The 64,188-nt window shown below is 35.7% G+C and overlaps 3 protein-coding genes and 2 non-coding genes across 7 annotated transcripts; 2 read left to right on the forward strand and 3 right to left on the reverse strand.

Moving 5' to 3' along the window:
• The first annotated feature begins 30,359 nt into the window (after nucleotides 1-30,359).
• On the forward strand, nucleotides 30,360-31,060 carry LOC129758500 (cyclin-dependent kinases regulatory subunit-like). The gene is made up of 2 exons (XM_055756005.1): nucleotides 30,360-30,644; nucleotides 30,713-31,060. The coding sequence occupies exons 1-2, from the start codon at nucleotides 30,471-30,473 to the stop codon at nucleotides 30,842-30,844; spliced, it is 306 nt and encodes a 101-aa protein (XP_055611980.1). The 5' UTR covers nucleotides 30,360-30,470; the 3' UTR covers nucleotides 30,845-31,060.
• LOC129758499 (hrp65 protein-like) lies at nucleotides 30,996-49,779 on the reverse strand. 3 transcript variants are annotated; one of them, XR_008740003.1, is made up of 13 exons: nucleotides 49,189-49,779; nucleotides 46,860-47,534; nucleotides 46,582-46,768; nucleotides 45,447-45,637; nucleotides 45,262-45,345; nucleotides 33,878-33,925; nucleotides 33,296-33,540; nucleotides 33,068-33,119; nucleotides 32,509-32,667; nucleotides 32,054-32,162; nucleotides 31,815-31,867; nucleotides 31,413-31,461; nucleotides 30,996-31,110 (listed from the first exon to the last, which is right to left on the reverse strand). XR_008740003.1 is itself a non-coding variant. In XM_055756004.1 (6 exons), exons 1-6 carry the CDS (start codon nucleotides 49,612-49,614, stop codon nucleotides 39,642-39,644), a joined length of 1,803 nt encoding a protein of 600 aa, XP_055611979.1. In that variant the 5' UTR covers nucleotides 49,615-49,779; the 3' UTR covers nucleotides 38,065-39,641. The 3 variants fall into 3 exon arrangements, 1 of the variants encoding a protein (XP_055611979.1); XR_008740002.1 differs by having other exon boundaries at nucleotides 31,810-31,867; XM_055756004.1 differs by lacking the exons at nucleotides 30,996-31,110; nucleotides 31,413-31,461; nucleotides 31,815-31,867; ... (3 more) ...; nucleotides 33,296-33,540; nucleotides 33,878-33,925 and adding an exon at nucleotides 38,065-39,881.
• On the reverse strand, nucleotides 31,538-31,608 carry LOC129758847 (small nucleolar RNA U18). The gene has a single exon (XR_008740088.1). It is a non-coding gene; the product is annotated as a small nucleolar RNA U18 (small nucleolar RNA).
• Nucleotides 33,189-33,258, reverse strand: LOC129758848 (small nucleolar RNA U18). The gene has a single exon (XR_008740089.1). It is a non-coding gene; the product is annotated as a small nucleolar RNA U18 (small nucleolar RNA).
• Nucleotides 49,780-52,737: 2,958 nt separating the features above from the next.
• On the forward strand, nucleotides 52,738-57,642 carry LOC129751694 (transmembrane protein 216-like). The gene is made up of 3 exons (XM_055747358.1): nucleotides 52,738-52,961; nucleotides 53,042-53,366; nucleotides 55,368-57,642. The coding sequence occupies exons 2-3, from the start codon at nucleotides 53,147-53,149 to the stop codon at nucleotides 55,559-55,561; spliced, it is 414 nt and encodes a 137-aa protein (XP_055603333.1). The 5' UTR covers nucleotides 52,738-52,961; nucleotides 53,042-53,146; the 3' UTR covers nucleotides 55,562-57,642.
• The last annotated feature ends 6,546 nt before the right edge of the window (nucleotides 57,643-64,188 follow it).

The raw sequence follows: 64,188 nt of genomic DNA on the forward strand, positions 1-64,188 counted from the left end.
CTGAATCAAATTTCACTTCTTGGCACATATTTTAAATTGTGATCTGAATTTGAATTAAAAAATTGTATCAAAATTCGAAAACAGATTCAAAATACAAGTATTTAAATCAGTTTCGGAATTCTTATTCATAATTAAAATTCAAAATTCAGATTCATATTACTATTTCGCTGAGGAATTAACACATTGCGGGCCAACTACGGGATATCTCATTTTTTTTCGCATGACGCGTGTGCGCTTTGCTGAAAAGCATAACTCAAATGTTATACATTTTATATTGAAACTTCATTTTACAAAATTGTAAACAACACTTTTGATAACTCAGAGACACTTAATTTGAGAAAGAAAATGCCAAATTTCGGACTTAGATTTCTTTGCAGTCCTTAATGTGTTAAAATCGCACAGACCTCAGACTTTTAATTTGGTTTTAATTTCAAATTTTCAATCAAAGTCAATTTTTATACAAAATTCAGCTGAAAATTACGAATAAAAAGATTAAAGGAACTTTATTTTGCATGTTTTGCTTGATGAAAAGGTCTGATTTTAATTTTTTTTAATTCTTCATAGGGAATTAATTATGGAATTGATTTTCAATGAAAAATATGTATTAATAAAGAAACTAGTTTCTCATATTGACGGAAAAAAGTTACAGGAAATACCATATTTTCTTGGTGTATAGTGCAATATTAAGTTTATTGAAATTTTTCACGAGACAACTTACAAACTAAAATCTTAACTTAGTATTTAGCTCGTTGACTTCGCAAAATTAAGTTTGAATCGAAAAATTTTAATCTCTTTCTTTCACTTTTGAAAATTTGAATTATTTTTGTCAATGGTTTAAATCTTTGAATTTGCTCAAGAGTTTGGTTGATTTGACCACAGTATTTTTTTTTACAGAATCTGAATGCTTACTTGAAAAAAAAACTTATTCTATGCTCAAATCAAATAAGCTTTATCTACCAGACTCTTGAGCAAATTCCATGCTTGTAACCTCTGCTAAAAGTAAGTTCGTTTTTTGTCACTAAAGACTTCATTTACAAGTTTTGCTTACTATTTTCAAGATTTTGGAAAGTGTTTTCGAAAGTTACAATTTCATACAAAAAACTTATATGTTCAAAATCTTTAAAAATGAATATTCAAATAGTACTTAACTCTAAGGATTTTTAATTTTTTTTTTTCATTCACACATTTTTGGAGCAAAAATAACCTAGAAAAAAAACCAGCCACTAAACCACCATTTTTAGAGAATTCAATAGAGAAATTTATAATTACTTGTGGCCTTGATTGAGGATGACTCTTAATTTCTGATATTAAATATTCAGATTTTTTGAGACTTTGCTGAAAACTTCATGATCAAGACATATGCTTCAACCTTAATCCAGACTAGATTGTGAATTTGATACTTTAAGCAATTAGAAGGTTTGTATTTTTTAAGGGACAAGTTGGAACACAAAAGTTTAAACAAGTTTTCTATAGTACCATCAAAAATTATCCATTACAAGATTCGGAACTCTAGGGAAAATCGACGGACAAAATCAAATAGCGCCACCATCAAATGCTGCGGCAGAAATGCAACTATTTAGTAAAACACGCTAAGGAAAACAAACCAATTTATATTACACGGTCAAAAATAACTAGCAGTTTGAGGGTTCATTTGCACGACAAACACACTGAAGTCTTTCTCTACGCCTCGAAAATTCTTCATTGTTGTCTTGAAAACTCATGAACTGTTGATTTTTTCTGATTTTTTTTTTATCAAATGTTTAAGAAGCATAAAGAGCCTCTCTAGGCAACTCTAGGATCCACACGAAGTTCAAACCAAGCATCAGAGTGGACCTCTTGATCTTAAATATCGTAAAAATTCTATGGTTATTGGGGATAACTTAATGCAAACCCCTTAAATAATGCAATAAATCCATTTCCGGCAGACAAAGAGTGATGCCTGACTAGTAGACACCATGTTAATAACTAATAGTGAGCAGTTCAATAGATATATAGATATTTATATTTTTACATTAAATATCTTATCTTCATTTCCTCGATAGAAAGTTTTTCGATCAAATGAATAGTTTTTAAAATACACACGTTTGTAACTGCCCGGATTCTAAATGATTATAGCCTTAGTCGGCCAAAAAACGTCGTTCAAAACATTTCATTTAATCAAATAAGAAATTGAATTCGAGGAAATAAAACAGCATGTATTGAGGCACTTATGATGTAGCCACTCATTACTGACAAAACAGCAAACTTTTTTCTACTTTATCCACATTGTCTTTGTTTTTTCATTATTTTCATCTTCATCTCCATTATCATTTTGAATGTTTTGTACGATGGGCCAAACTTTTGTTTATTGATTGTTCAGGTTGCTATTCAATTTTAAACACATCAAAACATGTGTTTTTACACTGTACCACAATTGACAAACTGTTAATGATTCACGAGAAATTTAATGAATGATAAAATCATATATAGGTACTTCTCTAAATTTTGATGTTCGTTGATAAAATATTCGTATCCAAATCTGTGAACGTACAAAACTGCGTAAATTATAGAACCATCTCTGGAGCCACCCGCAACTGGAAGAATATTGAATTATCCGATACTATTTTTTAACATTTCACAATGGATGGAACATTTTCAGCTTAGGTTACAACAAAAAAATCTAATGTCCTGCTTAATAGTTTAAAAGCAAAACAAAGATCAAAACTTTTCTTTGATTGATCAAAAACGATTTAAAACTCCTATAGGATTCATTCATTACAATTATGTTCAAGACGTTACATTTCTAAAGACAACTGCTAAGCATAACTGTTTTTAATTTTTATTCGCTCAAAAATGTTTCATCGAAAAACATTTTCACTAGTCGCCTAGTTAAAATCGCCGCCCTGGGGATGTAGTTTTCAAAATTGGAAAATTTTATTTTTCACAAAGGTATTAGTCGAAGACAGCAGGAGCAATGAAAAAAAAAACAGAGGAAAAAAGCGATTGTGTTACATAAAACACTCTTTCCCCCCATTCGAAACATGGTCGTCGTCGTCGTTTGTGTGTCTGGAGAAAATATTTCGACGACGACGACGACGGGCAAACCTTTCACCACCCGCGCCGCCCGATTGTCGTGTTCAGGTTTTTTTTCTTATTTGCTTTTTTGTTGTTGGTTTTCTTTTTTGTTGCTTCTCGCATCTCCAGTATTAGGTATGAAATATTTTGCTCTTGCCGCTCTTTCTCGAACAACTCTAACTTTCTCCTTGCACACTCTCGCTCGTGTGAGGTGGCTAGAGATGGGAATTCCCTCCCCCACATTGCCAGCCATAGACAGGCGACAACCCTTGTTCGTGATGTGTGATTTGCGTTCAGGCTCCGATCGTGGCCACCGATCGAATCCGGTGCCGGATTCGATTGGGGCAACCCAACTCAATCGATTCGAATCGACATTTCCGATTCTGAAGGTCCTTCTGAAAGATTTCCCCCAAGGCGGGAATGAGTTTTTGCACCTTAAAGAGCTGCTCATCGCACATTTTTGTTCGTCTTCTGGCTGGCGATTGGCGTCTTTTGAGTTATGTGTGTGAGCACATTCGTCGAAATCTTTCCATAACTCTTCCCCTAATTCAATATCTCTTATCCTTGTGTGTTTCGATTTTTGATCTTCTTTCATTTTTGCCAGCAGGAGTGTTCCTGATATAATATATATCTCACCTCCGTTTGGAAGATAGACTGAATAACAAGAAATACAGCTCCGAATCGAGTTAGAAACCTCTATACCTAAGTATAGGAATATACAGAAAACACAAATTTACTCACAATTCTTTCACTGAAAAGGCGAAAATTCAACACCCAATTGGGAAATTCAATTTAAACACCCCGTAACAAGTAAATGCACTTATTGTGTGGTAGCCTTCATACATCAACCCGATTGCATACATACAGGAACTGGGAGCATCCATCGCTGGATGGAATGAAATCTCCAACCCGTTTTATCCTGATCGTTTCAAGTCGAAGAGGCTGCCTTCTTGCTCTCAAAGGACCTTCACCAACAAATTACATTTTTGCCCACCATAGTTATCCAGGAACATTCCCACAAACTTCACCCCCGCATCGCATATATCTAAGCTTTGACACTTTGCTGACCTTCTTTTGCTGGTGCTGCTGCTGACCCCCGTGCTCTTGTGCTCCAGCTGCTGCCTTCCCGATGTTCCCGATGAATCCAGTCAGTCCGGCTAATCCAGAGAAGGGAATCCTTGAAAGTTTATCCTCGAGCGTCCTCGAGTGGGACTTTTCTCCCAGGAGTGATGGGCGCGAAAGGGCAGGCAGAAAACCAAGAAATCCGATTTCAATTTCACCAACCCACCCGGTTTTCCATTCCTGCCGAGATTCCACCAACGAAAATTACCAAATCCCTCTGGAGCCACCAAGACCCAATACTGAACCTTATCAATCACTAGCACCACGAATAGAGCAGAAAAATAGTCAAGAATTTTTTGTCAATAAATCCTTAAAAATCATCAAAGCACCCCGGTAACTATATCACACTTTTTCTAGCGATAGTCTCCAGTTCGCAAAAGAAGTAACACACGTTTTAATAAATTTTTATTTTTCTGCCACCTACCCTACCAAAGAAGGATTTCACGGAACACGGATTTCACTCGGATTCAACCCGGGAGCAGCACACGGCAGGCAGACAAGCATCTGGTAAGGATCTCGACGACAGACTGACGACTGACCTACCGCGAAAGCCCACCCTCACAATCACCAGGCAGGACGAGACCAACCAGAAAAACCACGACGACGACGGCGAGCCGCTCCCAGAAAAGCACGACGACGGGACCCACAAACACAGAGACCAGACTAGACCCCACCGAAACAGGAGGGCGCCCCCCATACACACACACGACCAAAGGGGCGCGCGCGAATTCTCGATGTGCCCTTGGGGAGCAAGCTGATCAGAAACAGGAGACACAGGATAGGGATTTGAGTGTTCTGTTTCTCGAACAACCCATCACACTGATTGTTTGTGGATGCGAGAGAAAACAAGAGAGAGAGCTTTTCTGGTTGTTCTCAACCGAATCAAACCAACTGTTCCACAGTGCTTTTCCGATATCTACTAGGTCAGGTCAAGTCTAGCTACTAGGAATTAGGTGGTAGTGTTTGTGCTGAACCTTCTACCTACTTACCTTCCTACCTACCTTCCTATGCCTAATCGAAGTTTCATTCAGCAGAAGCTGTCATGATTTATCATTTTGCCGAACTCGGGGCATTCGGGGCTGTTTAATTCGATCAGTGCAGCGCACCCAGTGATTGAGCGGAACACATTTGTTTGCCGTGGAATTGCATTCGATGGTGAAACACATATACCTACTCTCTGGAGCCACCCATTCTTTGGTATGGTTGGGTTTAAGTTCTTCTTTAGCATTTAATACTTACTTTAACCCTTCATTTCATGATTTTTTTATTTTTCCTTAAAAATCATTTTTCACAGTTGGAAATGATGCGTTCATCGAGAAATAAAATTAAAATAAAATACGATTTTCACTTTTCCCATATATTTATTGTTGCGAATATGTTACTTTATGAAACGAAGGGTTAAAATCGTGATGACTTCCACTGTTTAGAAAAAAATAAGACAAGTTGACTGCATATAGTAAACGAATAAAAAAAATTAAAAAAAAAACATCCGTAGACGACATAAGTACACCCATAGAAGAGGTTGCAAAAATCCAATGCCTATTTGGAACATCTCTGTGCCGATAATGCGCTGAAATGTGCACTGTGCCGAAGATGATATGTTTGAAAAACCGTAACTGGCATAAGGACTCGGCTCCCAACTAAAATGATGCATGACCACTACATTCAAGCAAAACAAGAAAAACATTTTATGGGATTTCGTTCGTTTCGATTTCGTTCCTATTGGATAATTCATCCCAGAAACAAGAAAATAAAAATATAAACCACAGCTCCCGTAGGGAGAATCGAACTCAAATCACCAATTATATCGTATTGCCAGACCGACATCTTAACCAGTGTACTATTTGAACTTCATGCAGGAAGAGGGATATTTGTCATAGGCATTCTGCCACCGATCAATCACAAAAGAAACGCACGACAGTGGCTTCCCGGCGTTTGGTCTCCTTTCAAGGTATTCATTTGTCTTGCGATGGAAACGGGAAAGGGAACGGGAGTGGAGGAAACGGAAAACCCATTGAATGAGAACTGTGCTTTGCTTACTGCCTGCTATTACATACACACGCTACATATACACAGCTGCTAAAGCCGGGCAGCTTGGCCGGTGCTTGTTTGCCGGTCAATTGAAGGAATATATTCTTGTTGCTTTTGCTACATACACACGCACAGCTTAGCCGTGGTTGTTTGCCGGCAAATTGAATTGAAGGAATGTTTTTTTGTTGCTTTTACTGCATACACACGCACAGCTCGGCCGTGGTTGTTTGCCGGTAGATTGAAGGGATTGAATAAGAAGGATGTTTTTGTTGTTGCTTTTGCTACATTCACACGCACAGTGCTCGGTTCGCTGGCTGCCTGGTGTTGGCCGGTATTTATTTCCATCCTTCTTCGTCTTGTGATGCGATAGGGAGGGACGTGAAAGCGTTTTTATTTTGTTTCTTTCAGACATACGCAATTCGGTTAACTTGGGAGATTAATGCCGGTGGGAGCAAATCGATTCAGCACCGATCGCGTTATCTTCTTGTACCAATGATGCTATGTAATTGACTACACGCCATTGGCACAGAGGCTGAATTTTGGGTGTATAGGTATAAAAACTGTCAGCCAAAAGTTTAGGATCACCCCCTTAGAAACATGAAAATTTTGATCGACCATTTCTCAGTCATCTTATGACATATTGCAATTCTCTTGATCCCATTCAAAAGGTCGTAAGTAAAACCTTCTTTGAATGTAGTTGACAACATCTTTATACTTAGTTTATATGACTTAAACTTAGTATAAATTTGGAACATTTTCCAAAAACCACACTTAAAATTCAAACCCAATGATCTCAGGGTGGAGTGGACCAAATTGCAAAACTCAAGCTGCTTTCAAATCCTTTTCTAATACTTATCAAAATACATTTGTTTAATTTTGTGCAAAAAAATTGCAATGTAGGTACTCAAAATAAATAAAATAGCTACTTAGAGCACCTGCAACGGTTCAGGCGTAAATATTGGTTTTAAGTATACCAGTTTAAGCACAATTTGAAATTTTAGAATCGGCTAAAACACCCACTCCCCACCGGTGTAGGAGCAAATTTAAAACGGAAACACTTTCATTGCGGACACTTAATAATTGAGAAGAAAAAACCCATTTTATTAGAAAAATTGCATAAATTTTGAGTTTCACGGTTAATTGTCTTAAAATTAATTTTACGAATATTCCTTTTGACAGAACAGTGATTTCAACTATTCTACCAGGATTTCATTAATTTAAAAGCAAAAATGACTACACAACGAGGAAAAAAGGTCAATTGAAACAATTCTTCAATTAATTCAATCAAATTGCTTTGAATCAATGGAATACGGTTAAAATGAAATGAAAAAGCAATTTATTTCAAGTTATTGCTGACATTGATGAAGGAAATGAGAAATGTTTATTCCAAAGTCAAAGGAAATTTTCCTTTGATTTGTCGACACTTTTGTTTGAAAAAAACTTGTTTCACTTTGTAAATTCATGTACATATATGGATACAGAAAAATATGCTGCTATTCACGAAAACTCCGAGAAATCTATACGAAACTAAAAATCTCTCAATATCTCAAATAAAACAAAAATTATAGAAAAAACAATAAACATTTATTTTACCTCATCGAAAAAGTATTAAAATTTTCTTTTCGTTTATTTTTTTTTCAAATTTTAGAACGCTGACTGGATTCACTAATTCGACGAGCCCACATGAAAAACTTTTTATTTAATTATATTAAATCGCGAATAATGTGACATCTTTTATTTATACTTGATATGGTTTTTATTAACATCTATTCTCAATTTATGTTACGTGTAGGCTGGTTGAAGCGAAAAAAAACATTCAAATAATATCTCAAAAAGAAACTATTATCACATCCAATGTTACCCAAACATGTGTGAAAGAAATCATTATTGGCTAAAATTTTCTCACCGTGAACTAAATCGGTCTGTCGTATATTTTGAAATCCTGTTCCAAATTTGCATGAATTTGGAACAAACGCGTATAACTGTTGGGAATTTTGAAATCGATAACTGTGCTAAAACAGCGATTTACGCCACCGATGCCAGCCGGACTGTTTTAGCGTGGTCGAAGACCGTGTTTTGCATCTACCGTTGGGACAGCCCTTAAGGTATCGTCTAATAGATTGCAGTATGGTGTAACGGCCAAAAGTTTGGGATCAGTCTTCTTAAACATGCATTTTTATTTCACGCGTATCTATGTAATCAAACAACGTATTGTCTATCTGGTAAGCTAATTTGGATTCTTTTGAGTTGAACTTGCTTTATGGATATTTAGATAAAATATTTTTAAAGACTAACTTCATTAAATCTTTTGCTAAGGTTTGATCATTTTCTGAAATTTTTCACCAAATAGTCCGATCTTGAAAAAAAACATGCACATTTGTTTTGACCATAACTCAGTTGTTTTACAAGTTATTGCAGATCGGATTGGTTTATTTAAAAGCTATGACCTGTAAAAAATAGTAATAATAAAATTTTAAAACTCTTTCGCTATTTTCTTCAAACTTGCCAGAAGTACTAAATTTTAAACAGTGGGATGCAAAAGTGATCAAAAAGAATCAGGACTACGGGATGAATAAGCAAACAAGTTTAAAATCCCAGATAAAAAAAAAACAAGACTGATGGGTGCTAATTGCTAATTGTCAAGAATGTTTCTATTTGACTGGACATGAGACTGAGCCGATTTGGAGTCTTTATTGAATTTCTTAAACCCTGGGATCTAAAAAGCTTCGTTTTGGTTCAAAACTCATCCATGATTTTTTGCAGAATTTTGAAGTAACGTTTACATGAGTAAATTTGAACTTTAAGGTTTGTATGGAAAAATTGAATATTTTGTACTGAAAAATCATCATAATTTTTGTTTCTTCTGTAGAACCGAGCCTGATAATGGTTTTGGTGCCAATTTATAAATTCTCTCAAGGAAATTTTCCGCTCAACAATTTTGTCGAAGGCCGCAACTTCGTATCTTATTAGACAAAAAAGTTATTAGCTGTTTAACAGGGGTATGTCTTTTGGCATTGATAAACGATAAATTCAATTGACACCACTGCTTGTGCCCCGTGAAATAATGCATGAAAAGTAGTCTTGCAATACCTCGGCACCCAACAACTTTTTTATCTCTTCCTCTATTAATATTTTCTAATTGAGCTTGAAAAATCCTTTCACATTCCTTAACTTCATGGAGTCAATCATCTTCACTTCTAGACTTTTGCTCACTATCGGGTCCTCTAGGACTTCTTAAACAATTAACCATGTAAATTTTGGTCTAATAGTTGATCTTCAGCTGTTTTTGGGTCTCTCAATGGGACTTTTCAGGATTTTTCTCGATCCTGCCCAAAAATTTGAACTTCAGAATTGGGCGATATCTCAAAAACCACTTGAAAGATTGTCACCCAATTTTGTACACGTACACACTATATTATAAGGTGAATTCACAGAAAATTTCATAAATTTTCATTCAAGCATTCAAAAGTTTTTTTTTCAAATACACTCCTTATCACAATATGAGCTTAAGTTTTTCAATACGACTTCAACAAAATGAGTTATCTTTGATGCAAAACAACCATTTATTAAGGACTTTTTGATTTTAGAATCGTTTTTCAGAAAAGCATAAAGATTTAAACCCGGGTGATTAAAAGGTCTCAAATAAATAATAATAATAACAATAAAAATCAAAAATCAAATTTACATCTGATAACAGACATTTAGACGATTTCAAAATAGTATAGTTTATGGAATCAGTTCAGTAGTTTTGATTTTATAACCAAAACAGTAATCCAGGTCTATATGACCCTAACCGGCTATTTTTCCTTGACTTTTCCTATACAAAAATCTAAAATTGAGAAATTGCAAAGCTTCTGTCTGTCAGTCTGTCTGATCCCTATAAAGTCTGTTTTACATAGAATCTGGCCGGATAAAATAGATCATTTCTCCGCAAAGAAATAACGTACAACAAAAGAAATAATGTCATTTTGTAGGGTTTTTATTGCACTTTAAGGAATAAAATACCTAAAAATCATTCGTCAGCTTTTCGGACGAATTCTCGAACTTTTTTTGTGATACCACCCATCGTTTTCTGCACAGTACTGCTGGTAACCTCATTCGCCATTTTGTTCCACCACTTTTCCATTCGATCGGGTTTTTTCATGGTTCTGCCACATTTCTTCAGTTTGCCCTTAACTATTGCCCAATATTTCTCGATGGGACGAAAATCCAGATAGTTTGGTGGATTGATACTTTTTTCAACAAAATCGATCTTGTTCTCCTTATACCACTTAACGACATCCCGGCTGTAGTGGCAGCTTGCCAGGTCCGGCCAGAACTTCACCTTTGTGGGACCGAATGAATGGCAAAACCCTCTTTTGGAGACATTCTTCTTTGTAAACATTTCCATTCATTGTGTCTTCTCTTAGTGTCTTATCTTCCATTCTTAGTGTCTTATCTTATTAAATCTTAGTCTTCTTCCCACAACTACAGATCCCTTGCCAAATCATCAACTTACGAACAAATTTATCTGCGAAAACAAACTTGAATCTATTCGCAACATTCCCTTTACGCTTCGCAAGGTAAAATTCCGTCGTCCATCAAAATTTATCTGTTGTACTTGGTCAACACTTTCTCGTACAACTTCCTTGTCCTGGTTTGGCAACCAGGTTTTGTTTCAGCGTCCTGTTGGGGTGTTTCTTGAATGATACTACCGCAAACCTTCTCGCAAACAAATTCGTCGAGCTGTACTGTGGTTCGTCTTGAACTTTTTCGCCAAATCACGCAAGGAGATTCCTGGATTATTGTGAACTGATCGAATTACTTTTGCTCGCAGCTTCCGGTCTTATGTTCCACTTTTACACCTAGTTTGTTTTGCTTGATCCAACGTAAGGGTCTCCCGGTAACGTTGCAGCACCAGTCGATTTTAGATATTTCAGGAATTTTGCGATCTTTACCCCTGACCACGTCGGTTTCTCTACGTGAGTGTGCAGAATTTTCTCTCGCCTTTCGCGTTCCATCGTCGATAACTTTTGACTGACTGCTTCAATCTTGACAAAATTTTCACCACTAAGTAAACAAATCATCCGGATCAAAACACTGTCAATAGATTCGCGATGTGATAACTAGGGGCGCTGCAGTAAATGAAAAGATGCGACCAGATTCTATGTGAAACAGACTTTAGACTCGGAAACTGCTGAACCGATTTGCGTGAAACTCGGCAGGAGGGGTCTTTGAGAGCCAGGGAAGGTTCCTATAATAGTTTGAGACCCCTACCACTCTCTGAAAGGGGGAAGGGGGCCTCTTAAACAAAAGAAAACATGTTTAAATAACCGAAAATACGAAAAATGTTCCTAAAATGGTTTGGTGCCCCTCCTTCCTTCCATTGGGGAAATAGGAACCTAATTTGGCATGTGAGGGTATATGGGTAGGAAAAATATTTTAAAGATGGTTTGGGACTCCTCCCTTTTTTCAGTGTGGAGATAGCCTGCCATACATTTTTTTTGCAAAGTTCGATAACTTATCAAGCAAATGGAACCAAATTTGACTTGAGTGGCTATAATACATTAAATTGTATGTGAGAACGCCCTCCTCCCTTTGTATCTCTTCAAACGAAGAAGGTGAAGACCCAAATAATCATAGAAATACTTCTAGTACCCAGTATTTCTATGATTATTTGGGTCTTCACCTCCTTCGTTTGAAGAGATACAAAGGGAGGAAGGCGTTCTCACATACAATTTAATGTATTATTCGATAACTAATCATGCAAATGAATTCTAATTTCTCATAGATATAAGGCTACGAGTCAAGTTTCTGCGATGTTCGAGACATATTTGCTCTTCCACCCGTTCTGCATTTCTATTCTCCCTTCTATGTAGAGCGAGAACTAATTGAACAAAAAAATCAAATTTATCATGGTAGTATATTCGAGTAATAGAGTGTTTTTTATCAAATTTCTCGAGATCCCTCCCTCTCTTCAACGGGAAAAGGGAAGAAGGAGGGAAGTTTTCATACAATATTTTCGGATCACTCGAGAATATATTATTCAAATAAAATAGCAGTGGGTATTTGAATAGATTCTTTTTTTTATTATTGTTTAAGGCTCCTTCTCCCTTTTACTCATTCTAAAGGAAGGAGGAAGGGGAGCTCCCATACAATATTGTTTAATAACTCGAGTGCTAATTTAGCAGATGGTAACAAATTGGATAGAGAATTTAAATACAAGAAATATTTCTAAGATGAATTGGCTCCCCTCTAGGGATATGAAAGAGAAAAAGGTGTCATACGTTTGTTTTGATAAATTCAGGAGTTCAACAAATAAATTTAACCAAATTTTACGGAGGAGTGCATAAGGGCACAAGAAATGATTCTATGGTTATAAAAAAAACCTCTTTTCACCTTCAGGTGGGGAATAAGACAGGGGAAAAGGAGTTCCGCTCAATTTTTGTATAACTTGAGAACTTATCCAACGTAGTCGAGTACGAAAACGTATTCTATTTTACATGAAAGGATTTTTTATGATTTAAGACCTCTCCTAAGAGAAACGGGAAGAATGAAAATATGCATAGCTCGAAAACTTATCAAGCAAATGGAGCCATATGTGAAATGTGATGTTATTTGGATACGAAAAATTTTGTTATGGCAGTTCGTTGACCATCCCCACTCTGCCGGAAGAAAGGAAAATAAGAATGAGTATAAAACCATTTTTGAAAAAGAATTTCAAATTAAAATTTAAAAAAATCAATTCAGAGAATCTAATCTTCTTAGTATTCCAATAATAATTTGATGTGAAAGCTCTCATTGTAAAGATATCGAAAATTTATTTATGGTGAAATTATTTTCTAAAAAATTCATGGATTTTTAGAAGGTGTAGCAAAGCATTTTATTGAAAATGTAGTCATACAAACTCATTGCGAATATGACGATTCCTGTGGCAGCACACATTTTGCAGCCATTTGGTGCAATTTTTTTATTCAAATAGATAAGTTTAAAAAGATTATATGTTTCCAAACCGTATTCATTTAATGAAAACCCACAACAGTGCGAAAAATATATGAAAAATCACGCAGCAGGTAGACAGATTGTGTTTTCTCGAAAGTAACATTCATGCACATGTCTCCCTTAGGCTTGAAAGCCATATGAATTAATGAATGAAAATTTTAAGTTTCCAGAAAAAACGAAAAATGGTTGGAATAATCAAACAAATAAAAAAATATTTTTTTATCAACCCCTAATTGCATTGATGAATTCTTCATTTGACTTATTCAGGTTATTTTATAGTTCGTTAGACTGTTTTTTAATCTATCATAGTTGAAAACAGTTTGATTAATTTGATTGAAAATAGATTAACAATGATTATGAAGAGTACAGTTTTGAACAAAATATAGGCATGTATGCAGGAAAAGTTCGATAAGCTATGTATATTTGAATCGAAGTGCATATATTTTACATGTTTTTGAATACTACCCGGGATCCCGGGAATTCCCGGAAAACAGGTCACCAGATTTCCCGATTCCCGGGAACGGAAAAATGGCCGGGAACTGGACATTCTAGTCAGCTAGTTTATAATAAAAAAAGTTTTAACGATTCAAAGATCGAGTATACTTACTAACGGTCAGCTTATATCTGTTAACCGACAATGTTTGGGTTTTTTTATTTATAACGGTAGATTATGAATACAATAGAATAATTTTATCTACATTTTAATATTCGACCGAGATACAACCTTTGAAACACAACTTTTCTAATGAGATGTTTTTTTCAATTTCATTGTCGGACTCAGAGGTCCTTTATTTGAAGCTTAAATCTCAAACTACTTTATACCGTCAACTGGGGCAACATGCAACACTTTTCAACTTCAATGGCTACTGAAAAACTCACGTCCACAGATAATTATACCATTTATTCATCAAAAGTTTTCAGGTTAGGGGGACATCAAACTGACGTAGAAAAATTATTGGTTCCTTCAGTTATTTTTAATTTTTTTAAAACATGCGATTTTCACTATATTATGAAACATTGAAAAATCTAATGAAAACTTATGTAAATGTATAGTTTTAGTACATTTTTGATGTCTCAAAAGCCATTACGCATAAAAACACCAATTGCAGTAATTTCTGGCTCTGTTGAAACTAACACTTTTTCTTAACATAAATATTGCATACATTTAGGGGTAAAAAATACTACAAAAAATTCTACTAGATGAAATTATAAAAATAAATGTTTGGATGAATGAAATTTCAATTCTGATAAATGCATGATGCAAAACAATCATATTCGAGCATATGGAAACGAGATTTACAAGGTGTCTCTTTGATTTGTACTTTGTTGACTCTTACCTCAGGTAAGTAGCTGAATTATAAAAATATATATTTAAAAAAAATTGGAGATTTTTTGAAAAATATTTTTACACCAAAAGTGTTGTAATAGGATCATTTAACCAGTAAAAAATTTGGGAGTGATATCATCAAGCCAATCGTCATACAGGGTAAAGTTTTTTACTGCATCGAAAAATGTAAAAATTCGTAACTATGTAAATTTTTTGATGGATTTTTTTAATTTTTTAAAGAAAATGAAAAACTTTAAAATACTAGCTTAAGATGTTAAAAATCGTCATTTTGCATTCATTAAAAGATAACTCGATTAAGTTATATAAAATTAAAAATTATATCAGTGCTGTGGTATACAAATGTTGCATCTGACCCCGCTGTTGCATGATGCCCCGTTCGACAGTATTTACTTAACTTGTATGAATAAATATATTCCATAACATCTGATTAAAATTCATTTTATTTTTTTTTCTGTTTCAAAAACTATTTAATGTAATGTAATGTAATAGTAGTAGTAGTAGTTAGTCAAAAAATTTAGTGAGATTGAAACAGGGTTTTTTCAAAACAGTTTGTTGAGTCAGTAATAAAAAGGCGCTGTTAAAAATGTAAATACAAATTTGACCAATCAAAAACTTCAAAGGGAGAACCATAATGTCATTTTAACGCTTGCTGATTCTACTTTCTAATTCACAGAATAACATTCCAGTCTTATGGAGCTACATTGTACTACATCTTTACACATATCAAACGTAAAACTTGGTAAGCTAAATGAAAATTATTGAGCTAAAGTACTAACATGGACAAAACAGTAGGTGCTACTGGCTTCGAATGAAAATTATATCACATGAAAATGCAATAATTTTTCAATCCGCTAGTTTTACTGACCGAAATCAAAAGCTTCCGAAGGATTCACCCAACAGCAACCATCATACAAGGGAAAAGCAAGAAAACAAAAGCGGCTCCAGAGAGTCGCCGAGAGAAGTTCGCCGAGAGAAGTTCGCCGAGGAGAGCTTATCGGACCCAGAGAGAGAGCCAAGGACGACGAACGAAACGAAGTAAGGCCATGCAAAGCTTCCCTGTGAGTGATAAGCTTTTCCACCCGCACCCAACAACAAAGCATGAAAAATGGGTGGCAAATATGTGAGCCAAGGACGACGCACCTAGACCGCAAGTTCTCCCACGATTGTTATCTAATAAGCCGCTCTCTCTCTCTCCTGATGGTGCTCTCAACGGGACCGATTTCTCTAGAAAATCAGGTACACTTACCTCCCTACCCTACTGGAAGTGGAGGGTTATTACAATATGTAAGTAGGAAGGCCACCCAAGGATGGGTTGCGAGGTGGCAAACGAAACGGGTGTCCACCAGAGCGTTCGAGCGGCCGGAAGCGGGAAAAAGCTGAGAGGCAGGAAGCACTTTTCATTCAGAGATTTCTGCGCGCATTCAAGTACTCTGATTCATAACGACTTGGTTGATTGTTTATTTGTTTTCTCCCGTTTTGCCACATCCATGTGCACCACACAAAGGTAGCCAGCCACAAGCCACCCATACTAGGGTGTGAGCTCGCACACACAAACCGGCAGGGTGATTCATCTTTCTCTTTTTTGGTATATTGGAGTAAAATTTGGTGGTCTCTAATGTTGTCGACTGAACGCTTTTATCAATTTGCATAAAGATTCATGGAAAAACTTTCTCATGGAAAATTGCATTTAATTTTTTTTTGTTTCGATTATAGTCGTTTTACCATCTTTATGGCATTCGCGATCTGATATCCGATTTTGGATTGATTTTGAACCCTGAATATTAGACTCAGTTTCCTAAATTCCCGGAGGTATTGATTCCCAATATAGATCTGAGCTTATGAATTTTATATTACAAGAAATACTTTTACTTTATCATAATATCTCTTTTTCATCTTTGCACACTTTTTTCAGTCATATATTGATCTATTATTATTATCATAGAAGCAAAACCTTTGCAAAATCATGAAGTTTTACACAAATAAAACTGGAAAAACCAATTGGAATCTGGTTGGAACCTTTTCATGAGTAGGCATCTCGAAGAATTGGACCTCTTAAATTTGGTTTTAACATAAATTTCTTTGTCCATCAGAACACATCTGTTACATTGCGTAAAAAACCGGTTGCACAGATTGCGATCTATGGGACTGCTCATTATTGGTTATTTAGTGGCTAAAAAACTGGCAACCCCACTCGTGTTCCATTAACTGTCAAACGGATTAGAACTGCGTAAAATTGGTTCCAAATCTCATCAGTTTTGGATCAATCCTTATACCGGTTCTAAAAAATGTTGAGTCGAAACTGGTATAATGGAACACGGATGCGGTTGCTTGGGACAGAATTTGGGTCTAAACCGGCTGTTTCGACCACGAAAACAGATGCTCTTACTTGGTATCTATTAGTCAGGCAACACTTTTTGCCTGCCGGAAACGGATTTACTGCATAGTTAAAGGGTAGGCATTCAGTTATCCCCAAAAACCATAGACTTTTTACCATAGTTGAGAACAGATTCCACTCCGATGCTTGGTTTGAACTTCATGAGCACCCTAGACGGACTTCTTATGCTTCTCAACCATTTGGACCAAAATAAATTCAGAAAAAACAGTTTATGAGTTTTCAAGTCGACAATGAAGAATTTCCGAGACATTTGTGCTTCATTATTTTTACTGTCTTTTTGCACCGTTTATATCTCAAAATCACGTTAACTTAAAAATTTGGAAAAAATAGGCAAGATAGTTCTTTTCAGCCCGGATACTAAATGATCATAGCCTTATTTGAGAAAAGTCATTGATCTTTGATTTATAAGAATTTAGAAATGAATTATTTTGTCGTGTGAATGCAACAATTGACCTTCAGCATTTATATTGCTATTTTTTAGAAAGGTTTGTATCTTTATTTTTCTAAAAACTTAAATTTTAGGAATGTTTGAAAATACTTTGCGATTTCTTTCATTATTTCATTTTTGTTGTTAAATATTCAAGCAGCTTTATTTTTGGTTTATTTTTTAACAGTCTCCCGTCCTTTACAAAAAAATATGGGTTGATGGAGAGTGGGAGAAGTTTTTCAATTGAGTCATCTCATTATCAAATCTGATTTGCATACCAAACTTAGTAAAGTTACTTAGAAATTGTTTTTATTAACGAACACAAACACATACAGGATCTCAATAAAACTTGATGTTTCCTCGAAGAGATTCCTTTTTCTGAACTCTAAGCGTACATCATTCGAGGATATGATGGCTAGCATCTAACAAATGATTCGATCTCATGCCCGTTGGCTTAGAAGACTTGAAGGCTATCCTGTACGCCACGGGCTTCGTAGAAGTAGATTGTATGTAAGAACACAGAAAAAATTACAATAAAAATTCTTTTTTTTAAACATGGAAAGATTTATTAACAAAACCATACTTAATCGAAACTTATCAATCAATACAAACCATGTTCATGGTACAAACTTGATTTTTTTTTCAACTTATGTAAAGCCTTATGTTGGTTTTATATGGGCAACCACAAAAGATGGAAAAGAATTTTAAATCTGTAATTCACCTCATTGCATCAGAACTGTATGTACCTGTGTGTACCGAATTCGATCAGAACCACATGAAATTTGTTTCAGTTAAATCATTTGCTACTTCTAATTTGTGTGGAAGCCCTCGTTCCTTTTTCTTAAAAAGAAGTGTTCTTAAATACAGTACAATTAATAGTCTAATTATATCCTGATTCGTCTATAAATAAGGTTGCCAAAACTTTCTCAGTACCTATCCGGGCCGAACAAATCCGGGCTATTTGATCTAAAAATCTGGCAAAATCCGGGCATTTGATTTCAAAATTGTCGACCAAAATCCAGACAATATCCGGGAAAATTTGATCAAAACCTATAGGAAATACTCACCAAAAATCAAGAAAACTAACTCGAAAAAAATTTTTTTTATCAAAATTTATCAGCAGAATATAAATCGTATTTTAGGCTTTCAAAAAATCTTGCTTGATTTTTTCTTAAATTTGCTCAAAAACTTTCGTTTTAAAAACTTTTTACAACACAATTTGTATTTTATAAGTTTGATTCGTTAAGAGGCGAACCACCCAAAGGCTGAAAGTCTCTCTAATAAAGATAAATACCTATAAAATAAGTTTGATTCGAGAATGGGCATAAGAATGAACCCCGGCAAAATCCGGGCTTTTCCAATGAAATCCGGGCTTTCTCAATGAAATTCGGGTAACCGGGCTGGGCCGGACTTTTCTTAAATTTTATATTAATTTTCCAGGCAAACTCGGATAAACCGGGCGATCTGGCAACCTTATCTATGAATTATGATAAATTATGTCATCAGGTCGAAATGCAAATCTGTCAAAACTTTCTGGATATTGCCATACTCCATAGTATTTTTATTTGGGAGTCACAATCAAAACCTTTTTTGAATATTCAATCAATATACTAATTATTATTTATGGAAAAATTATTATGTGCAACGGACTCTTCAAAATTATTCGAGTTTTGTCATATTTTTGTTCATTTTGTGAAGGAGTCCCCTTCACTAAAACGGAAAACGTCTTATAATATTTTACATCATCTTATCAATTTGAAACTCAAAAGTGTGCCAACTTTGATCAAAATAACTTAAAAATAGTTCAATTTCTGTCACATTTAATATAGCTTTTACATGAGTCCCCCTCTCTCTTTCAAAAAAATATGCAAGAAGATTTCATATAACAAAAGATCTGAATATGTCAAAACATGTTCGAAAATACAATAGATCATATCATTGTGTAAAATTTGTTTTGTAGAAAATTTGATGGCAATTGCTTTTAACTTGTATGGGTTGTGTCATATAATATGATAAAATTGTATGAGAGCATCATCTCCCTCAAGTCGAAGGGTTCTGAATCTATTATAGAAACCATCCCCGGTCCTGAAAACGGTCATATAGCAAATTTCACGATAATCGCTCCAGTAATCTCTGAATCTATAGGGAACAGACAAACACACAGACAGGCTGACAAAAAGAAATTCATCTATCTATATCTATATATATAAAAAGCAATTATCTGTATGTTTGTTTGTTTGTTTGTTTGTTTGTCCTCTATAGACTCAGCCGTCTTAAGAGCTAGAGATCTGAAATTTGGCATAGATGCTCATTAGGACCAGGAATGATGAAAAATGTTATAGATTTTTGGATGACCCCTTCCGAAGGGGGTCGTCCATACAAGACAAATATTGTTTTCGCGTTATTGACGTTATTTTCCGTCGGATTGTGATGAAAATTTGCACATGAGTGTTTCGAGAGACGAACAATCGATTACTGTTATCAAATTTAGGGTCAGGGGTCGGCCAAAGGGGTCGTCCATATCCACTGATTAATGTTTTTGCGATATTGGCTTTATTTTACATCGGATTGTGATGAAAATTTCCATATGAGTGTTTTGAGAGACGAGCAGTCGATTAAAGTTATCAAATTTAGGGTCAGGGGTCGGCCAAAGGGGTCGTCCATATTCACTGGTAAATGTTTTTGGAATATTGGATTTATTTTACATCGGATTGTTATGAAATTTTGCTCATGAGTGTTTTGAGAGACAAGCAATCGGTTACAGTTATCAAATTTAGGGTCAGGGGTCGGCCGAAGGGGTCGTCCATATCCACTGATTAATGTTTTTGGGATATTGGCTTTATTTAACATCGGATTGTGATGAAAATTTGCACATAGGAGTTTTGAGAGCCGAGCAATCGATTATAGTTATCAAATTTAGGGTCAGGGGTCGGCCAAAAGGGTCGTCCATATCCACTGATTAATGTTTTTGCGATATTGGCGTTATTATAGATCGTATTGTGATGAAAATTAGCACATGAGTGTTTTGAGGAACGAGCATTCGATTTCAAGTTTCGAATTGCGGATCAGAAGTCGGCTGAAGGAGTCGTCCATACCCAAATTTAATGTTTTTGCGATTTTGACGTTATTCTACATTAGATTGAGATGAAAATTTCCGCATAGGAGTTTTTAGGGACGCTCTTTGCTTTCAGGTTTCAAGTCTTGCCTCAGGGGTCGGCAAAAGGGGTTATTATCTGTTCACTGTTTTTACGATATTCTCTTGATTGAGCATAGAATTGTAATGAAAATTGACACATGGTAGTTTAACAGAAAAGATAATTGATTTCAGGTGTCAAGTTTTGAATCGTGGTAAAAAAAAAGGCCGTCCATGTTAGTTGCTCACTGTTTTCGCGATATTGTCGTGATCATGCATCGGATTGAGATGAAAATCTTCAGATAAGGGTTATAAACTATGAGCATGGGTCAGCGAAAAGGGCGTCTATATTCACTGTTCACTGTTTTCAAGTTCCTGACGTTATTTAACATATAATTTGAAAAGAAAAAATGGCACAAGGGAGTTTTGAGGAACGTAAAATTGGTTTCAATTATCGAATTTCGGGCCATGGGACAGAAAAGAGGGTTTAACTGAAAGTTCAGTGTTTTGTGCAATAATTTTGTTGGAGACAGTTAATTGATACCAATTTAAGTGTGAAGGTCAAGCAAACGAGTCGTGCACATAAACAAATAGTACATGTTTCTGCCATAATGTCTAGATTTTGCAATCGATCGAGAAGAAAACACTCTCACATAAATTTTAATAAAAAGTCAATCAACCGTTTAATTTGAATTTCAAGTAATAGTAATAGTAGCGACTTTAAACACCGTTTTATTTTTTTCCCCAAAATAGTCGAAAGAATGTTTCGAATTCATTTTCTAAACTCATTTTGACGTACCAATGATTTAAAGCGAAACGAAGTTCGTACGGGATCAGCTAGTATATATATAAAAAGCAATTATCTGTATGTTTGTTTGTTTGTTTGTCCTCTATAGACTCAGCCGTCTTAAGAGCTAGAGATCTGAAATTTGGCATGGATGCTCATTAGGACTAGGAATGATGAAAAATGTTTTTAGATTTTTGGACGACCCCTTCTGAAGGGGGTCGTCCATAAAAGACAAATATTGTTTTCACGTTATTGACATTATTTACGTCGGCTTGTGATGAAAATTTGCACATGAGTGTGTTGAAAGACGAGCAATCGATTACAGTTATCAAATTTAGGGTCAGGGGTCGGCCAAAGGGGTCGTCCATATTTACTGATTAATTTTTTTGCTATATTGGCGTTATTATACATCGGATTGTGATGAAAATTTGCACATGAGAGTTTTAGAGACGAACAATCGATAACAGTTATCAAATTTAGAGTCAGTGGTCGGTCAAAGGAGTCGTCCATATCCACTGATTAATGTTTTTGCGATATTGGCGTTATTATAGACAGTATTGTGATGAAAATTAGCTCATGAGTGTTTTGAAGGACCAGCAATCGATTTCAAGTTTCTAATTGCGGATCAGAAGTTGGCTGAAGGAGTCGTCCATACCCAAATTTAATGTTTTTGCGATTTTGACGTTATTCTACATTGGATTGAGATGAAAATTTCCGCATAGGAGTTTTGAGGGACGTTCTTTTGCTTTCAGGTTTCAAATCTTGACTCAGGGGTCGGCAAAAGGGGTTATTATCTGTTCACTGTTTTTACGATATTCTCTTGAATGAGCATAGAATTGTAATGAAAATTGACACATGGGAGGTTAACAGAAAAGGTAATTGATTTCAGGTGTCAAGTTTTGAATCGTGGTCAAAAAAAAGCCGTCCATGTTAGTTGCTCACTGTTTTCGTGATATTGTCGTGATCATGCATCGGATTGAGATGAAAATGTACAGATGAGGATTATAAACTATGAGCAATTGACTCCAGGTAGCATGTTCCGTGTCAAGGGTCGGCGAAAGGGGCGTCTATATTCACTGTTCACTGTTTTCAAGTTCCTGACGTTATTTTACATATAAATTGAGAACAAAATATGGCAAAAGGGAGTTTTGAGGAACGTAAAATTGGTTTCAATTATCGAATTTCGGGCCCTGGGACAGAAAAAGAGGGTTTCATTGAAAGTTCAGTGTTTTGTGCAATAATTTTGTTGGAGGCAGTTAATTGATACCAATTTAAGTGTGAAGGTCAAGCAAAAGAGTCGTGCACATAAACAAATAGTACATGTTTCTACCATAATGTCTAGATTTTGCAACCGATCGAGAAGAAAACACTCTCATTAGATTTTAATAAAAAGCCAATCAACCGTTTAATTTGAATTTCAAGTAATAGTAACAGTAGCGACTTTAAACACTGTTGAATTTTTTCCCAAAATTGTCGAAAGAATGTTTCGAATTCATTTTCTAAACTCATTTTGACGTACCAATGATTTAAAGCGAAACGAAGTTCGTACGGGATCAGCTAGTTTTTATATATATGTGGCCCTGAGAGCCAAAGGGGTATAGTGACAAAATGGCCGATTTTGAGTTAATGATGCCAAACGATTCTTCATTTTTCAAACTATATTTCATGATTTTTTCAGATTTTCCGAATTTAACAAAATACTTTTACATTCGAGAGCAAAATACAAATTTTCGAAAAATATATGGAAAATGACCTAACACAACAACTTTAAAGCGTGTTTTCTCGAAATAAACTTTTATGCACTTATACCCCTTTGGCTCCAAGGGCCTCATATAAGTATAAATAGAAAAAAAAAGAGCCACCTTGTTGTTTATATGATGAGAGCATCCAATTATCCTTTTAAGAGAAGCCTTTTATTCGCCTACGATAAACTTCAGCTAAGATTAAGGCGTTATACAAATAACCCACTCAAATTAAAGGCACGTTAAACGCCTGCATTTATGCAGGATCAGTAGTTTTAGTTTAGTTTCTTTATTCAGTTTTATATACAAACATTTACATTTTTTATTTTATACTCCACTGGTTACACCGTTTTAGGAGTATATCCTATGCTAGCTAAACCCTAAAAAATCTATCTTCAACTAAAATGTTTTTATTTATTGTTTCAGAATTTAATAATTATAAAGTAAAATATTTACACAAACAAAACAAAACAAAATTTAAAATAATATTTAACAAACATTCTTCTTGATAATTGAATTTCAGAGTAAGCAAAATTATAAGGTCAGAATATCATAAGATTTAAGTAGTGTTGATACTAAATGAGTTTGTAATAAGAATATCTTTAATTGTTTTTTTAACTGAACATTATTATTGAAAGGTCCACATCTTTCCTCAAAATAATTGAAAAACTTAACACCACGAAATGAGAGAGAGCGTTCACCAATTGTTGATACGATAGTAGGCCGATCGATTAAGTTTCTATTGCGTGTGAGGTATTGATGGTTGGTGCGATTGAAAGTTATATTGCAGTGAGTACTTTGAGTAAGACTTTGAAAAATGAAGCTACAAATTTGAATTACCTAAGTATAAACCTCTAAATGCAATTATATTATTGTTACTATTGTAAAGATCAGCAGTGTGACTGCGGGCAGGAAGATTGTATATAAGGCGTAGGATTCTGTTCTGTGTGATTTGGACTTTGTTGATCTGACTATTGCATGCATTGCCCCAGGTTGACACCAAGTATGTCAGTAACGAATGAAAAAGTGAATTGTGTAGCACGATATCCACGAGGAAACCACCCATCATAATAGCTGACGACACTTCGCCTTAGCAGCCTGTTCCCTAGGCTGACGCGTTCCTACTGACGCGGACACTCAAGCAAACTCTGCGTGTGACGCTTACCCACACAGCCGTATAATATGCGTCGACTACCAAACACACTGCGTCACCAACACCAAGCTGAAGCCTACCGGTTGCGCTATCATACTTTCATACTGGAGGAGCTTGAGCGCCGCTCGGGAGAGCTTCATAGTTGTGCTGACTAAACGGGACATTGGCGCCCCACACATCTTCCTTCCTCTCAAAGATTTTTTCCAATGATTGAAAAGATTTAATTTTCCAGTTAATCATTACACGACGGAAGAATGAAAGCTAGGATTTTTTCCAAATTGTCAATCTATCATTTGCGTTTTTTTCCCATTAGTATAGCAATTCTGGAAAGCTTCAAAGAATACCAATGTCACTTATTTTGCTCAATAATAAATTGCACTTGAATTTTATTTAAGTTTTTTTTTATATGTTTAAACGAAATTTATATCGTCAAATTAGATCTTATTGGCTTAGGCATATGTCGTCTAATAGAGAATATACCAAAACAGCGACGTAGCCACTCAAAAAGGCACTTGCGTGCGCGAGCGCTCTCCCTTGCCTGTACACAACAGTCAACGATTGTACCATTACAATATCGTTATGTATACGTATGAATGAGCGTGCTTTAGCCATTCTTTCTCTCCGATATATCCGCTGCACCAGACTCCCACGCTCCCATTCATGCAAAACCTTCACACCCAAAAATCAACTGCGCTTATTTTGTCATTTACTGAGTTGGCCTGTTATGTTCATGTTGTTATCCCTCTCAGATAGGCATAGCCAGCGTTGCCACATGTATTTCTGTACATTCATAAAAAAAGTCTTTTTCAGTTATGCTTTTTCTACCAAATTCTTTATCGACAATGTAAAAAAAATTCAATATTATTATGGAGATTGAGTTATGTAAACATACATTTCATTGTTTGGAATTGATCAAATTTCCGATATTAAACCACCTGTAGTTTCTTTAACCAATCACTTTGATAAACTATCAATATTTTGTCAAGTCATAAGTTTATTGACATGTTTAAAGCTGCAGCGCTATGTAGAAAAGGTCCTTACCGATTTGTACCAAATTAAAAAAATCTGTCATCTGTGCGTCCAAATTCTGGAGGGAAACAAGCTCAAAACTTTGTACTTTTCTTGGTAAATCTGTACATGTGGTTACCATAGACAAACCGTATCTGTGGTGTAGAGAGAATCATTTCTCTTTCTTTTCGATCCAACTCCCTCCAGTGCGAATTGTAGCTTCCTACACAGAAAACTGGATTCTTCACACACATACTACCGAAAGCTTGGCAAACAAAGAAACTTGAGGGTTTCAATGCAGAGAGGCAAGCTTGCCAAATTGTTTTTTTCTGATATGTTAGAATGTTTTGATAATTACTATCGAAACAAACTAGGAACTATCTTAATAGAGTTTCTAAGTCGCGGTTGTTTTTGGACTATCCACTACCTGTTCCTTGTTAAACAAAATTCCCTTCTGATGGAAATGTACAGCAACTTTCATTTTTGTATTATATTTTCCAATCAGTATTTTATTAAAACGACACAAAACACCTGCTTTAATGGTTTTACTTTTGATCAATTTGTTTCTGATAACATCTGTTTTTTTTTTTAGTTTTTGAGTTTGTTTTTTCATTTCTACTTTAAATCAAAGGAAACCGAACACTAAACCTCATATAAACTTTTTCTTTTCTTTCGACTCCAATTCATTCGCTTTCTTTAGATATTTTTTTATCTTTTTTTTCGTACTTAACTGGTCTTTTCGTAAGACTTTTTTTTAATACCAGTTTATGCATGTTTCATGACAGCTTTCATTTAATACCTTTTTTTTTACCTTCGTGTTCATCTCAAAAAAACTTTTTTTTTTATTTGATTCTCCATTTTTTTATCATGGCACTCCTCAAGATATCTTTTCATGTTTTTCATACATTTTGCATTGTTCATACGTCAAGAATATGTTCGTTTTCCAGATTGTTAGTTTGTACAATTTTTGTTACCCATCCTATTCTCTTGAGTATTCTTTTGAGATTTGATTAGGTTTAAATCACGTTTCCTAAATTGGTTGACATTCAAGCAGCTCCTCATATCTTGATTTTTATATTATCCGTTCAATGTCTTTTGGTTTCTTCAACGTACTATATAAACCTAGATGTTGCGGATTTGATGTTCTCAAATGTCTCATATTTTCCTTAGTTTTTTTTATTTGCAATTGACTCCAATTTCTCTTCAGATTGCTACGAAATATTCTTCACAACAGCTTACTGAGTCTGATTACACGCGTTATGAATCTAGCTGCCTTGTTACACCTTTTTTTGCTTTGGTTAATGAAGTGATCCTCTCAGCACACTTGCCTAAAATAAGCCATGCTATCAATCCTTTAAAAGGGCGATCCCCCTAACGAACTTAAATTAAAGCTATTTTCCTGGCGCGCTTTTTTGTTTCTTATGCGGTCCTCCCAACACGCACTTTTGCTGTCCTCTTGATTTGCTACTTCATTAATTGCTTCAAGTAAGTTGTCCTTTCAATATACTTAGTTTGTCATTCACATAATTGTTAAGGAGTGGTCCTTTCAACATACCAGAACTATCATCGTGTCAGACTTTCTCATTCAGCTGTCTTCGGGACTCGCTAATATATTTCTTGCTTGAAGTGGTCCTCTCAACACACTTCTTTTTCCAAACGAAAAAAATGTCCTCAAGAGCGGTCTCCCAACACACTCAAAGCTGTTTTCCCGACACACTTTCTTCTTGTGCGGTCCTCCCTACTCGCATTTTACACTAGCTGTCTTTCCGACTCGCTATTTCATTCATTGCTTGAAGTGGTCCTCACAAAACACTTCTAGTTCTCAAGAGTGGTCCTCCCAACACACTCAAAGCTTTCCTCCCGACATACTTTTTTCTTGTGCGGTCCTCCCAACTCGCATTTTACATCAGCTGTCCTCCCGACTCGCTATATCATTCATTGCTTGAAGTGGTCCTCACAACACGCTTCTGGCTCTCAAGAGTGGTCCTCCCAACACACTCAAAGCTGTCCTCCCGACGCGCTTTTTCTTATGCGGTCCTCCCAACTCGCATTTTTCTTTAGCTGTCCTCCCGACTCGCTAACTAATTTATTGCTCGAAGTGGTCCTCCCAACACACTTCTTCTTAAAGCTGTCCTCCCGACGCGCTTTTTTACTATCCATTTGTTTTTTTTCCAAAATCACTAAACTTTTTTAATCTTTAACTTTTGCTTTCTATCTGTAATATTTGCACCACTGCCTTAAGTGCATTTTATTGCATTTAAGTGCATTTATTGCATTCTTTTCGGAAACGGTTTTTTTCCAACACTTTCATTTCTCAATATAAATACCTTTCTGTAAACTTTGCAGCACTGGTCACGTTTTCACTCTCTTCCATTTCCAAACCACGTGGTCATACTTTTTGGTTACCTTTTAGATGGGTGGTTTCCACAGCAGGTTCTTTTTGTCGTTTCTTGAACTATACCGTTAAATGCCTGTCGGTCGCCAAAATGTGTAGCACGATATCCACGAGGAAACCACCCATCATAATAGCTGACGACACTTCGCCTTAGCAGCCTGTTCCCTAGGCTGACGCGTTCCTACTGACGCGGACACTCAAGCAAACTCTGCGTGTGACGCTTACCCACACAGCCGTATAATATGCGTCGACTACCAAACACACTGCGTCACCAACACCAAGCTGAAGCCTACCGGTTGCGCTATAATACTTTCATACTGGAGGAGCTTGAGCGCCGCTCGGGAGAGCTTCATAGTTGTGCTGACTAAACGGGACATTGGCGCCCCACACATGAATGATAAATTGCTATTAATACATCAGTTGGTACTCTTCTTCTAATTTCACATACAATGCCCGTAACTCTATTTAATTTTGATAATAAGTGACTAATATGTTGGTTCCAACTTAAATGTTCATCGAGAATAATACCAAGGTATTTACATTCTTTGACAACTTTAACACTTGGAAATGTGGATTTGGTAGTAAGTAAGGAATTCGACAAAGAACGAAAACTAGATTTGAAATTTAATATGTTGGATTTGTCAAGATTAAGTGTCAGTTTATTAATACGGAAGTAATCACTTAGCAGAGTCAGGTCGCTGCATACATTTAAATCGTTGGTAGTATGACTATCACTATGGTAAAAAGTCGATGAGTCATCAGCAAAGAGTCTTAATTCTCCTTTTGAAGGTAAAAGAGCCATATCGCTGAGGTAGATAATAAAAAATAGTGGTCCTAAAACAGATCCTTGTGGAACACCAATATTAATAGATAGTGTTGAGCTACGGTGGGTAGAATCACATGATGAAGCAGTGAAGTTTTATTGATGAATACACCGTACAGTACCTATACAGTAGCTGGTTATCATACGTACATGTACTCTTTTTCGATCGAGAAATGAGCGAACTCTTCATTTTGTGAAATTTTACGAAATGTACCCTTTTTTTAAAAGAAAATTAATAAAACTTCTCATAGAAATTAACTTTTTTCTTCCGATACATAAATATTGTATACTTATAAATACAAGAGATCCAACTTCTGTATTCGTTGCACAACACTTCAGTTTTACTTCTTTTGTTGAATGTTTAAAAGGATGGATACCAGTGGATTCACGAGTACGAATCAGCAATATTGTTTTTAAAGAATAAAAAAAATACACCTCTATAAATAAAATTATTTTTGAAATGCAGTTTTTTATCAACTTTGGTGCGCTTTCTCAGCATTTAATCGAAAAATTTGAATAACCCAAATTAAAATTCTAAGTATTTGTCAGGTAAGTCATCTATCTTGCAACAAATTGGCGGTATCTGAATAACCTTAAACATCATGGTTTTTGAATAAACGACGTTGTCTTTACAATTTTTAATTTTTTTTTCTAATGTACTGTTTATGGCGTTTTTGCTTGTGTGCATGTACTAAATATGTACTGTAAATACTGATTCTTCAAAAATGCTTGAATGTCTGATTTTTTGAAAATGGCCCTTAAAATGTCCTGATTTGTACTGATTTTTTAAAAGTATCTAATTTATTATTAAATTTATTGTTAAATTATAAGAACATCAAACAAATCTTTAATAAAATAGTTGAACCAGTTTAAGCAATGATAATCTTCGGTTCAAATTATATTTAAATGGTGTTTTTCGATATCAACTGCAGGCCATCCAAGGTTATTCTCACTTCAGTTGCATGATTCAAAGCGTCTTACGTATCTATCTTTCGCCTTTAGTTATGCAATTTAAGCAGAACTGCATGTTATTTTTATCAATTTAGTGATGTCCCGAAATACCTGACTTTTTTTTCACGGTGTTCTGATTTTTGACAAAACAACCTGGCACCTCTGCTGAGCGTAAACCGTTTGTCGGAGTTCACAATGAAACACTGAAAAAAATCTCCAATGGTGATATAGAAATTGCATAATAATTATTATTGCATAAGAATTATTCTCCGCGTGAGCTTTGATTGCCTCGTAAAAAATCACATCATAAAACTGCTGAAAAAGTTATCAGAACAACTTTCAAATTTGTATTTTACATATAGAATATGTTGTCCAGGCTAAAAATATTCTAATTCTAAAAAAATTGCGTCTAGTTTTGTCAGTTTTTGTATTTTTTCCGTAATAAAACTGTTTGCTTACATTTTGTTTCATACGACGTGATGAAAGCTCACGCGAGAATTGAGATTTTCAGTTGTAAATCTATTAAGAAAAAATAATCATCAATCATTGACGAAATCTCATGTAACAATACTTGGAAAAGGATTTTGGGCCGGAACAAATTTCAAATCATTCTTTTCAGATTGATGGAAATAGTATTTACGCAGCTTCGATTAGATTTCATATATAAAGCGAAATATAGGTGCAGTAGATGCCTTAATTTATGCAGCAGAAGTGAACAGCGTCTTGATAGGCTAGGAAAAACACCATTCAAATATATCATCTGAATCTGATATACCATCGGATTTATTGTTTTAAAATTTTCAAACTTTTTTTTATTCTCCTCATTTAAATACAAATTAGAATATGATTGTGATCCTTTTTTGAAAATCCGGACGTTTTAAGACAATCTTTCAGAAATCAGGACAATTATTCACGAGTTTTTGAAAAATCAGGACGGGCTCTCGAAAATCAGGACATATCCTGATAAGTCAGGACACCTGGCACCTCTGAGAGCATGCATGCGCATGCCATATTTGTCGGAGTTGAAAGAAAATGTAAACAAAACTAATTTTTCGTGTGCTCGTGCAAAAAGTTACAAAATTGTTTTCGTGATTTTTAATTGTTACAAGACCGCTTCAACATGCCTTCCGATCAAATCCAGTACTCGGAGAAGTACTACGACGATGTATACGAGTATCGCCATGTAATACTCCCGCAGGACCTCGCTCGGAACGTTCCTAAATCCCACTTGATGACCGAAACGGAATGGCGCAATCTGGGCGTTCAACAATCGCCTGGTTGGGTTATGTACATGGTAAGAGACGTTATCCGTGGTTATCGGGATGATTCTATAATAAAGATAAATTTATTCTTCCTCAAAAGATGCATGCTCCGGAGCCACACATCCTTCTGTTCCGGCGACCACGAACGGACGGACCCCGGAAGATGAACAGCGTTGCGGGACCTTCCGGGACCAACCCTTCTAAGAAGGCATCGCGACTGACCGCAGTTTAAAAACGAAGGATGTACCAATTTTTGAGATTTCCCTAACAACCGATCCTTTCCCACTTTTTTTATAAATACATATAAGTTACAGTAAGCCCACAGAATTGGAAACCCCTTCCAAGTAAATTTCTTTCGGATTAAAATAACGAACGTCAAAACGTTTTATTTCTTGGTTATGTATATTTTCTTTTAATGAAAAGTATAAATAAAATTCAATAAATTTTACACTGTGCTTTTCATTTACGATACCCTCAAGGAGGAGTGCGTCGCGTCATCTGTAAATGGAAAAGAAAGAAACGAATTAAATAGACATTCTCTTGCATAAAAAACGAGGATGAAGGAATAGAAAAATTTCAGTATTTTAAAAATCAATCATTAACTTTTCAGTCGGGAAAAGAAGACATAAATTTAAATAGCTTCATCATTTAGGATTTCAGTGGGATCACTTAACAGAAACTGAAGGCACTCGCAAAATGTATTCTAGCAAAAAAAAAATGAAATTGTCAAATGGAGTCGAATCCATTCGAGTAAGATTCAGTATCTGAGAAGTGTCTGGAGTCAATTTAAACAAAATTACCTTGTTGATTGTAGGCTAATAACCTGGTTTACGTGTGGCAGTTCAATACCTGGGAACGAAAAAAATAAATAAGTCCTAAATCTTTTTTTTTTTTCGATACCAAATAAGTTATGTATTTGATAAAAGAGGGTCAGAAATTGGATTGATGATTAATCAGTAAAAAATCATAAACACGGACCAAAATTTTCATCATCGATTAGGGATAAGTCTATATCAAACATGTTTTAAGGTCGAATTAAACTGATAGACAAACTGAGAAAATTTATTTTAGATCCATACCCCGCAAATGAGGATCTGATCTGATGAAATGATAAATTAATGACCAAGCGACAAAAACGTTTGATAGGAAGGTAAATTTGCTTATCATTTCAGAATTGGATTTGATGAGAGCACGTACCGTACCGTATTGGTTTATCCTCTTTGTGTCAAATGTTCAGCACCATGGAGAGAGTAGTCTGTAGTAAAAAAAGGAATCAAAATATTAGCAACAATGTTCGAATTATTCTTGTACGAACAAATTAGTTCGATCGGTTATCAGAAGAGGTTGATTGTATAATCAAAAAATATCATAAACACGGACCAAAATTTTCATCATGGGAAAAATTTTTTTCCAGAAAATCTACCTCGAAAAATGAACTCACCTCAACTGTTGTCGCACGTCTGTTGTGGGGCTGGTAGCGACTCAGAAACTTCCGATTGCTACCATAAGTGTACCACCACCTTTGAACTTTTCCATCGAATTGAATAAATCTGGAAAAAATTTGAAGATAGAAATGAATTAGAAGGTTGTCCATTCGACAGGTTGGGGGCTCTTGTGATTGTATCTTAATCAGACAAATAAACAAAAGTTTATTTGCAGCCTAGTTGTTACTATCATGACTGCTCAAACGGTAATTATTATCATCACAAAAACTCGAATATTAAAAGAATTGAGAAGTTTATCAGTTCTTGAATACTTTTTTTTTATAAAATAAGAATTTATACTGGTAACGACGCAAGTGTACGGTTAGTATTTTTTTTTTTTAATTTGTGGTTGTCCTAAGACGGCTAAGACCAAAAAGGTCCAACTTGCCTAACGGTTAGTATTAGTAGTTACCTCAAATATGTCCAATCGTGGTCCACAGGTTATCAAATCATTCCTCGGCATTTGCTTATGCCTAACGATGCACTGCACCGATGTTTTGGAATGAACACCAGTACATTAATAAGTCAGACGGCAGCTTTGAAGCTTGGAGTAAGATCTTGCTTCTTGAGCCTGTAAAAAGAAAAGAACTTTATTATTTAAACAATACATAAAAACATTATTCATTCATTAATAAAAAATGCTTCGTTAAATAATTTTGCTACGTAAGATTCCAAGCTCAAAATTGTTCTTCAGTAGAAAAATTTACATTGTTAAATTTTTCGTTACTTATTTACTCAAAATTATTGTTATTTAATTTTATCACTCGGTATCTTACTTATGGACCACTTGTGTCAGACAAATAAACCCTAGGGTTTATTTGCAGCCAAAAAGAGTATCATCACTCTACACATCAAACGGTAATTATTATCATCATAAAAGTGTGTCCAACTAGCGTTCAATTTTTTTTAACAATAAACTTGGATTAAATCAACGAAACCATTTTGTTCTCTTTGCAACAATCTTAACGTACCATTTTCTTCCGTTCATACACGTGTACTTGTCAAATGACTTCAGCCATCGTTCTGAAAGAAAGGGAAACAAAATGTTAGCACTCATCCAATCATGTCGTGAGTTTGTAATATATTCCGAATGTTTATCAGAAGAGGTTGATTGTATAATCATAAAAAAATCATAAACACGGACCAAAATTTTCATCATGAGATTTTTTTCTTAATCGTGAAGCTTTGCTTATTCTCACCTTGGTAACTTTAGCAATGCCACCTATCTACAAGGAAAAATCTTGTTTTTGAGGTGTCTTCTCTAGTTTCATCTCCACAAACAATGTCAAAGGAAGTCCAGTGTCTGCTTGCGCTGCTATCATTCCACTGATCGGTTCTTGTTGCGACGTCATCTACTGCCAACAAGAGGCGATGCGGCTGAGGTAGTTACGATTGCTTTGCTGGGCGGAGATTTGGTGATATGTTTCGTCTGGTTTCAAAAAACCTGTAACAAGATGAAATCACTTTTAAAACATTGACTTAGAATTTAACAGATTTTTCATCATTTAAATTTTAAATCAGACAAATAAACAAAAGTTTATTTGCAGCCTAGTTGTTACTATCATGACTGCTCAAACGGTAATTATTATCATCACTTAAAGATTCCAGATAACAACTAAATAGTTTCAATTAATCTACAATTATTTTTGGTACATAAGTTTGTTTTTGTGGTTTTAAATAATATTATTTGAATTAAACTTCTAGATTTAATGACAAATTATATATCATTTTAAGAACGTTATCTGGATCACAAATCGACTAATGAAGCAAAATATACTAACCTTGTTATAGTTCTTCCTGGGGAACAGGTTCCTGAGCAACATTTCCGCCTGTAATGAACCAATATGCGATTAGTGTCTTCGTCATTGTGGTAGTGTTCTTCTTAGATCAGTTAGAAAAATAATGGTGGGTGTCTCTTAAAATATATATTTTTCCAAATTCCTTTCACTTTTAATTTATAAGGCGAACAAAGCTTTTTATCTTGTGCCTTCTTCTAGAATCGATTATAAGTGCATTACTGGATAGATACACAAAATATGTTTCATAGACGCAAAAACTAACTCAAATCAAAGGTCCTAAACGTTTCACATGATGGGTCCCTAGCTTGTTCAAAGTTATTAAATGTTTTATTATTTGCGCAAGATCGAAATTGAGAGATAGTTTAAAATAAGTGGCACTCAAGCATTAAGCTTTGCACGATTGGATCAAGCTCAGTCGAAGTTGGTAACCTTAGTCGAAATAAAAAAGAATAAAAATAGTGTTTTCTCAGATAAAAAGAAGTTGGCGCACCAACGATTCTCTCGGAAAAATATGGGTTGTTTGATATGCAGGTTCAGGTGACTAAGGTTTTTTAGATTTCAAAAGGTTTCCTTTAAAGCAAAGTTGCAAGAGTGCTCACAAAAATAATCATCAGAACGTATCTTGCGCATCTTTTAAATACAAATATCATGTGAATCAAATGTTAAACGTGTAGAAATGCTTTTTGCGTCATTACTTGAAAAATTGATTTGTTTTATTTCTATTTTAATCAGAGAGCTCGAAGAGAAAAATGTACAAAAAAAAAATTAAAAAGAACACAAAAATACAGATAATTACTGTTGAAGAGATACACACACTTTGAAAATCTTTAAAAATAGAAAAAAAAGAAATAGAAAAAAAAAGGAAAAAAACTAAAGATAGACTAAACTGATTTACTGTTTTTGTTTTAATACACAACTAATGAAAAATTCGTCATTCGTCGGATAACCACTCTAAAACCGCTTAAAAATTTAAACCATTATATGATCAGAGAAGTGATAAGTTAGCGTATTAAAAAGAATATTGAACAATTACCTATTTCTTGAAGATTTGAGCTTGAATCGAAAGATTCGCCAAAGGCTGTTGAGATTGGTTGACATTAGTGATTCGCTTGAGTACAAGCATTCATTCAGCGAAACGTTCTCAGTCTTTTAAATAACAGTAATGGGGTTTCCGTCAGGATACTTGTCACAAATTCGGTGCACGAATACTGGTTTTCTTCTTATGGCAAGAGTTATGGATCTAGATTACTTTCTGCCCCACACAATGGCCGAATTCGAAGTTTTCCGAACGGAATGTTCGTCACAGGTGATTTTTAACAGGACCCCACACATTTGGCTCAGAGGATACAATGTGTCAAGGATCAGAGAGCTGAAAAGTAAAACGAACTGACTTCCCAAAACGAAGGTGTTGTACACCATCAACAAGGTGAACATACTCAGACGATACGAAACAAACAAACACACGCACATGCAGAGTTGTTCTTGCAACAATTTCTCCCAATCATATCATTCCCAATTTTTCCCTCAATCATTATCCCTTAATTAACACGTATCTTTCGTGTTTCATCTTTTATGCTATAATTCCTTCAAAGCACTGTATTTGTTATGAAAATGTTTAACAAAATGTTCGATTTCAAAACGAACGACCACGTTTTTTCAAATAATTTCAAATTCTTGTTTAAAAAAAACGAAAAAAAAAACAAAAATAAAAATTTGACAATTGATTTCGACAAGAATTGAATTGCAAGAATTCTCCCCAATTCATACTTTTTCAATTTTTTTAATGAGCGATAAGAGTTAGCTTCCTAGATTCCTTATGATTCATACTTTTAGATGATTGGTCTACATCTTTCTTCCCAAATAGTATCTTTACATAAAAATAAAAGATGCACAGTACAGTAGAAATAACACAGAGAACACGGGTGTTTTACTACTCTATTATGTTTTGCTTTTGATAGAATAATACTTCATAAAGAAGTATTGATAGAAATATTATTGCTGCGTAGTGGATTTGATGAAGTAACTGATGTGCAGTCAGATTCAATTCTAGTCTATTGGACTGTGAAAAATCAGCTTATTTTTCGGAATTATCAAACCAGAACTGACGGTGTTCATTAATAAGCTTTCAGTTATATAAAACTAAAATCTTAAAATGCTTAAAGTAAAACAACAAAACCATGAGTAGGATTCCTCCGAACTGATTTGTTTACATTATTGAGTGAATATTGATTAAGTTAAGACCAACCAATGTTCGGTAAATATCACCGATTTTTCAGTAGATACAAGTTCATCGTTTCGGTAAAAAACGAACAACTAGGTAGTTAATTTAATGTTTGTAATACCGAGCACTAGTTACTTATGTAGATTTTTTCAGGGAAAGTTTCTTGTTGCATTAACATTTGCCACTTTGAATAATTAGTCACTCGGTCATAAACAACTACCGAACTGATAAAAGTACCTATCCCGAATATTTCAAAATTCGGTGAAGAACTGCCGTTTTTTTCGAATTCTGTTTATTTTGTATGAATTGCCCTTTCGATTATTTGAGAAGCTAAAGGTGGCATTTTTATGGCATTTAGGTAGTAGGTACCTACTTAAATCATCGTTCTAATTTAATAATGGCTTCCAATAAGAAATTTGTTCATCAGAAAATGGCATAAAGATAGATGATAAACAGATGAACATAAATTGTTTGTACAGATTTCTAACTTTAGCGTCTTTAGCTCTGTAAGTTCATTATTGCTCAAATCGCCCAATATGTCGAAGATAGCCCATTCCAATTCAAAAGCCCTAAAAATGAATTGACAACAGATATAAGATAAGATTCTCTATTCCATTAGCCAGAAAAGGCTTAGCTTCGGATTATTGTAATTTTTGAAAACCTAGCAGATATCAAACGATACACAAACAAAAGGTGCATGCAAACCAACTGTTGAACTCAGACCAAATCCAATATTTTCGTTCATTCGAACATTTTTAACCTTTGAGTAATTGATTGAAGAGATGCTGAAAAATAAACTGTTTTCATTAGTAAATTTAAAATACAATTTTCTTTTTACAAACTAACGACACAACTTGAGGGGCATCATTAAAATTTACCGTTTTTTGTAAAGTCAAATTTGAATCAACTATGTATTCTAAATGAGAGAGATTGTTTAAAAAAAGTCAATGAATTTCCAAAAGTTGTGTCGCATTGTTTCTAAAGTTAACCCATATTTTGTTCCCAAGCATATTCCCTCCTCGTGTTTAACTCTTCCATGTTTCGACCATACGAGTGTCGCTCTATTTCTACAGACTGGTTAGACTTTCTGACTTCTGCTCCAAAATGCTGATAAACTTATTGATGTGTAACGAGCAGGACACTATCTCCAGTCGAATTGCGCTTTTCTCAAACTGAGCTAGTTGAAGACAATTCTCTCTCTTGTGCTAAAAATCTAGTTTTTAGCATCGGTTATCTCCGTGCATCACAAAGAGTTTTAACTTATCTGGCTTTTTTCTATGGAAGCAATTTCTACGCTTCCTTACTCGGGTTGGCTTTAGAGTACAGTCGATGACAAGAACCGTATCGATAGAAGATTTTTCTCTTGCATTGCAGGAGTTGTCCATTCTGTTTTTTCACGTAGTTGGGAAATATTTGATAGAAAAAACGTGCACACTAATGCACGTGTTAGTCTAAAAAAACGCAGCAGTGTGGAAACGGTGGAAATAATAGAAGGTGTGTGACATGAGGATAAAACTTACTCCAAAAACTATTTATCTAGTAATTGGTGACATTAAACCTAAAATGATCTTTTTAAGCTCGACAGAACAATTCAGAGCAGTCCATAAAAGCGACACTCGATATGACGTACATTGAAGGAACCCTCAAAGGAACGTCATCTTCTCATTACGTCGTTGGAAGCCTTCAAGGCATCACCAGTTCACTGAAAACCTTAACATAAACAAACATGACTCAAAGCCAACGACAATCTGGTATATTCAATTATCATACTTCTAGGGTCATATCGTGTGAAGCTGCAAGAACTCGTCAAGTTCACACAAGTTGCCATTTTTTTTTTTCAGAACTAAGTAAAGTCATGTTTGTTTTTGTATGGAATTTTTTTTCAAATTTCACCCACGAATTCCCACAGAATCATCGGACTACAGTAAAACTATTAATACAACAGAAGTATTGTTTATATCGAATACCGTTTATATTCTTACTATTACACAGTGATTTATTCAAAAGATATAATCTTCGGAGCTTACAGTTAATTCTCAGAATCTAGAAATTAAAAATCAATTTGTTGCCTTACAAATAGTACTCTTGATTAATGTGTGGTGTTGTGTCTATTTAAATCGGCATTTCCTTGTACGAAGCTAACTGTTGCTGCTGGATAGAAGAGATTGCGTTAGCCCACCTTTTTGCTAAATGAATACTTGCAACCTCCCACCAGCAACAACAAAAAAAGAGCTCCCACGCCTGATTAGCTCGAAATAGATCACAATACAATGTTTAATATTAAACAATCAAAAATGTCCCTTAATTTGTGTTGTTCACTTGTGAGAAACGCATGAGAAAACGCTCGTTTCATCCCACTTGCTCTTCTCCGGGCAAGATGGATCCCTAATTGGGATCTAAATAGGGACACTCAGTACTCGAGCGTTTTCCCAGTTACAAATAAATACTTTTGAAACTTTTCTTTAAGAACTACAAAATGGATACTAACTGAGTCACATGAATTCTGTCCCTACTGTTTAAGAATTGCATAAAATGTTTTTCAAGTGTAGATCAAATTAACTTGCAGTTTTCAGTTTATGTTTTTTTTTTTTTTGCTGTATGATTTGAGATTAGTTCTGTTTACTCATTATCAGTGTTAGTTGTTGTTTTTCAAGTTTATTCAATTTTAAGAAGTAGCAAGACCGAATTAGCCGACAAACTAGACTTGCTAACCATTTTTCCAAAAGTGAACTCTTCACTTTTCCCATAAATTACTACAGTTACAGTGATTGTTAAGCACTCTATGGAGCCCTATTACACATTTAAAATCGATTGTGGTTCATTGTGAGTTGAAATGTTTCCCCGTAGTTTAAATTATTTCTTAATCGAAAAAAAATGAAGTTGTTGGCGTTAAAACCGTTTCCAAGGCATCGGTGCTTCCGATCTCAAATTATATTTTTTCCAAGTAAAACGATAAAAATGATAAAACATTACTGAGTCATTAAATCGTTGGGGGTGGAATAATGCTGACGAGTTGCAAAATTTGCAAACCTAAATAGAAGAAATACACGAAACGATGGTGATCAATTGGAACACGTCGACGGAACAGGTTTCGCATCCCGCGATAACTTGAAGAATAGATACAATTGGTGCATTGTACCGGTAGTGGCGGAGCGAAGCTGAGTGCGTCTGCGTATTGATCCTTTGGAGGAAATAATCTTGTTTAATTTTGTTGTTTTGTTCATAAGAGCAGCCTTTTCATTCCATGTGTGGGTATACACGCTGCAGAGATCATTGCAAAGTCAAGAGCTGAAAATGCGTGTTTGCTACCCAACATATCTCATTGCTGAGAATATCCATCTTTGCTGCTTATCATTTATGTGTATATAAATAAGTTTGTCAGATTTGTTGAACCCCGCAATAGTCCTGGTAGGGCTTTCCAGCTTCTATCCGAAATCGTTCGGTAGCAGTGCATGAGGGCTGATGTTTTTTAAAACTTGAAGTAATTTCTAAGTAAGCGGCAGCGTCATTATTTAACGGCAGCGCTTAGAAGCGTCTTCGCTTACTCTGGAATTCGTCGTTGTTGCGACGGTCATTGTTGTTGTTCATCCAGTTGCCACCACGGTTATTGCCGAACGGGCGCTGTTGCTGGTTGTTTCCGCCGGGGCCTCCAGGTCCGCCACCCTGATTTTGATTCTGCTGCTGTTGCTGCTGCTGGTTGTTGTCGTTGTTGAAGCGTGACTGTCGCTGGTTATTATCCTGACCGTGGCCATAGTCACGTACCTCCTAATAGGAATCACAGTTCAATTGGATAAACGATATTTATGATTAAAGTTTTAAAGGGAACGAGTGAACTTGAACAAAAGTGGATTAGAGTTGATTGTTTGCTATTTTCACGAATGAGAGAGATATTGAGAAGTAACTTTCCTTTCAAAACCCGGAAACTTTCTTCGAAGAATTTCTTCGGTTTTGAGTTACGGACTTTTGGAAGATTTCAAGGTGAGTATTAGTTTCGAAGTCGTCGTTCGCGATTGTCTATTCAAAACCAATAGAAATGTGAAAACATTTCCAAGTATGTGGTCGTAAGAAGATGCGTCTTGGATAAGTTAATGCGAACTCCGATTATATCACTTCAATCTGAATATGTCATACGAGTATGTTGAAATAGAAGATGGTCATCAGTTTAATGTTTGCCAAAGTAAAATTTCCCATACCCGATCATTCTAGCTGCGGCATGTTTAATGCGGTTATAGACAAGTATAAAAAAAAGTTAATTAAATATTCCAAAGAATGTAAATCAAGACAATCAAAAATATTCTAGAGCTCCAAAGCTGAGATGTGCTCCTGATGCTGATAACCCACTCTTCTCTCATCACATTGGTTACAATAAAGTTCATTAACTTAGTAAAGATAACACAGTTCAGCATCATATTTTGTTATGGAAAATGTTTTGACATATTATCATGGATAAGCAGGACGTTCCAAAATATATCTTGTAGTTGTAAAAATTCATTTCACCTCATGGATTCATTTTTATAAACAAAATTTCCCCTTAATCAATGTATTCTTATGAAGACATCAAGTCAAACGCGTTGATATTTATAATAAGAACTGTCTTTCAATCCTTTTTCATTGTTTTCATCCATATTGCACTCATAAGAATAATTTAACGCGTTTCATCAGAATTTCATTTTCCCGATTCACACTTAAATGTAGATTCCGTAGAGTTCTTTTGTAATTTTAAGTTTTACGACTTTTTAGATTGTAATGTGTGCAAATTTTAGGAACTCGATGTATCACTTAGATTAGAATTGTAATCTGTTGTTGCAAATGATGAGTTTTTTTTAATCGCATTAGAGAGGGATCAAAACTTTAATACGGGCTTTATCCATCTAATAAAGATAAAGATAATAGACTAGCAATAAAAAAAAGAGTAAGTAAAGTAATAATAAAACAGTCAATGTCCTACTTTAGCAGACACATCCATTCGAAATGACATTTATGAATGTTCACATAGTGCTTGCGACGGGTGAAGGAATACATAAATGAACCTGTATTTTCTGTTATTTTTTTCAAACTTCGAAAACCAGTTGGTCAAATAATAAATCAATCTGGTGCATGTGAAAAGCAGACATAGGTACATACATTAACATAGCTTTTGGCTATCATTCAAACCTCATTTTATATGAGTTCTATTTGATTACGTAGAATGGGTATAACTAAAAGTTGGTTTTGTTCAGTTGTACAAAAATTTTCTCGAAAGATTCAGACAGTTATTCAGAGAACATTGTTTAAAGAAAAACACACTGATCTACATATACCCCTAGTCTAATCGATCATCCGTTCTTCTCAGAAACTATGTTACAACCGCAATTGGCCAGAAAGCGATTTCAACATGTTTTGAAAATACAAGAATGACGAACTCGACCTGTTTTTTTTATTGTTTCTCTTTTGAACTCGGTATAGAAAAAGATTGCATAATTTGATAATTACGGCGTGTTCGTAAATTGATTTATTCTATCGAAGTGATTTTTTCTATCGATGCTGGCGTTCGTAAATCAAACAAACTGTATGCAAAAGCATTGGAAGGTGATTTGACATCTACCAAAAAATTCGATGCATCACCCAAAAAATCAATTTACGAACAATCAAGTATATAAATATGTAAATGGAAACAAAATAATTTCAAACGCGTGACGGTATGAGAATGGGTCTCATTTTTTATCGAGATTCTATCAAATTTCATCCAACAAAGTTAGACCCCTCCCAATCCACAAATAGCATAAAAAATTAAGTAAAACATACTCGTAGTGACATATCGTGAAGTTAATTGGTGTGATATTTCGGAGTTTTTTCTCGTTTCCTGGTGGATCAGTTCCGCCGAATATGGTGTTAGGGGTGGACGTTTGTTTCTTGTTCGCACATACTCGATGACGATGCTGTGTGTCCATAAACAAATCCGGTTAAAGGTATTTTTAATTTTATTGCTGTTTCAGAGATTACCATGTTTGCAAAACCGATTGAAGACTGTAAGATATTTTTGTTTAGATGATCAAAAAGCTGTCCCCGTTCAATTGTTTGTAGCAACATTATTCGAATAGCTTTTGTAATCATTAGATTATTAACCTTTGTACAAATAAGCTTTAATGAAAGCAACCCAACATAGATTGCCGAGTACCAATAATGGAACCCTCGAGATAATATCATGGATTGGACACACGAAAGAACGGGAATTGATAGATAGGTATTATCTATCGCGTGAAACAAATGCCTTTGCCAAAAGTTTCATTAACTAACAGAAAATGTACAATTCCTTGATCAATCTTCGTGTTCACAGTTACTGGGAAATTTAGAAGTTCCATGCTTTTCTAACAGCTCGCCATGAACTGATTGTTTATATTTTATGTTCAAAATTCTTGGTTTTCCGATAAAAAAAAACAGTTGTTCGGTAACAAATACCAAACTTTTGGTAAGAAACTAACGAATGTTCACTGTGTAGACTGCCACTCTAAGTTGTGGCCGATGCACTTTAAAATGCTTGAAAATAATTTCCGAATGGAAAAGGTAAAAGTGAATTGTTATTAAATAAAGGTCAAATTGAAGACGATTAACCGTTTGAAAGTTCTAAGAGTTTCTTCGCAGAAAATTTTCGAGTTCATATCAAGCAATAGTATCAGTACCACTACAAAGCTTAAGTCGTAAGACTGAATCGGTTTACAGATTGAGTAGGTTTTTTTTAAAGTATGTAATCTGTCATTGTTACATTAGTTAGCAAATTATTCTGCGAAAGCTTTGTTATGTTAAGCACATTTTAAAAGATTTTATTGTATAATGGAAACTGTATTTATAGATGATTATATCGAAATATTTAGGTATGTATAATATGGGCCCTATTACATAAAACGAGTCGAGTAACTCGACTCGACTCCAGTCACTGTCGAGTCGAACGACATAATCGAATTAAAAAACCGAATCAAAGCAAACTTGGCTCGGTAAATCGTGACAGCTGTGTCACGAACTTTCAAGCAGTCGACTCAGTCGAGCTACTCGACTGAAATTCGACTCGACTCGACCAAAACGGCTTATACCAAAACGGCTTATACCAAAACGGCTCACTCGAGTACTCGTGACTCAATACCAAAATGGCTCGCTCGAGTAAAATGACTCGTGACTCGTCTTATGTAATAGGGCCCTACGTACATATTTTATTGAAAAGCAAATTTAAATAAGAAAAGCTTTTTAGTTAACTACATTAGAATGGTGTACACTGTTGTAACGGTTAACCACATCATGTCAGTTATTTAAAATAATATTTTTAAATAATGCTGTTGAATTGATCAATCATAAAATAATGGACCTTTTATCATGAGAAAAAAAATACCAATATGAATTCCTAGTTTGTAAAATACAATTGAATAGAAAAAAATCATTTTGGTTATTCTGGTTGTACGCGGTTGCATTTAATATTTTTTTGGTTTTGGTTAAGTTTAATTGAGCGAAACTCCCTGTTAATGCTTTTTTTTGTTGGAACCTGTTATTCTATTTGTGTAGGACCAATAGACGTAACTGAGTTGACCGTGTGACAAAACGGCGTACCTAATTAGTTTCTTTTTTTTTTTTGTAGGACCAAAGGACGTAACATCAAAACCAAAACGAAAACGACCGATCAATTTGACGAAACTTCCAGACGTAACGAGTTTCGCAAATCCCTAGAATTACTGTAAAAGTTTTAAATTTCTTGAGAGGCTACGGAAAATATGTGGATATATTGTACCTACTGTTGTTGATTTTTATGAGCAAAAAGTGGTTGATTTTTCAAATAGGATTTGATTGGATTGAGAAACTTTGACGTTCTGAAATTTCAAACGCGTTTTTCTAATTCTTAGCTAACTGCTAGTTTGGCCCATTTGTAATGTTACACGAGATGGTATATGAACGTTTTATAACTATTTTTCGGCTTTTCAATCAAAAACTTTTCTAAATAGTGTATTTTGGTCATTGTATTGGCTTAGGTGCAACCTAAATCTCGAATAGAAAACGAGCGCACAGCCATTTTGTTTTCCATCCTGATTTTTCTGAATTCGGTTCAACTTTTTATTTATGCTCGGTTTCGAAAATCCGACAAAATATTAGTATAACATTCCGGAGCAGTCAATTTCCCGGCAAATTTTTCCGTCCGTTACTTCAACGGAATAACGTAATCAGTTTTGCTGTATTGTTTCCCATTACAGCTGTGTGTTTTGACAGCAACAATGTTACAGTGTAGGTATGTAGAAGTAGTGGCGAACTCTTTCCAAAATCGACGATATTCACCAGTTGCAACCGGATAAAGATAGATTTAATAGAAACGCTCCAATACTGATAAGTTCAAATGCAGACATGCTAATCACCCTATGTGATCCATGAATCACTATCGGAGTTGATTCTTGAGAAGATCGTCGTGAGATGTATACAGTGTTATTGGAAACCGGAATGGCTTCCAGATATTTTTTTCCATAAAATGTAGTAAGACAGTAAGGTTACGTCAATGTAAAAGCGTCAAAATCTGATGCTTTTCCGTAAAGGAAAATAACCTTAGTAGTTAGGTACGTGATGCCAGAAAAATTACAGTTGGTTTTCAATCGTTTTATAAGTAATTTTAAATCAGAAATCGTAAGATGCAAACATGGTTATCCCGAGGTACAGCTTCAAGAATTGTCTTTAGATGTCGTAAATTGATAGCTTAACGTAAATTCACACCTTATCAAGAGTGATTTTAATTGTTCAAAGCGTTCTCAAATATACGGTACAATATTAGGGGGTCGATATTCCACAGAATTGAACTTTCGTGCGAGATTACACAAAAAAAAGTCGAGAACAAAAGGAGCCAATTAATGCAGAATGGATACGAACAGTAGTTCCACGGAAGGCGGAACGAACTATAAGATGCAGTCGTAATCTCGGAGCATTAAATTGTTCTAATGGAAGATCGTACTCAGAGGGTCTCTCTCACATTCCAGGGGTTACTTTTTTGGTTTTTTTTTGGCAAACGAAAGTTTCAGCCGACCCCAAGATTTGTGAGATCAAGGGGCATCGGCGGGTGATAAAAGTTTGATCTCCAAGATGAGTTATCGTTGATTGCTGATTCAACGACGGAACTAAAGAAGAATGAAACGAATCGACTTACCATTCCACCAAAGTTGTTACCACCACCCATTTCAAACTGCCGGCGGTCATCGTTATCGGGCATCGGGCCACCCATCTGTTGATTCTGTTGATTGAGGAAGATACGAGTGAGGAAAAGAGAGTAAGTAACAATATATTTTTCGTGAGTAAACAATTAAGTAATCGATCAACGGATCTACTGCATACCTGCATGAAGATGTTGTTCTCCTGTTGTCGGCGGTAAAGTTCCTCATCGGTGCGCTTGATGCGGTTCTGCATTTCCTCAACGTCGTGCTTCATCTGGATGTCATTACGTTGTTTAGCTTCTGTGGCTTGACGTTCCTTCATTTCCCACTCAGCCTTTTGGCGGTCTCGGTCCTGCTCCCGCTGGCGCAGCTCTGATTGCGTACGAAAAGAAAGGCGAGAGAAGTGCCGAAGAGAAATAAATTAGTTGTAAAGTGCATTACCGACAATCCATGATGGAAATTGAACAATGTTTAGAAAGACATGTGTTCACTAGACACTGAGAATGCTATGAAGACAAAATCCTAACAAAGAAAATTCTTATAAGGAACTTGAAACTGCAGTATTCTGAATATATTGGGGAAACAACCTGATTTATCTTAATGTTTCAAAACTTCAACTCTATTGGCTCTAATAATTCTACATAAATGGCTGAATTTATACAAAATTTTAAAATAAATTTTCAACCTTTTTTCATGAAGATGAAATTTATAACTTTGAAAATGAAGCGAAAATTTCAACACGTTTCACTGTTGATGGTGCTAATGGAACTGACTCAACTGAACGAACAAAAGCGAACCAGCAAATCCATCTTTGAGAAGTGTCAACGTTTGGCTAGTAAAAATTTGGCAACGATGATGATGGGGTTTGTTTTAAGAACTGTCCATACAAACAACGCATGTCAGTAGTTTTTTTTTTGTATACAAATTTCAGACTTTTAATGGATGATCACATGAATACTATCATATCTCTCTAAAATACTACATGCTAAAACTTTGCGATCGTATCATCGAGGTATAATTTATAATTTAGCGAATGATTTGATCAACACTGCTGATGAGCTTTCCACAAAACATTTCCAACACTAGAATTGATCAAATCAAGATTTCCCTTTTTGTCTGCCTATAAGGAGATTAAAATATAACTAACGCATAAGACACTGGTGTATATGTATGACATATGGTACGTGAAGACTTGTTTGGGGCAACTACCAGTCGATTTCGTCAAGGAACATTAATACGAATAATAGATATCAGAAGTTGACCCATAAGGTAGGAGATTCCTAAGGTCTAGAAAAATAATCGACATTGCAACATACGTTCTCGGAGCTGCTCGGTTTCGTGCTCATAACGGGCGAATTCCATTTGAGCCTCCAGCTTCTCTTCTTCCATGATCATCTCGCGCTTTAGCGACTCGGCCTTCTGCTTGTACAGTTCATGCATGTGCTTCCAGCGTTGGCCGTATTCGTGCTCGAAGGAGCCAATCTCGGCGAAACGGGGTCCATTCTGTGAAGGGTAACAATATTTTAATTACTGACTAGAAACAGAACTCTCACTCAAAGCGGATTAGCAAAAGTAGCCATAAAAGGAAACCTACCTGTCGCGCCTTCATGAAGTCTGGGATTTTCTTGGGCAGTGACTTCTCGGGTAGACCATCGGTATCGTCCTGGTAGGTGTGCGGTTCTACGATGACAGGTCGCAGAGACGCTGATAGGAAGTAGCACCTTTCGGTACAGAAACGCAGGGCGGCCATCGCACCCGGTTTGGTCTTGAACTCTACGATACCTTCGCCAGTGGATTTGCCACGCTCGTCAACCTGCACCGAAGCCTTCTCCAGAGGTCCGAATACCTCGAATGCTCTGTACAACAGCTCGTTGCTGACAAACGGGGTAAGATTTCGCACCCGGAGGGCAGTTGCATTAGGAGCAAAACGAACTCGCAGGATGCGATTCTTCCGGGAGGTTCCATCCAATTCCCGCTTGGCTTTCTCGGCATTGGAGAAGTAGTCTACACGCACAAAGGCGTAGCTTTTTTCCTTGTTCAGGAAAACTTCCGTGATTTCACCGTACGGGCGGAACAGTTCGGTCATTTCCTCTTCGGTGACATCGTTGGTCAAATTACCGATGTAAAGCCGATTGCGGCTGGAAAATTTGAAATCTCCCGCTTCGATCGGGGGCAACTCCAGTAGGGGTCCCTGCAACATGCGCAGCTTCTCGTTGATGAAGTACATCTCATTCGGACCACTACGGCGACGATCAAAGCTTTGGTCGCCCTGTTGGTGGGAAAGCATAAAAAATGTTTGTTTATACGCCACGTTTTTTTTGTTGTTATCTGCTAAATTTAGAAAGAATATCCTGTACAACTATCACGGCTAACTTGGAATCTCAAACAACAATTTTGTTGCCTTTTCTTTAGCCAAATATTGTGAATTTAAATAAAAATTTTAGAAACGTCGCTGGTGATCTGGCAACAAAATACATGCCGTATTCGTTTTCACGGTGGTGGAACACCGGTTGTGCACCAAGTGCTGTCAAAGCGTTTTTTTATATGCAGATGACAGCAGTTGGTGCACAACCGGTTGGCCACCAGATGAAAACGAATACGGCAACAGACTTCCGACAATCTAGTACTTCACTTTTCCTTGTCGGAAGTCTTTCGGAAGTCGGAAGTCCGAACTTCTGAAGTAAAATTTAGAGCTGGCGCCCATGATACATTTGTTAGCTCATTATTTTCCCTTCGCGTTTGAATATCAATCGCGTCGAATTTACTTTTATTCTATTTCGTTGTTTTTTTTTAGACTTAGAAAGCGCATTTGAGTCGATTTTCCGATCATTTTCTCTAAAACAACCTTCTTGATAAAAACTTAAAATTGAACTGAGGTCGACCGTAAAAAAATCATAATTTCAAGCTTTTTATGTTATTTATTAATCGCTTCCCATGAATTCCATGGTTAACTCAAAAACAAATTTTATTATATTATATCCACAGAAATCTATTGTTTATTGATTTTAAGAACGATTTTATCGCAAATTAATTCAGTAGTTTATTTATTTTATTTTCTAAATATTTGAACTTATTTTAATTCAAATAATTAATCAATGTTACGGTAGCTGTTGAGCAAGGTCAAGGATAGAACGCGATTTTATCAAAGAGAGATCTAGACGTATTCGCCGTTTTGAAAAATCGATGCCAATATTTTATCAACATTTTTAGAGCGACATTTTGCATTATTTTTACGCCACCGAATCTCTACACCGTGTCAAATATCATGTGACGTCAAAGTCTACACATATCGCACCCCACTTTTCGTCGTCGTAAACGTTATCTCACCACTTCCATTGACTGCACCGGCTGTATTGGCATTAGCGAAAATCGAAATCTGAAATCCTTGGGACAACTGTTTAAAGAGCCAGAACCTTGAAGCTACCGTCATATGCAAAATAATATGAAAATAACTAATCTGAAATCCTTGGGACAACTGTTGAAAGAGCCAGAACCTTGAAGCTACCGTCATATGCAAAATAATATGAAAATAACTATTCAGTCAGTTGAAAAAAATCGATAGTATGAAGATCGTCACCAATACCGAACTTCAAAAGTTCAGTAACCTGCATTACTATATTAAAAAATTAACCAAAATTTTCAGATCTCATGGATAAATTTTTTTTTAAAATTTAAATTCTCTAATAAAATGGAACGGAACAAATAAATTTTCAACACCCTAGAAAAATATGATTTCAACCATAAATGATTGAAATCACACAATTTGCTATCACCCGGCCAACCTTCAGTCGCCATTTTGAAACGCGTGTGCACCACCATTGGGCGATGATGATGGCAATGCCAGTAGTGATACAAAGCGGCAGCCATCTTGGAAAATGAGATCCCGGTGGCGAAAATTTACCGGAAAAAGCCGGAATACTTACATCTTGGTTCCGGTTCCGGGGTCCACCGCGGTTCGGGCCGCCGCCACCACGATTTGGGCCACCGTGTTGGCCTCCACCGCCACCGCCGCCTCCTTGGTTCTGATTTCCGTCACGGTCTCCACCTCCTTGCTGGTTATTATTGCCCTGGAAGTTTCCTCCCTGGTTTCCACCTTGCTGGTTCTGGTTCTGATTCTGGTTGTTCTGATTATTCCGGTTGTTGAACCGGCCACCTCCTTTCTTACCACCCTGGTTCTGGTTATTGCGGTTCTGATTTTGGTTGCCCTTGTTCGGACCACCACCGCCGCCACCTTGGTTTTGGTTTTGGTTTTGATTGCCCTGCTGCTGGCCTCCTTGAGGACCGCCCTGGTTATTCTGCTGCCGCTGGGGCAACGGGTTGCCATTCACTTCCGGTTTAGCGACTTCCATGTTTCAAACACCGGCTTTCAACACAAATTCGATCACCACTTTCCACCGAATCACACACGCTCACGGTAACCTCAACCTATTCACTTCACTTCAGATTCAAAGTAGAAAACTAGAGGGACAAACTTGCGACAACGTCCACCACAGCCTACGGTCGAAAGCAGAATGGATCGATCAAGCCGAGCTGCATTCAAAAGTCTCCACAGATCTAGTACTACCTAGAACTAGCGGTAAAACTGCGGTAAAAGTTATGTCTGTTCAATCAATTCTAGTCGAAACGGGTCGAAACAAGTATACTCAGAAAAATACTATTATACATGCCATAAGATTCTCTTATGAAGTAGCGCCATAAGAAAAATCATTGAAATTCATAAGATTCTCTTATGACGCGAATGAATTCTGAAATGAACACTAACTTCAATGAGCAGTTTTTGCTTTTCATAAGAGGATCTTATGGAAACATGAAATGTCACGTATAATGATAAAAATTCATGTTATTTGTTGTTTACTATTTATTTTTCGTCAAATTCGTTTGAAATAACATCATGAATGCACTATGCTCACCGTCAGAAGTAAATCGACACCCAGTTCCAATAAAGTTTTTTGGCGCATCCGGTTCTTTGCGCCTTGGCCTTGCGCTTTTTGCCGATCAGTATGCTGAAAAGTAAACCAAATATGTATTTTGAGTTCGCAAATATATTCAACGTTAGCAAAAATTGAAACTTAAACTAAAACTTACCATTTAAAATACCACAATCACATTCAACTATGCACTAAGGAAGACATATAATTTATCAAGAGTTCTTTGGCTTTCGATGAAAAAAACTGAAGGAATGAATGAATTTGTTCATTTTATTTTCGCAATGCCGTATCTTCTATTTTTCATAAGATGTTCCTATGAAACTTGATAGAATTTCATAAGACTCTTATGAAAACCAATTTTGCACTCTAAAAAGTGGTTCATAAGACGCATCTTATGAACATTATGTCTGTTCAATCAACTCTAGTCGAAACGGGTCGAAACAAGTAGAAATGGATTGACAATGTCTGTTCAATCAACTCTAGTCGAAACGGGTCGAAACAAGTAGAAATGGATTGACAGTTGATCACCTGTCTCTTTCCAATTGACTTCGACCGATTTCTACCAAGTCGAAACTAATCCTGCTGCCGAGCTGGATTGGTTTCGACTAGTTTCAACTCGCTCCATTGAACAACGACCCGACTTGTTTCGACCAAAACATTGGCTCGTTGAACATCTATCAGTTGACAGTAACCAGTTGAAACCGATTTTTACTAGCGATTGAACGAAGCTACAGTTGATCACCTGTCTCTTTCCAATTGACTTCGACCGATTTCTACCAAGTCGAAACTAATCCTGCTGCCGAGCTGGATTGGTTTCGACTAGTTTCAACTCGCTCCATTGAACAACGACCCGACTTGTTTCGACCAAAACATTGGCTCGTTGAACATCTATCAGTTGACAGAAACCAGTTGAAACCGATTTTTACTAGCGATTGAACGAAGCTATTATAATAGCTTCGTTCAATCGCTAGTAAAAATCGGTTTCAACTGGTTTCTGTCAACTGATAGATGTTCAACGAGCCAATGTTTTGGTCGAAACAAGTCGGGTCGTTGTTCAATGGAGCGAGTTGAAACTAGTCGAAACCAATCCAGCTCGGCAGCAGGATTAGTTTCGACTTGGTAGAAATCGGTCGAAGTCAATTGGAAAGAGACAGGTGATCAACTGTCAATCCATTTCTACTTGTTTCGACCCGTTTCGACTAGAGTTGATTGAACAGACATAATAAGAATTTGCCTGAGTGTAGAAATGGATTGACAGTTGATCACCTGTCTCTTTCCAATTGACTTCGACCGATTTCTACCAAGTCGAAACTAATCCTGCTGCCGAGCTGGATTGGTTTCGACTAGTTTCAACTCGCTCCATTGAACAACGACCCGACTTGTTTCGACCAAAACATTGGCTCGTTGAACATCTATCAGTTGACAGAAACCAGTTGAAACCGATTTTTACTAGCGATTGAACGAAGCTGTTGACACTTTTTGGTGCTGCCCGATGCGAAATTCGGACGGATACCGTTGTGTACTAAAATCTGGTGCACTAAGCTAAAATAATTTTCAAAATTTATAGACTTGTTTGCCAAAACAATTTTTGAGTTTTTTCTTAAATATAAATTTAATTGAGGCAGTTTTATTTGATGCATGAACTTCTTTCAATGGGTAAAGCTATTGCTGATGAAGTAAAATGTTTTTATTTTTATTCAAATAACACAACTGAACAGCATGAAGAATGATTTTTTTACTAAGTGCAGGAGTACGATGGTGATTGATTTTGTCAAACAAAAAAATTAAAAACAGTGTTTTTTTGAAAACACTTATTAAAAAAATTGTTATCTGAAACTTTAATTTTTCCATACTCGAGTATGTTATAGACGATCGTCTATTGATGATATAATCGAAGCTCAGGCCGCCAAGCGCGAAAGGCAGAGTGATCAAAACGATCATGTTATGGATCAAAATGCATGGGATTTTTAGCTATTTTAGGTGTAATGATCTACGTACTTGAAGATTGACTTTGACAATGAAACATTAATGAACCTAAGCATTACAACAGTAATTTTAGTTGCAAATTAACATTTTGTACCTGTTTGCCAGGAAAGTTGACATTAATTCGTCAATTTTAGCTTTCTCTACAGTGTATAATTCGGGTATTTTAGACAAATTTTTGAGTTTTAAACTTGCTAAGTGTTAAAACTGTCGACTTTTAAAAATATAAATTATTTTTTTTTAGATGTACGTTCTCTAAACGAAAGGCCTTTAAAGCAGTTCAGCATAAAATTTTAGTACAACCCGTGTAAATGTCGAAAGAGTGCTAAAAATAAATATACCAAACCTACATCTTCAAACAGGCTTAAGCGAGAAATGTTAATGTAACTTTAAACCATGTTTTAAACTACTCAAATCGATTTCATAACTGCAATTTAATTGAATCATAATTAAACTTTGATTTCAAGGAATTTATTCTCAACTGGTAACCCTTAGGACTCTTTGAGAATTTGTGCTTGATTTTTCATCAAAGAAACTGATTGACCCTTTCGTCACTCAAAAAGTATTATTTGCTTCAAAAGGTATAAGGGGGCTTTCCTCATGTTTTCATTAACAACATTACACCGTGCTCTGGTGGGACCACATTAGCCTGAAGAAGAAGGGGTAGCATTCGTTTTGGTTATCCCGATCCGTTGAGTCGCGGAAAACTGTGATCCCGATGAGACATACAAAGTTTTCCCTGGTAATTGGCTGTTGCTGCTGCTAGTAGTCGTGTAGGAGAAACGGTAGGTGTTTGGTTGTGCTTCGTTACTGGATGGTTTTTTTCCTTTCTTTTCTATTTTAACCGAGTTTCGTGATACTGCAGGATAAGTTCTACGAATTGGAGTCGTAACCGAGAGTTTGCAAACGAGGTAACCCCATCGTTCCCGGAACGCAGAGCGCTCTGGTCTAAACAAGGAAGTCGGAAACCATGGGCAATCCTAGTCTGACGTACGAAATCCTACTCTATCTGAATTCGTTCTATTTTGGGCTGTTTGCCGCGTGTGAGCTGGGAATGATGACATTGAAGGCCGTAAATCTTCAATACCCCCAGCAGATCCTACTCCGGGAGATAATCATCCTGGTGGCGCTCTGTGTGATTGAAACGGTGCGCATCATCCTCGGCCGAAAGGGCAGCCTCAGCGATCACGGTAAGCTTCCTGATTATAATCTTCTGATGATGTCTCGGGTTTGGTTTTCATCCCCCCAAAGCAGGGACAATCTTAAGTGTGTGAATCTAAAAAGACTAAAAAAAGGTGTGGGTGGGTGTAGTATGATGGTGGTAAGGAGAATGCCCTGATTTTGTTGCGAATAATTGTGCCATGCTGCGATTTAGGGGGATAAAAAAGGGCACAAGTGACGCACGACATCAGTGTAACGCGAAAAAGAAGGTGTTATGAATTTATAAATAGTTCGTACTGCTTCGCTTTCTCCTAATATTACCAATTTACAAAATTAAGAATGGGTTTGTCACTCGGTGTCGGAAGTGTGAGAACAATCATGTTAGAAAATGAAAATACCACCGTGAGAGAAAACTTCTGTACACTCTGCGTATATAGGTACGTGATGAAACAGTGTTGATTTACGATGGGGGGAATCAATCAGTACGGTACGGGCGCATTGGTGCTGACTTAATACAGTATGAACATGTTATGTGGTAGTAAACGCGAGACTATCTACTTCTTGCTGCCGGTGAAAGCTATTGTGGATGGCCATTTCCCCCCGAGGATTAAAAATGTTTTACTGTTTATTTGCGGTATGTTTGCATTTTTCACACACCGTGACATCAGGCAGATGGACTACTGAAAACAAAATTTCACTTCTTACATTATATAACAAAAAATGTTTGGAAGTCCAGTTTTCGAAGGTCGTAGTACTCGTATAGTTAATATTCTTTCCTTTCTTTTTTTTACGTTGATAGCTACATAAACCCTTCATAATTTAAAAAAAGTTCTTCTCTATTCATTTTAACAACAAATTGACCTGCCGAAATCAACTTTCTCCGGTTTCGGTCGAAGTTATTTTTTACTGCAAAACTTGGCGCACCAAGTGATGTATCCCTTTGTTGGTGGTTTACTCGTTGTTAGCAACATTTTGATTTTTGTTTGTCACATCTGGAAAAGCGATAAAATATTGATATTTTATCGATATTCGTTTCGAATGGCTGACACATGTTTTTGATACAACGGAGTAATTGAATACAAAAAATCGTTCTCAAGACGGCTGTACCGTTTACCGAAACATTCGGGAAAAAAAATTGACGAACTTTGTATTAATAAGACAAAATAATCAAATTTGTGAAAATGCTATTTTTTTTAATTTACTGAAAGATTTATTGCAAAGTTTAGCATTAAAAGCGTGTAAACATGATTTCATTAGGATTTTATTAGTTTTGCTAGTGATAATCAGATGGCGTCCCGTAGAAAACAGCTTTACAACTCTCCATAGTTCTAAAATTTACTGGAGACTTTTCGGATGTGTCTTTTGCTTAAATACAGCAGCGACGTGCAGCGTCTAGTTTCAGTACTAACATACGTGTCCCGGATGTTTGATGTTTTATTGATCGATTAAAATTAATTAATTTTCGATTTTGCATCTTTTTTCTAGTATTTAGCTAAAACGGAAAGGCAAAATTTAAAAAAGATTTTTTTTCGGGGAGTTTCATTCTATTGGATGATTTATTGTACCCATTAAAATTATAAATAAAATAAAATAAAAACTAAGAAATAGTTTGAACGACGAAACGCAGAAGCTGAACAACAATTCGTAAAACACAGAAATTGTTTGAAAAAATTCGTTTAGAGATCAAATCACAACATCACAATCAAACACAAAAAGTAAAAAAGGAAGCTTCAGGTGACTTACTGCTTTAATTATAGAAAAAAAAGTTAATACTTGCATAAATTGATTTAATTTGCATTCACATGAGTAAATCTGAAGGTGGGTTTAAATGTGAATAGTCTTATAATCGTTTGGATAAGAGTGTTTGATTTCTTTTCTCTTTGAACGTTAGTGTTGATAAATACAGTTTTTTTTTCAATAAATCAGTTATTATTCATAGATATCATTTTATGCGTAGAATTAGGGTGCAATTATTTATATGAATATCTAATTCCGTATTTTCTACAATCTTATTTCACCTCCAATTGCAGGCTGGCAGGTCATTTTATCGGTATTCCTTACGATTCCTTGCGCGATGGGAGTCAGTTATCTCCTGTTCTATCAATTACACCGATTACGCCTCGAATACATCCTATGTGCCTTAATGTTATCACTTCAGACAGCCGAACTAATGTTTGCGATACTGTTCGTATTTTCACTCTGCCGTCCAACCTCGTACGATTAGGTTTCGTCCCAGTTACTTAACTTACTGATTTCTATTACCCCTACCGTTTTTCTTCAGACTCAGATTTCGACAAACGAAAAACCTCGACAAGCTAGCGATAAATTATTTATAAAATGTCGAAACCGTAGAAGCTGGGAGCTTCCATGAGCTTTTTTTTATTTTTGGATTTTTTTTTAGTTAAAAGAATAAGAGCAAGAGCATTGATAACTCATACCAGCCAAATTCCAAAAGAAGCTTAAAAACGACTTAATATTTCTGACTACTAACTCTCGAGCCAAAACTAATCAGGCCAAATTATCCCCGCAGAAAGACAATACACACAAAAAATGTTTCAAAAGAAAGAACAAAATCGGATCGCAAATGATAATCGATAATCTAGGCACATCGTTTTTTTCGTTCACTTTTCTTTGTGCACTTTTCTTAACTACCCCACAACTTCAACAAATTGGCTTTTGAATCAACTTTACCTGACCGCATCTACAACATTTGTACTGAGGCACGCGCACATAACCGGTCATAAATTTCATCCCAGAGTTCGAATATTTTTTGTAGATTTTAAGATTTTGCTAACACTATAACTCGTAAGTAATCGATCTGTAACCGAACTAATTACTAATTACTGCCCATGTTAATTTATGTGCTTTTCAACATCCATTTAAAGTCTAGTCACGCAACCAAAGATAATGAATGCTCTTTCTTTCGAGATTTCAAAAAGTCAACTAGTCTTACACAATAACTTGTAGTAAAAACTCTCAATATTTAAATAAGTGGTAAAAAAGGATGGATGTTCCTGTAGATGCAGTTTGATCTAAATTTACATTTCCACTGTCTCAAGTAAACTCAATTAGATAACATGCTTCGTGTAGAAGCACTTTATAATCAATCAAAAGCATACTACTAATGCTAGTAATTAACTTGCAGTATAGAAGCATCCAACCTACTAATATGCATACACATATACTCGAAAACTCAGACATATAAACACAGAACACACACATACAAAACAAAAACAAACGGGATGCGGAAAAATAAATAAATTCGATTATGATGAAAAAACTCAGTCAAGTAGATGGTATCAGAGAAAAAAACGGTTTTACCTTTTCAAAGTTGTTTTATTAAGAAAAAAAAACTAAATGTAATCAGATTAGGAGTAACAGTAGTTATTTGAGAAAAAATAAAATAAACAATGAAATTCTGCAATATTTATTCAAGCAACAAATCAACATTTTAGATCGTTTATACCAAAACCATATACGAAACGCATATAATAGATAAGAATTGAGTCGTTGTAATGTGGTTTTTCATGATATATTAAGGTTTTTGACAGCTCAGTTGTTGCATTCACGAGAAAACAAAATAAAAAATGTAAAATAAAACTCCGTTTCAATGTACTCATCAAATTCTAACTTATAACGGTACACTTTTTAAGACATCCTCGCTGTAAGGAAAAAAACCGCTCTCTAGGAGAAATACTAGCAATCTTATAATGAACCAAATTGCGTAACCACATCTACAGATAGCATTAGATTCTTGCCTCTTTGAAAGACAGGTTTTTAGGGGATTCTTACCCATATACCTTTTATAAACAACTTCTAGGCAACAAGTAACTCACTGTGACCATTAACACTCAAATCTCAAATCCACAGAGCAAAGACGAACTTTTTTAACTTATTCTAAAATCTAAAACTTCCCTTCACGAACTGAAACCGATAGTGATGATGGAAAGAGAGAGAGAGAGGAAGAAAGATAGAGAGAGAAACAGAAATGGAAACGGTCTGCTAGAATTCAGCAGCATGGTACTCGCAGATCTCGTCAAGTCCTTTTATATGTCCAAATATGTAGCAACACAGAAAACTAAATAGTTTGACGACATTTTCAAGCGTATCTTTTTTACTACCTGTAACAAAAAATTAAAAAATCAAAAATTAGAGAATGTTTAAATCGAACCGATCCCAAGACAAGACATCTAATCGATGCTGTGTTCTTCTGTTTTTCATAAATCTATAAAGTAAAAGACTTTGTAATAAAACAAAAACCAAATATCTTTACGCCCACTCCAGGTAACTTACTGTAAACGGAAACCATTTGGCCATTTTTTCTCTTTTATCGATAGAATGAAAAAGAAATTCCCGATATCCAATTAGGTACTTGCCCTTTTCATTAACATGGCGTGAAATGAACAAATTAAAGTACAGAGCTGTTCACTAACACTAGGGAACATTATTTTTGGGGCCTATGTTTTAATAACTGAAAAATTTTTGGCGTCCTAAATTCATACTATTTTTGATAACTTCAAAAAATTATTAGTGAAACTTTCAACATTTGAGTAAAACCAATCATAGCGAAATTCCGCACAAACAATTGAAAACCTGCAGTATGAGTCTTTAACAACACTTTAGTGAAATGAATACTCGGCACAAAAAAAACTTTATGAGTTAAATGCCTTAATAAAACTGCAGACCCCGTTCGATTTTGGCAACACGCCCGAACATTTTATGTTGCCAGAATCGAATGTTGCCAAAATCGAACGTTTTTTTTCTCAACTTTTTTTCAGTTATTTTTACAAAATAACTATTATTATTATCAAAAACGTTATTTTTAGTCAATTTCCGACCATTTGTAATCATTTCTAATTTTTTTCATCACGTTTTTGATGCATCTTGCTTTTTTATTATTTTGTTTATAATGATGTTTGTTTTCACTTGTCATATTTGCTGTTTTTGTCATTCTTCATCATTTTTTTGTTGTTTTTTTTGTAATTTTCAGTTTTTTGTTTGAATTTAATTTTGAACTTTTTGAATCTTTTATCTTTTTTTCATTTTTGAGTACTCCAAATTAAAAAAAAAAAACTTTTGTTTTCATTGTTGCATTTTATCAAAAATAGTAAAACCAATATACCTCACTCTTCAAAAAACAAGGCGACACATCAAGCACGCCATCCTATGGAGAAAGTTCTAACTACCCTGTAAAAACATCGACGATCTGAACTACTTCTGGCGAATTTTTGACTTGTAGATGGCGCTGTTGCTGCTAGAGGTACGATCAGTGGCTTTAGAAGGAACTTTCATCAGTAGGTGGTGCTGACATGCGCGTCCTTGATTGGATGTATGGAGAAGGCTGACAGCAAATATATTAATAAAACCAATATACCTCACTCTTCAAAAAACAAGGCGACACATCAAGCACGCCATCATGTGGAGAAAGACCTAACTACCATGTGTTAACATCGACGATCTGAACTACTTCTGGCGAATTTCTGAATGGTAGGTGGCGCTGTTGCCACTCGGTGGTGGTGATTGTGGTACTATCAGTGACTTTAGTAGAAACTTTCGTCAGTAGGTGGTGTTGACATGCGTGTTCTTGATGAGATGTATACACTCAGAAATGAAAAAAATATAAAATATATTATGTTTTAGTTACTCGGACATTTCACTGACGTTAATATTCCGAAATATTAAAAATAACTATTTCAGTTGTTTAAATCTATGCACCCGAATAATTTCTTGGCGTGTAATGATCCAATGCATAAAATTTAATAACCGGAATATTATATTGTTCAAACAACGCTTTGTGATTTGTGCGTTTGAGTTCCAACTAAAAGGGTATGATCACGTGCTAGATTCTTCAGTTACAAAATGCCCCTGAACTTGACTGCATCCAGAATCCATTCTTTTTGAATGTGTGCACACAAAACTTTCGGAGCTCCACTTAGCAAAAATTCGCTGTTACTTTCCGTTAGCAAAAATATTTTTTTACTTTCGAGTTAGCAAAAAACTAAATTTACTCAATTTTAGTAATAAGAAAGTTAATCTTGCTTGATTTTAGTAAAAGTAAGGTTTTCTAGCCGCTTTGTTCATAGACAGCAGCCGTCGTCAGTTGGGAGAAGAACAACAAATCGAATTGATCAGTGCGGTTCCGATTATTCGATGATTGTGGTTGGTTTGGTAGCTAGTTCAACGTAAAACTGGTGGTCAAATAGACACCGGATGCGTACAGGTAAGGGCCGATCTTGAAGTGTACCGATTTTCCGATTGTGAAATTCCAAATTGTTTGTTTTTCCTACCAGGTTGCAACTGCCGGTAAACACGACGGTTTTCTTTTTGCAACAGTCTGGAAATAAAGAGTGACCACAACTGGCATGTCAACGCGCTGCATCCGACACAACCCAGGTGCATTCGTTGATGAGGGTCGGCCCTTGGCATTTCGCTCGCCAAAAGGTGCGTTCAGGAACGGAACGAATTACTTTCAATTCAACGAAAAGTGGTAAATGAACTTCCGAAAAAAGGTGAAAAATAAATTAAAAGTGAAATTTTTCGTGCATTCTCATTCATGATCAACCATTCCCTTCGAATTAGCAGAGAAAAAACTATAAATTTTGAAATTTCAGATCCGGGGCTCTTTTCTACCGGTTTTTGCTAAAAAAGTGAGCAAAAATTGCGGCGGCTAATTTTTTCTCTCGTTTGCTAAAATTTCAGTTCGAAAATTTTGCTAAATTGATTGCTAAGTTTCTAGCTGGTCAAATTTGAGCAAATTTTTGCTAATTCCCGGCCTCGAAAATTTTGTGTGTGGCTAAATCATCTTAAAAAAGAATGGAATCAGTAGCAGCACGTAATTATTAACAGGAAAAGTGCATCTGTTTTGTATACACTATGGTCAATAATGCACATTGACCACAGAACTTTTACAAAAATTAAACGATTTTCACTTGCTTTTTCTATTTATTTCTCCTTTCAGCGTTTGGTTTCATTCCGATTTCCATCACTAGATGCCACTGCCGTAGATATTTCTCAAAATTTTAATAACCGAGATATTTTTTTTTAAATTTCTGAGTGTATGGAGAAGGCTTACAGTGGGGTATATATTTGTTTTAAAATATTTGCTGTCAGCCTTCTCCATACATCTCATCCAGGACACACATGTCAGCACCACCTACCGACGAAAGTTCCTACTAAAGTCACTGATAGTACCACCACTGACCATACTGACTGGACACTCGATTTCGTTTTCTGGATAATTTTTCCAGAAAAAAAATAATTTTTCCAACAGTACGCAATGTCGATTCCAGAGTGCGCATCGATCGATTTGAAGAAATGCTATCCCAGTTAGGAAATGCCACCCAACTTTCAAAATAAAACACGCAATTTCTACGATAAAATCGGGCTAAACAGTACCATTTTTCCTACAGCAGTGTTCTGAATATCACTCATTTTCAATGAATGTTTCTGATTGCACTTCGCACCTGAACGTACAGCGGTCGGGTTTCGTTATTGATTGCTACTGGACCTACCCGATCATCGATCGTTCAATTCATCGCTAAAATACAGATCACCTCGCACGATGCTTGCTGTCAAAACAGTGCAGCACCATCATCAAATTGGAATATCACCAATGCGCAATGCATATGGCGAATCTTGTTGGTCTTCGATCAGGAGTGAATGGATCAGGCAGTGAGTGAATGATACATGAAGCCGATCATTAGCGTATTTTGTTTGATTTGATATAAAGCAAATTAATAAATTTATTTGTTGTTATAACGTTTTTTAACATCAGTATGATCAAAATCAAATTGCAGTTGTGTTTGTGAGGGAAAGATGTTCACTTTCGCCGTGTTTTTCAATTTTTACAAGTTCTCTTATTAAAATGTCGTACGTCACGTTAAAACTACTGAGAATTCATGGTGTCCCGCACAACTGTTTGATTTTTCTCGTCCTGCAAAAAATAATTTTGAATTTCATATAATTCAGGCAGATACTGAGTGAGCTACATTCAGAATGGATCAGTTTGTATCTCACTCATCTCCGATATGCGATGTTTGCTGAACCGATGATTCTGAATGATGCGACTCGGTTTGCATAGCTGATAGGAGCGCTGATCGAGATTGCATACCAGCCAGGCGAAGCAGTAGCGAGAGGCGCTATCCCATTATACAATCGGAATGTTTCCAACAGGAAACGCATCCTGAGTGTTTGTTTTGATTGATTTTCGGACCATTGTCCTACAGGGCATTTTTTGTCAAATTTTTCAGGTTCGCCACCTGCCGTCGGTATTGCGAACCTGCAAATGCTGACAACAAAGAATTAGACAGAAAATTGTTGAATTTTTGTTCTAAGAGTCAAGTCAGTGTGGTCAGTGGTACCACCATCACCACCCCAAGCGACAACACTGCCCATATTTGATAAACGGTCTAATATGCCATTTTTTCAAAATGGAGAAAATTGTGCCATTTGATAGCTTATACTCTATAATATATCCCTACTTTATTCATTTTTCAAAAAATCCCTTGGTGGAAGCATACAACCCTAAAGAAAATTTGTCTAATGTGCAATATATTTGATAAATTGTCTAATGTGCATGATGTGTTGAATCATCATTCGCAGCAACCGGTGTCTTCTTATAGAAAGTTTTTCTAATCCCTTCTTGTTGTGTTCTTGTGGCTTGGTGGTTATGGGCGTGAGCAATCGCAGCAATATTTGAAAACGTATGCACATCAGGCAAATTCAGAGCTATTTGTCAACTTTAGTTCACGTCATATTTGATAAAGTGACTACTGAGATTGAAATTAATTATTTTCATAAACTCTTTATCTAAATTTGCAACCGCCTCAACCGCCTATGTCCTACACCTACAATGATTGTTATGCACATTAATCTACTTTATTTTGGGTATCAGGATGCAGAAAAATTGTTAAAACGTTGATTTGGCGTTTTTCTCGCGTTGGTGTTCATGGCACATTAGACCGTTTATCAAATATGGGCAGAACAGTACCATCTACAAGTCAGAAATTTGCCAGAAGTAGTTCAGATCGTCGATGTTTATACATGATAGTTAGAATTTTCTCCATATGATGGCGTGTTTGTTTTTTGAAGAGTGAGGTATATTGGTTTTTTTAAATATATTTGCCACTGAACCCAAATTCACTCTTAAAATACACATGATTTTTCACTTGAAAACAAGGATCCAGTGATTTTCTTCCATTCAAGTGCGACGTATACATTTCACTTGGCAGTCACTTAAATTTCAAGTGAATTCATCCACATTCACTTCAGTCGTCACTTGAATTTGAAGTGGGAAAAAATATTTACTTCTCCATCACTTGGATTTCAATTGAATGTCGGGTTGTAATTGTGTTTATTTTCAGAGTTCAAAATGGCAAATTCTAAAGAGCAGAGTTTAAAGCTTATGCTGGATTTGGATTTTCTCAATACTTTACTAGGCGATTTTGGCGGAAGTTTGTGTAAAACGTGATGTAAGAAAAAGTTATTTAAAGGTGTTATCATGTTTCAGCTTGTGGGTTGAATTTCACAGATTCTCTGGTTTGCAGAAGGGAAGATTTAGAAGAAGCACTATCCGCAGTAACCGATTTGCCTTGGGATTACGATGGAATTTTCCAATCAATAAATTTATGGCGAAAGTGTAATGTAAGTATTTGAAATGGAAGTGGAGTTCTATAAATGTTCTTTTATTTAAAAACGCAAGAGATAATTAACTAGAAACTTACTTAGAAATTCAGATAAATTTCACTCGAACGTCATAGAGTAATTCACTTGACCAGTCACTTAAGTGAATTCACTTGACCCATCACTTAAAATTCAAATGAAATTACGCATTTTGCGTGTGGCATCCTCCCAAGACAAGAATATTAAGCTATTGTGCAACAGGTGGCGCTTTGGTTGCTAAAAAGGCTGTCAGTTATCGTTAGACCGGTTCATTACAGCCAGACAGAACTATCCATCTATCTAACCGTTATGACCTTTACGTTCACTAACGATATCTTTTAGTAAATAGGCGATTCAAGCCTTTGAAAAAAAATATTTTTGGGCAAGCACCTATGCAAATTTTTTGAAACAACTTTTGCTTTTCTAATTTCAAAATAAACCTCAGCTTACGTCTCCATTTTTTTTACTAGCTAGAGGATTCTTTAAATATATTGCGGTTACTGGGAAAATTTCTAATCGCGCGACGGTAGCCTTCCGTGCGGTAGGCTAGCCGGAGCAGTAAACACAGTTAAAAAATTCACTCTTACTCACTAATTTCATTGAAAAGTTAAGAAGTAAATTCTTGAATCAATCTTCAAATCATTATTTTGCAAGAGAGGACAAAACATGAAGTCATCGGAATGAAATATTATTATTCTTAGTATTCATTGAAATTGAATTAATTACGAGCGTTAAAATCCCAGACAAAACAAAAAACAATCTACATTGTTGAAAACACATTTTTCCATAGCCTGAGAATTAACTAATTTGGCATGACGAAGATTTTTGATGAAACCACAGCTACAGGAAGCCACCACCGGACCCTAACGGAAACTGTTCTTGGAAGTGACCCCAGTTAATCCCCTTTCCTTTCCTATAATAAAATTTTAATTAACAGTTGAGTAGCCGCGACGATTACGGCCCCCCTCTTACTAACCCAAAGTTAGGAAAAATACTCCCGGCACATAAAAACTTTATAAGTAAAATGCCTTAATAAAACAACTTGTAAATTAAAAAAAAAGATTTTTGATGCGATAAATGCGTCTTTGATACTTTATATGCTGGTCGAATTCAATTATGTTGTCGTTAAAATGTAACAAATCGTATATGAGAAGTTAAAAAAAGGAGTTGTGTACGGTGAATAGTCTATTA

The sequence above is a fragment of the Uranotaenia lowii genome, chromosome 3, assembly GCF_029784155.1.
Source record: "Uranotaenia lowii strain MFRU-FL chromosome 3, ASM2978415v1, whole genome shotgun sequence".
Taxonomy (NCBI): Eukaryota; Metazoa; Arthropoda; class Insecta; order Diptera; family Culicidae; genus Uranotaenia; species Uranotaenia lowii.

Bases quoted from the DNA above. Each gene is read 5' to 3' on its own strand.
- LOC129758500 (XM_055756005.1), top strand. From the start codon at position 30,471: ATGCCTTCCGATCAAATCCAGTACTCGGAGAAGTACTACGACGATGTA. The intron at 30,645-30,712 runs GTAAGAGACGTT...CTTCCTCAAAAG, and splicing joins CTGGTTGGGTTATGTACATG to ATGCATGCTCCGGAGCCACA.
- LOC129758499 (XM_055756004.1), bottom strand. From the start codon at position 49,614: ATGGAAGTCGCTAAACCGGAAGTGAATGGCAACCCGTTGCCCCAGCGG. The intron at 46,769-46,859 runs GTAGGTTTCCTT...TACCCTTCACAG, and splicing joins ACTTCATGAAGGCGCGACAG to AATGGACCCCGTTTCGCCGA. The intron at 45,638-46,581 runs GTATGTTGCAAT...GTACGCAATCAG, and splicing joins AACCGAGCAGCTCCGAGAAC to AGCTGCGCCAGCGGGAGCAG.
- LOC129751694 (XM_055747358.1), top strand. From the start codon at position 53,147: ATGGGCAATCCTAGTCTGACGTACGAAATCCTACTCTATCTGAATTCG. The intron at 53,367-55,367 runs GTAAGCTTCCTG...CTCCAATTGCAG, and splicing joins GGGCAGCCTCAGCGATCACG to GCTGGCAGGTCATTTTATCG.